Raw genomic sequence first — 67,615 nt, forward strand, 5'->3', positions numbered from 1 at the left:
AGTAACTTGAATAAGCCACCTTTTTTGCGACGCAAGTCTTATCGGTAATTTTTCCGGCTATAGCAATAATCGTTGAATAACATCTCCAGGTTTTTCTTTGTTTAGCAATGAAGGCCGTCCAGCTCATTTCTTTTCACAAACGCTACCTTATAGATACTGGCGAATCATGATATTTTTCTTGAAATCTGGCTTTGATTTTCACACATGATTTTGAAAAAAAAAATGTATTGTTCGACTATAGAAACACGTTCAGACAGGGGATATGTAACGGTGGCATAGTCACGAATAAACCGGTATGGATGAGCTTGTGTAACTGCAACCTTACAACCACACTTTTGCACGCGGATGTGTATATTGTAGCCACCGACATGGTTTTTAAGAATTCAGTGTGGCTACCAAAATGAGAGAAATTACCGATTCCCTTTTGGGATGAGTGAAATTTGAATCTAGCTTTGTACATTAAAAATTTTCTGTTTTCCTCCTACAATCAGATGAGGAATATCAACTCAATAAACAGTTGATTATATCATCATCAGCCATTTTCAATCCACTGCAGGATGAAGGCCTCTCCAGCAACTTTCCAGTTCCTTGTTTTGAGCACTGGCCATCCATTTAGTACTCAAAAACTCATGAATTTCATCTATCCATCTCCGCCTTTGTCTTCCAGGTTTTCTTCTAGCTCCTCTTGGGTACCATTCTGTTATTTTCTTAGTCCATCTGTCATCATGTCTTCGAGCTATGTGTCCTGCCCAAGACCATTTTAGTTCTTTAGTTTTGATAAGAATGTCCTTTACTTGAGTTTGCTGCCTAATCCATGTGTTTCTCTTCTTATCTAACAGTCTGATTCCCAATATAATTCGTTCCATTCTTCGCTGTGTAGTTCTTAGCTTCTCTTCCATTCTTTTGGTGAGTGCCCAAGTTTCACTTCCATAAGTCATGGTGGGGAGTATACATTGATTCATTAGTATATTATGTTAGTAGACACTGTCAGGAAACTCCTACAGAAACTCACCTTGGCCCCCACTCGTGGGCTGAGGCTGTCGCCGGGCCGTCCCCTCACGTATCCAAAGGAAACACAACGAAGGAAAAGCGCCAAACGGCAAGGATGGTACCTGAGACACGAAGAAACAAGAGATCGAGAAGATCATATATAACTGGGACAGCCCCAACTTCTTGGCTCAAGACTACTGGCAACGTAGCACACGTCGACCAACAACCCACTCGCAAAAGCCTATTCATCTCACGATTGGCTCCACACACAACCTCTGAGCAAGTTAAAAATGGCATAAGTGATCATTTGAATATATCCGTTGATGTATACCAATTACCCACAAAATGGCCTTCTTATTCATCTTTCAGATTAGACTGCAACAGTACCCAATATAAAATCCTGTGTCAGCCATCCACTTGGCCTCAAGGGCTCCTCATCAGGCCCTACTTTCAATCCTCGCCGCCCACCAGACTTCAGAGGCACAGCCAATCAAGCCACGGTCACATTCAGGGTCCAGTCAACCCCACTAGCTGACTCACTACCGAAATCATGAATGGAAGCCAATTCAAAATAATTCCTGTTAGGATATCTGAAAGAAACGCCTTAAAAAAAGAGAGAAAAAGACCGCAGAGGATACTAAGGAATATCCCCAGACATAATAGCATCTCTATATTCTATCAGAATGCCCGTAGCATCCGTAACAAGCTTGAAACTGTAGAAGAGCTTCTACTTTCGCACAAGTTTGATGTGCTCTGCATAACAGAAACCTGGCTTGGCCGAAATGAGGAGCAATTTCCATATGCAGTGTCGGCTGGATATAATGTGATTCTCTGCTCCAGACAGGACAAAAGGGGAGGTGGAGTGGGACTCTTCTACAAAACACCGCACATACTTGTTACTAAGAATTATAATAGTCAGTCCACTAAGTTCGAAGGGCTAATTGTGTCATGCGTATTTAAATCTGCTCGCATTGATTTTGCAGTTATATACACCCCTCCAGGACCCGATGCTGAAACCGTCGACGAGATAACTAATTGGCTCATTCATGGGCTCCATCACTCAGCAAGGCATGTTATCTGTGGAGACTTTAACTTCTCCCCTCAACTTGTTCATCTTCAGTCCAGATTGCTAAATAACCTTCACCCATTAGGAATCCATCTGATTAATAATCTCCCGACCAGAGGTGATCACCATCTTGATCTTGTGCTATCATCAAGCAATTGTGAACTTGATTCTACAACAGAAATAGCTTTTCAATCTGATCACATGCCAATTTTAATTAACTTATATTTTCCGACTCCAAATTACAACGTCTCGACTCGGGTCCACACCAAGATAATAACGAGCCCAAAATTACTCAACATTACTAAATGTTTAGAAGCAGCCACTGCAATTCCTTGGAATGCACTTGAGCAATGTGATAATCAACTTGCCTTAGACCTTTTAACTCGCTGGCTCATCACAATTTCTAATTATGCAGCCTCAAAGAAAATAAGGATCTCTGAACGTACGAGAGGATGGTGGACTCCTGAGCTGAGCAACAGTTTTAAGCTTAAACAGGTACTGTACAAACAGTGGAAAATGACAGGACTAGTTCCAGACCGAATTGCGTACTCCAAAGGACGAGCAAACTTCAACCGCCTCAAGTCTCAAGCCATAAAATATCACATTGAAACCACACTTCATAAGGGCTGTCCACCATACCGACAGAAATACTGTGAACTCCCTCCACAGTTTGATCCCGAAAGGTGGATGGACTTTATTGCACGAGTTCAGCTAAACCAACATGAGCCCAGTGATATTCCCATGTCTGATGATGATATGCCCAGAGACGCACTTGAAACCATTGAATTAACAAGACAAGACCTTTTATCTGCGATTAATAAGTTGCCTGCAACTGGTACAGCGGGAATCGACAAAGTACCACAATTTATCATTAAATGTTTGAGCCCATTTCTAAGTGATCCCCTGCTAATAATTTTCAATAGCATATTAAAAGGAGAATTTTTTCCTCCAATATGGAATTTATATTCTGTTAGGCCACTCCCAAAAGTTTCCCAGCCAACTGAAGCCAGGCACTTTAGACCCATCTCTCGTTCCTCGTGTCTATTGAAATTACTTGAAAAAACAGTACTGAAAACACTTACCACGCACATTCTCCCGCACAGGCCCCAGCAAATTCATTATTCGTTGCAAGACAGATCAACAGTTAGTAACCTGATTATGACTACTAATGCAATCCTTGGATCATTTGAGGAGAAAGAAGAAATGGCAATCACATATCTTGATCTACAAGCTGCGTTCGATAGTGTTCACATCCCAGCCTTGCTCAAACTACTTCGAAATTACTATCACATCACAGGCCCAGTATTGAAGTTTCTGACATCCCTTCTTCAGAATAGAATCATCCAAATGTACATAGGAAAACAAAGGTATACTAGACAAATACAAACAGGCGTTCCACAAGGAGGAGTCCTGTCCGGAATTCTTTTCACTGCTATCATCTACCCACTAATACACAATAGAACAGATATGATATAATATGCAGATGATTTAAAGATCTTCACAAAAATAAAGTTGACCGATGAAGCCAAAAATGCCACAGTAACCATCAACAAGACTTTATCAGAAGTACGGCAGTACCTCACGAATTTTGACCTGCAAGTGAATCCTGAGAAATCTGCCATCATGGTATTCTCTCTTAAACCCATACCAACCATAATTCAGCCTGCGATTGACGGAGTCCCGATCCCCTGCGTTGAAAAGCAAAGAGATCTGGGTGTAATCTTCGACAGAAAATTACGATTCCATCATCATATAGACGAACTCTGTGCTAAATTCAACAAGAAACGGTGGGTTGCCAAGCAGCACTTGCTACACATTGACAACACAAACCTGATAAAAATGTATATCAGGATGATGGTTTTTGGAAGTATACTGTATGGAGTAGAGTTGTGGGGCTCAGCTGCAGACACCACAATTAAACCATTAAAAGCCGCTGAATACTGGCTCCTGAAGTGGGCAACCTGGAAGTGTCATCTCCCACCACAGCAGCGCACAACACCGATGGCCGACGCGCTGAATTTAACCAGGTTTTCAGCATTAATGCACGAGAGAAGACTCATCTTCACCGTAAAAATGATTTCCGGGAGAGTCTCAGCACCCAACGTTTGGGACACCGTGTGCTGGCGGATTCCCCAACCAGGTCTCCGCTCCACTCCCAAGCTTCTTGCTCTTCCTTCGAGACTACATTTGAAAGATCGGTTCCTCCCTTATCAGAAGCTCCACCTGGTTCAATCCTTGGATGCTGACTTATTTAAAATCATAGATGATAAAAAGTATAGACGGATCATCCTAGATCTGCACGTGGTCTCCACAACTACCAACTGATCTCAGATCGGTTTGGCGGGGCAAGAGACTCTCAGAAAACTGGACTCGAGGAAAATCTTTTGTTATCACAACTTGTTATTTTTGTATTAGTTTTCCTTTCAAGTCAATGTTATCTGCTATGAGTACTTTTTTTTTTTTTTTTATTAATTAATCTTTTAATTTTAATTAATATTTTAATTTTTTAATTTTAATTAATTTTTTAAAAATTAATCTTTATAATTCCGGCGAGGTTATCTCTGCCGTTTGTTAACCCCTGGCATGGTGCCGTGAAGGGTATTGTATGGTCGTGGTACCTGCGTGTACCGATGTACTGTACAATAAAGATCTTATTTATTATTTTACGTTTCAGACAAACTGGGATATTGCTCTTCAGTATGTGACTATATTTCCTGAATGCTATCCATCCAAAATTTATTCTTCTCTTGACTTCTAGCCATTTATCATTATTACAGCTAATAACTTGTCCCAGATAAGTATATGACTCCACCTTTTCAATTACTGCTCCTTCAATCATTATTTCTTTCCGTGGCATACTTGTTCATCATTACTTTTGTTTTAGCCATATTCATCTTTAGTCCAAAATCCTTACTAACTGTGCATAACTGATTAAGATTTTCCTCTAATTCTTTGGGATCGTGGCTTATGACCACAATGTCATCTGCAAATCATAAATGGTTTAGGTACTCTCCGTTCACATTGACTCCTTTCTGCGACCAGTCTAATCTTCTGAAAGCTTATTCAAGGGCAGCAGTAAACAGCTTCGGAGATATTGTGTCTCCTTGTCGAACTCCTTTCTCGATTTTAAATTTGCTACTGTCTTTGTCTAGTCTAATAAAGGATGTAGCACTCTCATATATTTTCTTCAAAATCATAATATATGGAGTATCTATGCCTTGTCTTTCCAGTGCCCGAAACATTGCCTTATGCTGTATGGAGTCAAATGCCTTTTCATAATCCACAAATGCCAGGCATAATGGTGTTTTATTTGCTTTCTCCATTAGCTGTGATATTACGTGAAAGTGATCCATAGTTGAGAATCCTGTCCTAAAACCAGCTTGCTCTTTCGGTTGATTCTCATCAAGTATTCTTTCTAATCTGATAGTAATGACCCTTGTGAACAACTTGTAGATATGGGATAACAAGCTAATTGGTCTATAATTTCCAATTTCTGATTTATCTCCTTTCTTATGCAGCAAAACTATGATTGCATTATTCCACTGCTTAGGCATCACACCTTTTCTAATGCACTTTGTGAAGAGCCTTGCCAGTTTTTGTGTTATGTCTCTTCCTCCCAATTTTAACAACTCTACAGTAACTTCATCTTCCCCCGGGGCTTTCCGATTCTTCATTTTCTTCAATGCATGTTCTACCTCATCAGGAAGAATATCGGGTATGTCGTATGTGTTGCTACTTTGCAATCCATCTTCCCCACTGCTGGTATCATTCCCTCGCTCCTTGTATAATTCTCTATAGTAGTCTTCTGCTATTTGAATTATGCCTTCTCTGCTGTTTATAAGTACACCATCGCTATTCTTCAGTTTCAGTATCATTTGTCTTTCTGTATTACTGCTCATGGCTGCTGATTTAAATCCTTTGTTTTCTCTTAATGCTTGTTCTACTTTTCTTGTGTTAAATCTTCTTATGTCCTCTCTGAGTCTCTTTCTAATGGCTTTGCATAACTCAGTATACTCAATTTTCTCCCTGTCAGTGTTTTTCTTGCTCTTCATTTGTCGTCTTTGGTTCATCATGACAAGTGTTTCTTGACTAATTTTTTCTTCTTTGGATTTCTGTTTCCCTATAGGTTTCTTGGGCTTTATCACTTTCAGAAAGTTGTAATATTCCTCGTCGATATCTTGGTCCTGAGCAGTCTGCAGAAGCTCAAACTTGTTCTTAAGTTCCAGTACATACTGCTTTTTCTCCTCCTCTGTTATTTCAAAGACCTTTGTATTATTTACTCGAGTCAGTTTTTTCCTTTCCTTTCCTACATCTATATCAAGTGTACATCTTACCATTCTGTGATCACTTCCAACATTTACCTTATTCAGGACGGTAACATCATTCACAATATATCTTCTGTTAGTGAGGATGAAGTCGATTTCATTAGTTGTTAATCCATTTGGACTCTTCCATGTCCACTTTCTGTTCACCCTTTTCTTGAAAAAAGTGTTCATTATTGACAGTCCTTGAGATTCTGCAAATTCCACAAGTCTTTCACCTCTTTTATTTCTTTCACCAATTCCAAAATTTCCTATAGTTCCTCTTTCTGCGCTGTTTTGCCTTTTTCCAAGCTTAGCATTGAAGTCTCCCATAATAATAGTGTAGTGGGTTTTCTGCTCATCTAGAAGACTCTCAATTTCAGTGTACATTTCTTCAACCTCTTCATCATCATGGCTCGATGTTGGTGCATAAATCATTATAATCTTTAGCTTGTACCTCTTAGAAATCTTGAGTATTAGTCTTGACACCCTTGGTGATGTACTTTTGAATTCAAAAATGTTGTTTTTAAAATCTTTATGGACCAGAAACCCAACTCCACCTTCACTCCTTTCACTGTTTCCAGCAGATTTCCACTTGATAAACTTATAAGTGATTCATTTCTTCTTCTTGTTTCAGCCAAACCGATGATATTCCAATTCACATTTTCTAATTCCTTTTCCAGCTCTAATATGATTATATCACAATGCATTATTATTCCAAAATCCAATTATTGTATAATATTTTATTTATTCAAATTTAAAATTGCAATTTACTATAATCTTATGTAATCTCGAAATTAATGTTACACCTAACGCCCCTGTAAGTATTTTAAAGAAATGGAGAAAGCGCCCGATCCAACAAGGCAGAACCGACCTGGCTTACTCACAGCCTTCAGGAAGAGCTGAAGATGCTTAAATTTGGATGCGCTTGTCCTTCCGCCTCCCCCTAACCTAAACAAGCTTCTTAATGATTTCCGGAAAGTGCAGAGTCATGAGTGGGAGGCTGATGTTAATATCGGCGCCGACAGCCTTCCAGGACACTTACTGAATAGGGCTTACACACACAAATTGCAATCTCTCTCTCTCTCTCTCTCCCCTCCGGTGGTTGTTTAAAATACGCAGCTAAGTCGGTCTTGTTTTGGGGTGTATTAAGGGAACTGCACTTTTCCGTAGCTAATTTTGGACTAGGAGATCACTGTCGACAAGCAGAGGAGTGAAAAGTCTATTAAGAGCACTTATCAATATATTCATCGTCCCATTAAGTTTTAATAATTAACGTTATTTATGCAGTTTATACGCTTTATTTATGCAGTTTATACGCTGAGGTGGCAGAACCACTGTAATTTGTGATTGTGTCCTGGATTTATTGCGTGATGCGCAATCATGGAGGTGGACGAGGAGTCATAATGAGGCATCTCTATTAGCTTGAAACTTCATTTCATAAAACTCACTGGTTATTTAACTGATTTCGCACATCTAGCCACAGAATATATTTATTTTTGTTTTATTAGAGATGCGAAATTTTACTCAAAGATGCTCAATTAGGATGTGGATTATCACCAAATTTATTTAATATTAACATCAATAAAATTATTAAAAAATAGGAACAGTTCACAACAGAAATAAAATCCAAACTATATTATATTGTTTTTTGGTTTTTAGCAGCATTAGAAACTAAGGCCATATTGCTCCGGGGATACGCGGTGGTCATTCCCTGACCTTTCCGCATTCTCCATATTTGGTGGTCACGGGCTTGAACCCCGGTCTAATCAAGAAGCGTGTGCTACGCACTGCTGCTCCTGGCTACGGAGGGGCCCTATATTATATGCTGATGATCAAGTTATAATTGCAAAATCAGCAGATAGCAGCTAATGAACTGAATAAAATAGGCAAAAAGTACGAGACGGGATTATGTGGAAAAAAAACATACAAAGAGTCAAAATTGTTATTGATGACAAAATAATAGAACAAATATCCGATTTCACCTATTTGGGAAATTTAATTCAAATGAAGGGAAAAACAATCACATTAAACTGCAAAAATATAACAAAATGAACGGAACTATTAAACTCCACTTCGGAAAACAAATGACAACAGAAAAAAAATTACGATTGCACAACATCACTTCAAAATCAGCCCTCTTCTACAGTTGTGAGATTTGGGTAATAAAGAGGAAAGATACACAAAAACTAGAAGCAGCACAAATGAGTGCTGCTTCTAGTTTTTTTTATTTTATTTAGCATTATTTTCCATTATTAGCCATAGAAATGTTTCTAAAATATAACTGTTTCTTAGACAGTGGTCTAAGAAACATACCACATAACTAACAGACCTCACTGATGGGGTTAAAAAAAAAAGCAGGGGGAAAAATGGCATTAATTGCATTTTTTTTCTCTCATCACAATTAACGGTTAAGCGAAAATTATGAACTCAGATGGAACTCTCTTCGGTGGAACTGCTAAGTGAAAGAGTATTAGAATATGCACTAAGACATGGAAATCGCAACAATTTAAGCTAGAAGAATGCGATGGATTAAGCTGAAAATTGAAGTAAATACAATAAAAGAGAATTTATTTTCCCATAAAACAGTATAGCCTTTTACAAGAAAACCTGGAAGAAATTCATGAAAATGGCATGCACTTTTTTCCAGCTTGGCAGGAAAAAATATATGCCCTTTTATGATCTAACCGAAATTCACTGTTAGATCATGCTTAGAAAAAAATGCAATTTAATACATCGAAGCCTTATTATCAGCTTTATAAACAGAATACACTGGAAGAATTATTGGACTATCATGGGATTACCACACTACCCACACTTAAATGCCTACATTATGCAACGTGGACGAAAAAATTTGAAATGGAATACTCCTTTTGGGACGAAATTATTTTTGATTTATGAGCGCACTGTTGAGATCCCTTCGTCACGTGATCACGATGCTACAGCTAGCCACGTACCAGATTTGTCTTTGATAGAGTTTTGCTTGGGATATACCAGGCCATCGTGTTCGGGCCCATCAGCAATCAGCAAAACGTTCCGCTTTAATCAACCAATTGCAAGATTCATAGCGAATGTTTCACATGATGTGCTCTCACGGCCTAGCAGTGGTTGTAATCACAGTCCTCCCACAGGAAGTGAAAAAACGCCCGAATTCAAATCCCCTTAATGATCTCCACTGATTGTTATGATTGCTTTATGACCCCACTGTTATCAAGCATTACCTTTTTAATTATTTATTCCATTATTTTCCCTCGCATATATGTTAGTTACAGGTTTGTAGTTACCCACTTCACCCTTTGAACGACCTTGTGAATAAAAGATATATTTGCACATCCCAATTTGCAAGTACCTTCCCCTGAATCTAAAGAAGTTCTCATTATAATGGATAAAGGTTCAGCTAATTTTCCATTATCTTTTAATACAATAATAAATGGAATAGAATACGGTCATATAGAATTTACCAGCCTTATATATACTTTGTTCACTTTTAGCTGCAGAAATTTCTCTTCTAATTGTCTTTCTGTTATTAGAAATTCGGCCAAATATTAAACAAACTCCTGCTAAACCACCCTAAAAACTTGAATACAGATACAAAATATTTATTAAGTTTCAGCAAACTACAGTTATGCCATTCATATCCTTTTGTACATGGTCATGGGTAGGCCGCATCTTGAGCACTGCATACAGGTCTGAAGGCTTCACTTTAGGAGGAGATAGTTCTGCTGGAACGGGTGCAGAAAAGGGCAACCAGACTGGTGAATGGTGCAAAAGAGTGCTCTTACCTAGAAAAGGTTCAGTTCTGCAAATTGCAGCGCCTCGAGACTTAGCCTTGAGGTGTTTCGTGTCTCGAAACACCTCAATTAGGGAGATTTTGATTGAGGTGTTTGAAAGCCTTGAATGGATTGAGTAAGCTGAATATTACTGCCATTCTTCTACTTGCTAAGACTACACACATAAGGGGGCATAAGTTCAAGTTAAGGAAGGCTGGTTGTAGGATAGATGTGTGCCTTCAGTTAGCGGGTGGTTGATTGCTGGAACAGGCTTCCATCTGTTGTTGTGGAAGTGGATGGATGAATAAATTAAAGGAAGAACTAGACAAATTCTTGGAGGATACGGATGGATGAATGAACTGTTTTTTTGTTTTGTTTTTTGGCTGATGCTATATAAGCTTGCTTTCTTGCATCGTTTGCCATTACTAGAACAACAACATATTCAGCGCACAATGTGATCCATTCCTTCCCTTCTAGTGTAAATATACGCAAAGAATGCTTTTTTCTCTGACAGTATAACTACTATAATAAGGGGAAGGGAAAAGGATTTTGTTTTTGGAAAGGTATTATAATGGGCTCAGACTTTTTTTTAAACTCTTTTCAGTGAGACCAAGTAATGTCAAAATGTAAATACTAAATGGGAAGAGAGGTAATCACAGAGGCCACCTGGCGTTTTATACAACTAATTGATATCGTTCAAGGTTTAGACCAAAGTGGATGTCAGATAGAAGAAAGGAACTGACATCCATGTCTTTCGTGGTGGAGGGATAATGATTTCCACATCAGAAAAAGTCCAAAAATGAAACGAAAAGAATTTTTCAACCTAAGGAAAGAAAGTCGTTCTTACAAGAATCAGCAAGAATGAGATTTAAGCTGTGAGTCACACACAAAGGAAGAAAGACAGCCAGAGAGTTGGCAAAACAAAAATAATTGAGAAATGTAAATTACGACAACGCTGAAAATATATTACAGAAAAGAAAAAGCCACGTCATAACGGAAGCCATTGCCTTCTGCTGATCTCAGTTTTTCAAGCAAAACTTGTTTACACAACCCCAGAAGCATTTCCTTATTAGTCAGCGTGCTAAAAGTGTTCACCTCTCAAATGCCTGTTACTCTGACGGCGAAGACCTTCACGCTTTTTTTCTTTCTTTTTTTTTTTTTAAGTTCGACTCCTCACTGGGGCTGCGATTAAAAAGATACTGTTACATTGGTACTTCTGGAAGTAGGTCATGCCTAAAAACTTAATAGACGATTCTCGAAATAGCTACGGGTATGCAAAACCACTATGATTTGTTGCTGTCGCGATCTCACGAGGAACCAAAAAACTTAAATGCTTTACATCCTTTTGCACTGCCATCTGGTGTCCTGTTTTTCAACGACTCTAATAATTTCTGTTACTCAGTCGTAGATTTGTTTATTAATTTACTTGTCTTTTTATTTATCTTTATTTATAATTTACTTTAGTTATTAAGCGCGGACATTTTTCATATAAATCGGATATAAGTTCGTTTGCGCTGTAACGTACACCAAGAGGCCACTGAATTAGGTACACCTTCCTTTTTCATTGCATGGAGCATCTTTCTTAACCAATAAGAAAATTCCAGCATTTGATTTTCTTTATTTTGAGCAGAATTCACGTGTTCCCACCATACGATATCAAGCAGGTGGGCACGTAGGGATATATTGTGAATTGTGTCTCTGTCTAGGCGGCTCCGGGGATCTCCCACATATCCGCCATGTATTACTGAGAAGCTCTACTTCAGCGAGCCAGCCAGCCATGTGTGTTGCGCAACATGTGGTGTGGTTGGTGTACGACTGGTCACTTGGCAAAAGGGAATAGTGTTCTGCTGTATGCATTTTTTTTTTTGTGGCTGATGCTGCATAAGCTCATACACTGCTTTCTTGTATCACATGCCACTACTACTGTTCTGGTCGAACTGTTCCGAAGTCGTTTGTGTTAGTGTAGTGTTTGCCAGACACCCCTCGATATAAACCATACTACTTTGGGCAAACCCCAAACACTAATATTGGATCCAGAAGGACTTGGATTAATATGGAAGTCTAGTGGTTTCTTTTAGGAGAAACCTCGTGTTCTAGGCCTTACTCGGATTGACATCGAGAATAAAGCTGCAACATCGGAGATTGGGCAAACCCCAATTCAATTGTGATTCTCCACTCAGGGGGACCTCGCAGATGGTGGGACTCCTGAGCGGCCGCAATTAATAGTTCTTTAATAACTTATTTAGTGCTGTGAATTGGGTATAACGAGAGAATAGGTCAAGCGGCAAAGATTAAATAAACAAAACATGGTTTATTATACATAAACACATACTAAGTAAAATACACAAAAAGAAACAAGGATTCATTGTACCTTTCTACTCAAGAAACTTTAACTCAATCGCTTGTTTACAATATACTGTAAGTTACATATTGAACTAATAGTTAAAGTGTAGATGGCACACGTTTAATTGGTGGTTTGCGTTCTTCATGTGATCCTGGAGGGGCAGTTACTACTAGAAATCCGACAGACCAATAAGCTTCTCTATATCCAAGTATTCACGGAGGCCTGGCGCCTCCGTAGCCAGGTGGGCAGGAGCAGCAGTGCGTAGCACACGCTTCTTGATTAGACCGTGGTTCGAGCCCGTCACCACCAAATACGGAGAATGCGGAAAGGTCAGGGAATGACCACCGCATATCCCGGAGCAATATGGCCTTAGTTGTTGCTAATGCTCCTAAAAACCAAATAACACCAAATTAAAGAATTCTAGTTTCCTATTAATAAAGGAAGGCGTCGATTTTCGCCCTCGCATTATTTGAAAGTGTTGAGCAATGGTGAAGTCATTGAGAGAAGTTGGTTGATTTACTCTGTTACAAATGATGCCGTTTTTTGCTTTTGTTGTATGCTATTTGATAATTCGTCCGCTATTAGTGACTGGCCCAAAAAAGGCTATTTTGACTGGGGAAATCTTATAAGAGCCCTCACAATGCACGAAAAGTCTGTAAATCACAGAAATGCTTTTAGAGCATGGAAAGAATTGGACATTCGATTAAAGCAGAAAAAAACTATTGACGCTGAATATCAACGAATTATGGATATGGAAATTCACCATTGAAGAGGAGTTCTAAAAAGAATTATGTCAATAATTAGACTAATGGCCTCACAATGCTTAGCTTTTCGTGGAACAACTGAACATTTGTTTCAGCCTAATAACGGAAACTTCCTAAAGTTGGTAGAATTGCTTTCTGAGTTTGATCCAGTTATGGAAGAACATATCAGGAAAGTTCAACGCGAATCTGATAAATGATCTGTGACTTATCTAAGCAATAATATACAAGATGAATTGATAAATTTGATGGGAAATGTAAATTTAAGCAAAATTGTCGAAATAACAAAAATCGCTAAATATTTTTCGATAATCGCCGATTGTACCCCAGACGTAAGTCATATTGAACAGCTCTCATTAACAATAAGAGTTGTCGCTTTTAACTCCATTCTAAATAAATATGAAATTGAAGAATTCTTTATTGGTTTTTTTTGAAGGTAGTGATTCAACCGGAGAGGGTTTGACAGAACTTATTCTGACACATTTGGAAAATTTAGGTTTTGAGTTAAAGTGGCTTAGAGGACAAGGCTATGACAACGGAGCTAATATGAAAGGAGTAAGAAAGGGTGTACAAAATAGAATACTTGAAAAATATCCAGGGGCGTTTTATGTGTCCTGCGCATGTCATTCTTTAAACCTAGTTGTGAATGATGCAGCGTCTTCTTCTACAGAAACAACAACTTTTTTTTCTATTGTACAAGAACTTTACACTTTTTTTTTCTGGTTCTACAAAGTGTTGGGAAGTGCTAAAAAAATATGTTTCACAATTAACTCTAAAACCATTGAGTGCTACTAGGTGGTCAAGCAGAGTAGATGCGTTAAAACCTTTACGATTTCAACTTTGCAAAATCTATGATGCATTATTCCAAATAGCAGAAGACGTCAACAGAGATGCAGAAACTAAAGTTAAAGCAAGGGGGTTAGCAAAATATATTAAAAATTATATGCGGTGTAATTCTTTGGCATGATATTTTATTTGAAATAAATTCAGTCTCGAAGCTATTGCAATCTGTAACTATAAATTTGTCAGATTGGGTAAGGATGTTATCAGAAACCATACAAAAAGTTATAGTCAATCTGGATATGATCAGATGAAAATTGCTGCTAATGAGATTGCAGAGAATCTTGAATGCAGTACAGAATTTCCTGCCGAAACTGAAGTTAGAGCCAGAATTAAAAAGCGTCAATTTGACTATGAAGAAGCTGTCGATGAACCCTTAACAGAGGAGAATAAATTTAAAATAAACTTTTTCAATTATATTCTGAACATTACCCTTAATTCTCTGAATGAACGATTCACGCTTCTGGAAACCCATAGCAAAAATTTTCAGTTTTTATATGACATTTTAAAACTCAAGGATATAGATGACAAAACGCTAGAAAATTATTGTACCAATCTCCAGTCAATACTTTCGGTCGAAAATGAATCAGATATAAATGCAAATAATCTTCAAGAAGAATTACGTGATGTATCCCGCATGATACCATATTCTATGAAACCTTCGGATGTTTTAAATTATTTATGCCAAAATAACTTAATTACTTTGTATCCGAATACTGTTGTAGCTCTGAGAATTTTATTAACACTCCCTGTCTCTGTAGCTAGTGGGGAAAGAAGTTTTTCCAAATTAAAATTAATAAAACACTACTTAAGAAGTTCAATAAGCCAAACAAAACTTAGAAATCTGTCATTAATTTCTATTGAATCTACATTGGCTGCCACTCTAGACTACACATCCATAATTAACGAATTTGCTAAAATTAAAGTTAGGAGGGTAAAATGTAGTAGATAGCTGATATCATTATTTTAAAGTAGTTTATATTTTCAAAATAAAAATAGTATTCGTACATTTTGTGCAGTTTTTTTTTTTTTAAATCACAATCGAAGGTTATTTTAAAGAAAAAACATTTAAGGGGCGGCATTTCTCCCAGCGGGAGATTTTTCCCAGCAAATACTGTGAATTATTTTAATAATTTAAATATAGATGCAGAGAAACTATGTACAGACAAAATGTATAGGACCGAAATCTTTGGTAATGTGTACCGGCAGGTACAAATATAATAAGAAGACTAATTTAATAATTTATATAATAATATTTATTAGTAAATTGATAAGAGGAGTTTACCTCAATATAGTACGTGGAACACTTCCGTATGATACCCTCCAGAAATTAAAACGGAAAAAACGAAAAAATCGGCAACTTACCGGTCCATTAAAGTAAAATATAAATAAAGTAAAATATAAATAATTAAATAATCAATTTAACACAATTCAAAATCAATTCAAAACAATTAAAATTCAAATTAACGCAATTAAAAGAATAACGAAAATATTCAAAACGATCTTCCTTCCTTTTTGTATCGATTGTATCTTACTGGAGAGACAGGAAGTGAATGAAATAGTCAATAAGAGTTTGGAAATTAATTAGATAGTATGAATCAGAGCTGTAATACTCAATATGTTCTACGTTGATAATAATATTAGTAAATTGATAAGAGGAGTTTACCTCAATATAGTACGTGGAACACTTCCGTATGATACCCTCCAGAAATTAAAACGGAAAAAACGAAAAAATCGGCAACTTACCGGTCCATTAAAGTAAAATATAAATAAAGTAAAATATAAATAATTAAATAATCAATTTAACACAATTCAAAATCAATTCAAAACAATTAAAATTCAAATTAACGCAATTAAAAGAATAATTTTCGTTATTCTTTTAATTGCGTTAATTTGAATTTTAATTGTTTTGAATTGATTTTGAATTGTGTTAAATTGATTATTTAATTATTTATATTTTACTTTATTTATATTTTACTTTAATGGACCGGTAAGTTGCCGATTTTTTCGTTTTTTCCGTTTTAATTTCTGGAGGGTATCATACGGAAGTGTTCCACGTACTATATTGAGGTAAACTCCTCTTATCAGTTTACTAATATTATTATCAACGTAGAACATATTGAGTATTACAGCTCTGATTCATACTATATAATAATATTTAGCATTTAACAATTCGCAATTAATTAAACCAACTTAACAATTAATTCATTAACCACATACTCTGTGTTTTTTCATCTCCAAATATTGTAAATAAGTTCGTGTAAATACTGATATAATGTAACCACACCCTCTAGCCACGTGCTGTCTATGGGTGTCTCGAAAGAGAAATAAACAGATAATAATAATTTCGAAGACTTGCATCATACTGAGAAAATCTACCGCACGGCCCTGTGGTGATGTACCATAGAATAAGGATGAAATGAGGTTACAGCCAGACATTTTCGACAGGTATAAAAGGAAATTTATAGGGGTTGTATAAGAATTACCAAAATACCAGAAGTCGATACAAGATGCTCGAAAATATGGTCGCATAACATCAGAACGGCGTGGCACTCTCCAACGGCTAAACATGTCTAATAGCAGTGAACTAAGCTCGATATAAGAGTGTCTATAAGATTCTGTGGCAACAAATCCCATTCCTCCACGCAGAGACTGAAGAGTTGGCAGTCGGCATGCAATGCGATGCGATGCGTCCTACGCATGTTCGATCGGATTTAAGTCTGCTGATAGTAGTGGCCATGGCAGTCGTTGGATATCTTAATTTACAAGATATTCCTCCACCACAACTTGGGTGCTATGTGTAGTGGCGTTGTCATGCATGAAAAGAAAATCTGGGCCAGCCACATCCCTAAAAATTCGCACATAGGGTTCCAGAATCTGATCTCGGTACCCCTATCAAAAACATGGAGGTGAGGCCGTTGATCATTATTCCACCCTACACTACAATACTGCCTCCAAATTAAGTGTTCCTTTTTCTAATGTTGAAGAGATGGTTTCACATTCCTCATTGTCTCCAGATAAATTAACATCAAGAACCTGTCTGTAGGCTAAAACGGCACTCATCAGAGAATAGAACTGTACTCATTTGACAGATGTTCATGGCGTCACATGTTCATGGCACCAGTTTCGACGAACTGTGTGGTGGTGGTTTGGGGTTAATGGGATACGAACCACTGGCTTCCTTGCGTAGAGTCCACTTTAATTAAGCTTTCTTAACACAATCTGGTTGCAAATCTTTTCACCTGTGGCAGCAGCAATCTCAAGAGACAGTTGATGACAGACAGGACATCATAGGTTTCTGTTTTACTGTTAGAGACAGACAACAGTCTGTTCTGGTTGACGTAAATTCTCTGACAACTCGAGCCAGCTCTTCTTGTAATGGTTCCTCTCTGTGAAGCTGCTTCCATAGAGTGTAGAATGTGTTTAGTGTCAAACGGCACCAGGGGTTTACCCCATTTCCGCGTAGTATACATTGTGGGTGCGAAACATAACACTGTCAATGCCAGAGGTTTAAAAGTGTATGGATTTTGTATGTGTAGCGTCGTGTACCGTTGTTCCTCTGGTCATTTAGCAGTTGGGCCCAATGGGACCCAACATTGTCCACACTCTGCCCCGTGGAGGCAGACCAGGTACACCAATATTATAGTTATTTACTCTGGCAGGTCCTGCCACCTAATTTCCTGAGATTTCAGTGGCAAGGATCTAAAAATAATAAAAAAATAAAAAAAAAAAATTAATGGCGGGGGGGAGAAGAAAAGGCACTTGAGGTGTATGTGATGACCAGAATGAAGACTGCCTTGTAGAAGAGCACAAGGGTGCGCCTCCTGAGTCCAGGCGAGTGACCCTGGCGACCATTGCTGTGTACTTTATTTTTGAATGGACGTTGTTGAGATGAGGGACAAATGATAATGGATTATCTGAGGTAATTAAAAATTGTGTTAATTAAATTTTTGAGTGGGGGTATGATTACTAGGGATTGATTTTAATGCATCATGAAAATTTTTAAGCGAGAGCGGGGGGGACTGAAGTTTGGGGGAAACAGACAGAAATATGGGGTCAATAGAGAAGGCGACCCCAAGGTGTCAGTGGGGCAGATCCATGCCCCACCAGACAGGTGGGACCAGCAGGAGAGGAGACAAAGAGACCGCCAGCTCCTCCACTAGGAGGAAAGGGAAAGAAAGGACAATGCAAGGGAGCATGATTTTGAGAGCCAAGATTGCCTTGAACATCAAAGCTGTGGCAAGTCTCCTTAGTAGTTCCCGTTCGGTGAGTCCAGTCCGATCTAAGAAATGTCACTCATGGGAACAGTGTCCTATCTTCCAGTTTGTCCTAGTTATGGTCTGAGTCTGATCGCCCTTGGGGCGCATGTCCATCCAATTGTCACTTAAAATGTAGATCCGTTCAGTGATTCTGGTCGTTTTGGTGGTCACTCTTGGGACATGTCCTGTTCTTTGTGGAGACGATGACGTAGTGATTGGTTGTTTTGCACTTTGTTGTTACAGCCTGGTTCTTCCAGGACGTGTGATTTTCTTGTGGCAGGTTGGCCAGGGCTTGAGGTTATATCCAAGGTGGATCCAGTAGGTTAGGATCGGCTGGTGGCGGAAGTGTATGGCATCTGGCAAACATCTTTTGGGCAAAGTCAGAAAAGGCTCTGTGGTGATTTTATCCTCCAGTAGGTAATGCTCCTGATTTGTAGGTATAAAATGAAGTTGGGTGACAAGTAAACAACAGAGATCTTCTTACAATTCGCACTCGTACACAAGATGGTGCCAGGACTCCAAGGAGCCACAGGCACACCTTGGGTTATCAATAATTCCCAGTAGATTTAGTTTGCAGCAGATTGCTCCGTGCCCTGTGAGGAGGTAGGTCGTATATAAGCCTGGGGAGAACCAGAAAAGGCTCTGATAATGTGGTATGTAGTTTGTACACTTTTTCCCTTTGTGGAGTCTGCCCAGCATTATTGCCAGATGGGTTTGTAGTCTCCTTTTCTCTATGGGTCGATTATTGGCAGGACCTGTGGTAAAGTTCACGAATGTAGTGCTGATTCCACGGTTCAGATGGTAGAGCATATCCATACGGGCAACCTCCAGGTCTGGGGTTAGAGCCCTCACAATCACCTAAAGCGAATGAGTTGACACTGTGTTGACCATAACACGTACAGGCACGTGTTATGGTCAAAAGGATCGGTCTTTGGATTATGCCCAGTCTTCTTCGGTTCACTGCTGTTGAGGATTTACGGTACCAGGCACTTGAGGTGTATGTGATGACCAGAATGAAGACTGCCTTGTAGAAGAGCACAAGGGTGCGCCTCCTGAGTCCAGGCGAGTGACCCTGGCGACCATTGCTGTGTACTTTATTTTTGAATGGACGTTGTTGAGATGAGGGACAAATGATAAATTTCTATCCAGGATGACGCCTAGGTATTTTAAAAAACTTAAAATTTTAAAAACTAGAAACTTGGAATCATATATTATATGATTGTTGTTTATATACTGAGCATAGATAGGTTGAAATTAAAGATTAATAACACTGTTTACGGTGTATCTGGGTATTAAGTAAAAGTATGTGGCAGTTATTTATGCATGTTTACTGATTACTAAAGTCCGTTTGTTTCAATCACGTAAAGATTTTTAACAATTCATTAACAAAATATTACCTAGGTATTATACGCAAATGTGTACAAAACTATAGTTTCTGCAATGGTTTACAGTTTTATACCCCTATATTCGTAATCAGTAACAAATATTTGCCTTAAATACAACAAGTTGTGCATGTTTAACCCTAACTACACACTGCAAGGTCCTACTGCAAGTATTACCCTGCAGTGTGCGTAGGGGAGTACATGCGGTCACAGTACTCCTGTAAAAACCATCATGAGCTCTCATTGTACGTTAGTTTTTTTTAGTATGGCAACCAGAAAGTGTATAAACAGCCCCAACATATTTTGTTACATATGTGGTAGTTTTGATCCTGTAAAGCAGAGGCGAAATATTACCGATTTTGTAAAAAAATAATATTATGCATACTTTGACATAAAACTAGGCGGTCAGGATAAATCGTGGGCACCACATAAAGTATGCCATACATGTGTCGAACATCTTAGAAAATGGAGTCAAGGAAAAAAGGTGTGCTTACCATTTGCTATTCCTATGGTGTGGCGGAAGCCAGTAAGTCATGCCGAATGTTACTTTGTGTGTATGTGACGTTAAAGGTTACAATTCAGAAAATAAAAAGGACAGCAAATATCCAGATCTACCGTCAGCCATAAGACCAGTTCCGCATGGACCTGATCTGCCTGTAAAACCTCCACCAGAAACTTTGAAGTCCACATCTTCTTCACACCGAAGCAGAAGCTAAAGAGGTTAGTGAAGAGGAATGTTATCAACCAGAAAATATTTTACCACCACAGCAATTCACGCAAGCCGAACTGAACGATTTAGTGACTTAGGTCTTCCCAAGTATGCTGCTGAAATTCTGGAATCCAGACTTCAAGCGAAGAACTTAGTTGCCCCAGGTACATAATTTTTCTGGGACAGAAATCGTGAAAGGGGGTTTATACAGTATTTTTCACAAGGTCCTCTCGTATATTGCAGTGATATTCTGGTTTAATAAGTGCCTTAGGAGCTCCATCATGTTCCTAGTGAATGGAGACTATTTATAGACGCTTCTAAGACTAGTTTAAAGGTGTTCTCTTGTATAATGGAGATTAAGTACACATCTCTGCCAGTTGCTCTTTCAGTGTACTTAAAAGAAACTTATGACAATCTAAAGTTGCTTCTGGAGAAAATTAAATATCAAGATCATGAATGGCAACTATGTGTTATGTATGTTCTTGGGGAAACAGGGTGCATACACTAAAATGCCACGCTTTATTTGTGAATGGGATAGCAGAGCTAAAGTGCTGCATTGGACAAAGAAGCAATGGCCTCGGAGGCACAATCTTACACCGGGGTCAAAATATATTGTGCACGAAAGTTTGGTTAAGCCAGATAAAATACTTTTACCTCCACTGCACATCAAGTTAGGCATAATGAAGCAATTTGTTAAAGCATTGAATAAGGATGGCAACTGCTTTAAGTATATTTGCAGTAAATTTCCCAGTTTATCTGACGCACTTAAGGAGGGTATCTTCATTGGTCCCCAAAGTAGAAAATTGGTTTTAGACGGTCAGTTTGAAACTACTATGACTAACGTTGAAGCCTGGATTGCTTTTAAAAGTGTAATGGAAAACTTTCTAGGAAATCATAAATCACAGCATTATTATGAGAAAATAGTTCAAAATATGCTCGAAAAGCTTCGCAATTTAGTCTGCAATATGAGCATCAAAATTCACATTTTGCATGCCCATCTTGATTTTTCCCCCGAAAATCTTGCACAGATGAGCGAAGAACAAGGGAAGAGATTCCATCAGGACATAAAGGAAATGGAGCAGAGGTACCAGGGAAGGTGGAATACAAGCCCGTTGTTAAATCATAACAACGGACAGTAATGGCAATACAAAGGTACAGGGAAATAAAAATTAAAAAATGAATAAATAACCCCCACACCTTAGATTTGGTTTCCTCACCAAGCTTAAATATCAATCCCTTTCTTTCATTAATATGGATATAGTACCATAAAAAGTCAAAAAGAAAATAAGATTTTTGGAAGGTGAGAGAATAAGGGGGGAGGAATAAACAGCAACTTTTCGACTATCTTAGTACAATAGCGCAAACCAGCACAGAATTCAAAAGGACATTTTCTGCCGCTAATTAAATATATACCATAATTAGATCCAGTTTAAGTGTATTATTAAATATATCCAACAGAAATAACTTCCTGTTTGTGAATATATGCATATAGTAGTAATGGTAATGTGCTGCAAAATTTTAGTATCTTTAAAAGTGTGTCGCAATAACAAAAAGGTTGAGAAACTAGAGGGAGTAATACTCTTGATTTGATTATCAGTAGTGATTCTTCATGCATTAAGAATCTGCAGATAAATGAACCACTTGGTGGCAGTGACCACAGTGTGCTGAAGTGGGAGTTACTCAAAGAGGTAACTACCATTAGGGGTAAAGGGAAGGGGTATTGCTTTCGTAAAGGCGACTACAATGGACTGAGACAGTATTTAAATTCTATACAGTGGGATCAACTGATGATATTGCCAACAGCAAATTCAAAATGGGAAGCATTCAAAGAATTTATCTTGGAAGCTACTAGGCTTTACATACCAACTAAGAAATATTGTTCAAGGTTTCGGCCTAAATGGATGTCAGATGAACTGATGAGACATATGGCAGAAAAGAAAAATGCATGGGATACATACAAATTAACACGTGACACAGACGCCTATGATAGATACAAGTTGATCTGTAACCAAGTTACAAAGGAGGTTAGGCAGGTGAAGGCAGATTACGAGAGATCCTTGGCAAGGGATGCGAAGAAAAAACAGCAAAGAGTTCTTTACTTATGTAAACTCTAGAAGGAAGGGGATGAATCAGATTGGTCCACTTGAGATCGATGGGTCAACTGTTGATGACCCTGCTCAGGTAGCTAACAAACTAAATGAATATTTTGCATCAACATTCACACATGAGGAGTTATTCAGCGAGGGGAATGCCAGAGGTGTATTCAACTCTAGCAGTAAGCTAGAGAATCTTGTAATAACTGAGAGCAAAGTGGAGGAGAAATTGTTGAAGATAAACACAAGAAAGGCACCTGGGGTGGATGGGATCTATCCAGTTATATTAAAGGAGGCAGCAAAGGAAGTAAGCAAACCCTTAGCCATAATTATGAGAGCTTCCTTGGACTCAGAGGAGGTACCCATGGACTGGAGATGTGCAAATGTGACCCCAATTCACAAAGGGGGATCAAAGGCTGACACAAGTAATTATAGACCTGTGAGTTTAACTTCTGTTCCTGGAAAATTAATGGAGGCACTGGTTAAAGAAGCACTGCAGGATCATCTAGACAAGACTTCAGTTATAGCTAGGACACAGCATGGTTTTGATAAGGGTAAGTCTTGCCTGACCAATTTGATTGGATACTATGATGCAGTCACAAAAGAACTGGATGCAGGGAATAACTTTGATATTATATACTTGGATCTTAGAAAGGCTTTTGATACTGTTGCACATGGAAGACTGCTGCACAAATTGGAGCAGTGTGGCATTGGAGGCAAATTGCTGCTATGGATAAAGGGGTGGTTGAGGGGGAGAAGACAGAGAGTGGTAATCAATGGACACTGCTCATCGTGGACTAATGTTATTAGTGGAGTCCCTCAGGGTTTAGTATTGGGTCCTTTATTGTTTTCTGTATTTATAAATGATATTGATGATGGTATATCAGGCTTAATGTCCAAGTTTGCAGACGATACGAAGGTTGGCAGGGTTGTCAAGGACACTACTGACACTATGCTGCTGCAACAGGATTTGGAAAGGTTGAGCAGATGGGCTTCGAGGTGGCAAATGAAGTTTAACATTGACAAATGTAAAGTACTACATATGGGAAACAGCAACCCCAGAGCAACGTATCAACTCTGTGGTACTACACTGACAGTGGTAGAGAATGAAAGGGACCTGGGGGTGGTTGTGCAGGCAGATATGAAGTTCTCTGAGCAGTGCAGACGGGCTGCAAGAGTAGCTCATGGTGTATTGTCAATGATATATAGGAATTTTTCTAGCAGGGATAAGGAGGTGATTATTCCCTTGTATAAGGCAATGGTCAGGCCAAACCTAGAGTACTGTATACAGGCCTGGAGGCCTCATTTCAAGAAGGATGTAGAGCTGCTGGAACGAGTACAGAGAAGGGCAACTAGATTGGTGAATGGGACAAAGGGGTGCTCTTACGAAGAAAGGCTTAAGTTTTGCGAATTACAGTGTCTGAAAACTAGGCACCAGCGAGGTGATCTGATAGAGGTGTACAAAGCCTTGAATGGTTTGAGCATGCTCAATGCTGATGGGATTCTTCCTCTTGCTCAGAATAATCACCTGAGAGGGCATAAATTCAAATTGAGGAAAGACAGATGTAGGATAGATGTGCGGAAATTTGCCTTTAGCCAGCGGGTGGTTGGTAGGTGGAACAGACTTCCATCCCTTGTTGTGGAAGTTGATAGCCTAAATAAGTTTAAGGCTCAGCTGGACAGGTATTTCGAACGAACAGAGGGGTGAAGTGGAAGTGGTTATTTTTATTTATTTATGTTACTTTTTTTTTTTGGCTGATGCTGCATAAGCTTGCTTTCTTGCATCAAATGCCTCTACTAATGCTAATGCTAAACACAGGTCTAGTTCTTCCTTGAATTTATTTAAACTATCAACATCCACAACAACAGATGGAAGTTTGTTCCAGCAGTCAACCACCCACTGGCTAAAGGTAAACTTCCTGAAGTTTACGGCACCTCTGTAGCCAAATGGGAAGGAGCAGCAGTGTGTAGCACGTGCTTCTTGATTAGATCCGGGTTCGAGCCTGTCACCACCAAATACGGAGGATGCGGAAAGGTCAGGGAATGACCACCGCATTTCCCGGAGCAATATTGCCTTAGTTGCTAATGCTCCTAAAAACGAAATAACAAACAAACAAACCTGAAGTTTACCACAGCTGAAAATATTTGACATAAAATTTAATACTAATATATAATTTTTGGGGGGGGGGAAAGGGTTTTGAAAATAGAAAACCGGACAGTTCATTTTTGCTCTCGATTTGCCTTCCTGCAAATAGTACTTTGCAAATTTTGAGGCATCACCTTGTCAACAAGAGCAGCATGTTCTTGTTTCATACAATCAAGTAGAGACCCTAATGAGTTTCTAGTCAACTAGAAACTCAATAGTGTGTCTCTATTTGATTACATGAATGTTGCACTTTAGCACTTTTCATATTTTTTTAATGAGCTAAAGTTTTTTTTCAATAGAAAGAACAATCCTTTTTGTTTTAAAATAGGCAAAGTTTACTCAAATAAAGTTCAGAAACAAATATCAAAATAAACTATACAGTAGTAAAAAAAACTGAAGGATTGCAGAAATATGATTAGAATGACCTATTAGGTAGACAATTAAGGTAGGAATGAGTTTGGGATATTCAAAGGAAATTCCATAAAATGTAAACAAACACCTGCAATGGATTAGAGCTGTATGGATTACAATATGGATTGCACATATTTCTTTCTGGTATCTTGACAGACTTCTGCAAGCTGTAGAGGCCCTTGTTAATATGCCCTGAATAATCAGCAGCATATTATACCAGCCTGAAAAGCCAGCAATTGTTACCTTACAGAGGGAGGAATGCATTTTATATATTATAATAAAATAATGTAATTATCAAAGATATGAAAATAAACACTTCACTCTAGTAACTATTGTGGACACTATTTTTCCAGCCCTTTTATATAGTTTATCTGTACATTCTATTTCATCAACGTGGTAATAAATCCTCAAGGTCTGCCAACACAAAGGATGATGCTGTCCACACTGCAGTACATAAATCTAGATTAGCAGGATCCTCAACAGTCATTGTGTCCCCATTGGAATGATGAAAATAAAAATATTTTGCATTATCATTAAGCAGAGTAGAACCAGGTATTCCTGCCTGAATCCAAATTGTTATATCAGAACCTTCTGGTGATAGCTCTAAATGAGTTGCATTTACAATGTCTAATAACTGTAGAATTTCCTGTACAATGCATTGTGCTTGTTTATTTTTTCCAGAAAATGTTAATCCACGAGGTTTGAAAGTACCTTCATCAGATTCCATAACCAGACTATAGTTGCCTAGTTCTCCTTTGTGACTGTTGAAATAAGCTTGTGCACCCCAAAGTCCTTCTTCTTCTCCAGTCCACAAAACAGCCCGAAGAGTACGAGTTGGACGGAGTTGCAGCTCACGAAGAACAGAAAGTGCTCTCCAAGAAATAAAAGCTCCTGCACCATCATCCATAGCTCCCTGTCCAACATCCCAACTATCCAAATGACCACTTACAAGCACAACCTAAATGACATGGGGAGAATGAATGCTTTGGTTACTATATGTACTATACATTAATAATGAATCACTGGATATTTTAAAATTTAAGATTATTATATAACCACTTTTCAGACTAAGATTTTAATTAATTCAAAATTAAAATTTTCTGTTCCAACTTAGCAGTTTGCCATATACAAAGTTGTTACTGCTGCTGATTTACAGGTAATGAAATGGATTAATATTAAAAATAACAAGAGTGTTTTTTTTTTAGCATTAGCAGATGCATATGGTGCAAAGAAAGCAAGCTTATACAGCATCAGCCAAAAAAAAAAAAAAAAAAATCTCATTTCACCCATCCATTCACTCCAAAAGTTTGTCCACTTCTTCCTTAAATTTATTCAAGCTATCAACTTCCAGGCACATCTATTTGATAACTGTCTTTCCTAAATTGTGAAACAGTTATGTGGAAATTTGCCTTTAGCCAACAGGTAGTTGATTTACAGGTGATGAAATACGCTAATATTAAAAACAGCAAGGGCTTTTTTTTTAAGCATTAGTAGAGGCATATGATGCAAGAAAGCATAATTTTTTTTAAATAATTGACCTCCTTACTAAGACACTGTATCATATCTCTATAATTATATTTTTCTCCTAAGAAAGAAACAAAAATATTAATAAAAGTCTAAAGAGGTCATTTATTCCAATACCAATTCATATCTAACTTAACCAATCTCAATTTTGTTTTTGCATCAGTTATATCACACTAGACTGATTCAGTCTTTTAAATTAAAACAAAATGCGTTTCATTATTAAGAACAAAATCCTTCCCTTTTTTGTTCTCTATAAACATGATGTCTTTGTCATGTCTTTCCACCAGTATACATTATATTCAAATTCAAATTCTGCATTCACAAGAATAACTTTATACTTCTGAATTTTTTATATAATTGATGGTCGTCATTTCATTTTGTTCCGTTCTTGAAAATAATACTTTCTTGTTTTTTGTCAGCAGGTATTTTTTCTTTTTTTTTTTGCACATTTGAAGTAATGCTCTATATAAGTGCAAAAATTAGCACACAAAGATAATGTAAAAAATAACGAAGACTTTTTCTTCACAAACAAAAAAAAAAATATATATATACAGCAATACCCTGCATAGCACTGATAACTGGTACTGAAACTGTTCCGTGTTATGTGAAACCGTGCTGATTGAGGTGTAATTATAATGGGTTTTAATTGAATGTGTACCAGAGAAACAGTCTATAAACAGTCTATAATAAGTCTATAAACAATTTGTGCTTAATAGCAAATCAAAGGATTTGAAATAAAAAATATTGCAAAAATTTTATTAATGAAAAGGTAACATCATGAGAGATGAGAAAAAAGCTTTATTGTTTATTTAGGTATTTCAATAATAAAGTCTGGTGAAGTCGTCTCTTCTTTTTCTCAGCGTACAAGTCTTTGTGGCATCGAATCCCATCTTGTAAAATTTTCCGTATCTTGATGCTACATTCAACATCCGGATCTCCATTCATAATCACCGTGCAGGCCAAGTCAATCCCCCGAAAAATTTTCTTCAATCTTCTATTGAAAATTCTTTTGGTGTCACTTTAGTGTTATCGACTTCAGAATTGTTTTCCTCTTCTTCATATGCAGTTTGCTCATCAAGTTCAAGGAGAGTTGTATCATCTAAGTCATTTGCATGTGAGTCAGTGCAGTCACGTACGTTGGCAGTGTCCAAAGTTTCGAATCTCAAGTCTTTTCTGATCTTCACAATGCCTTCAATAATTGTCTTAATTTGCAATTCAAAACCAGTGAAATCATTTGCCAAAATGGGCAAACAGAACGCATGTTGCTGGCAGTGATTTCTAGCCAAGATGCAAATATATTTGATGCTTATACACATACATATATACAGTAAACCCTCGCTAATTGGATTAACTGGGGAAAGAGGTCATCCAGATTAGTGAAGCAAAAGATTGCTTTAAAAGAACAAAAACTTAGAACACATAAAAATGGAAAATTTAATAAATAAAATATAGGTAGTGCTGATGAAAATAAATAAAAAGATATCACTGTAGAGCCTTTATTTAAAACCGATAAAAAGACAATACATTTATCCATCGATAGATGGATAAATGTATTGCCTTTTTATCGCTTAATAATAAATAAATTATTAAGCGATACCTAATAAATGTATATTTATTAGGTGGAGCTGGCATTACACACCAATGGCACTTGATTGTTGCTCTGAATACCACTTAAATAGAGCTTCTTTCAGCAACTTTTGGCTTTTTTAATGTCTGTCTATTTGATACACTGCTTTTATCGCTTCCTACATTGAATTTTAAAGCAAATGTCTTTATAGATTCGTTTTGTTTTTTAATATTTGGCACAGTTTGTTGGCCAATACCAAATTTTTCAGCAATTTTTTTTTCAGGAACACCATTTTCAAGTTGTTCTATTATTTTGAGCTTGCTAATGATAGTTAAAGTAATGTGTTTTCTTTTTATTCCACTTTTCAATTCTTTAGAACCCATAATTATATAAAATATGTTAACTTATGTACATATATACTATATAGTATCGGTGTAAATACACCATAGTTAACTCAAATTTGAACTACGTAAGTAGTGTAGAAGGCATCGTTTTAATTGTATCTCATATTGTGGTTGCCTTCACAACGAGATAGCGGTATTGCACTACTTGTGAAGGCAACCACAATATGAGATACAATTAAAATGATGCCTTCTACACTATTTACGTAGTTCAAATTTATGGGTTAACTATGGTGTATATACACCGATACTATATAGTTAATTACCAAAACCCATAAGAATTATGCCTTGTGCATTTCATTTTCAAAGTACATATATATGTATAAAGAAGTACGCAAATGAAGCGATATAAGCAATGATGTTATTGAGGTCCGACTCAGAGTCAAGAACAATACTGAATAACATGCAAGATGTATATTTGTATGTTTCAATCCAGATTAAATGTAACCGGATTAGCGAGGATTTACTGTGTGTATATATATATTTAATAAATAATACAGGGATTACCTTGGTAATCCCTGTATTATTTATAGGAAGGCTTCTTTTCCAACTGTCCTAGTCCATCACGTAAAACAATTAAAATACAAAAATAAAATCGATAAAATTCATTTTAATGTGTTCCATACTGACAGTACAACAGCGATTTAATAACCCGGAATCACCGTCGAGATCCCAACCCGATTCCAAAAAATATCAACTGTGATGCAACTATCAACATAGGAAAACATTATGTTAAAATTTCAAACAGATTAAAAAACAAATATGAAATACGTGAAGACAGATTTCTTCCTCCTTAAGTTAGACAAATACTTTGATGTCTCGTGTTCACAGGATGTTGTTGTTGTTGTTTGGTTTTTAGGAGCATTAGCAATTAAGGCCATATTGCTCTGGGGATATGCAGTGGTCCTTCCCTGACCTTTCCGCATCCTCCATATTTGGTGGTCACAGGCTCGAACCCCGGTCTAATCAAGAAGCGTGTGCAACGTACTGGTGCTCCTGCCCACCTGGCTATGGAGGTGCCAAATGAAACTAAAAAATGCGCCAATGCATATGTATTTAAAAGGAAATTTAATTTTCATCATGCATAAGTTTATAGGACCAATCGTCTGATATCAAAAAAGGTCTGCAGATGTTAATGGAGTTTCTACAGAGTTTCATTTCAAGGGTTTCGGCAATAAGTAACTTTCTATAATTATGCTGGATATTAATTATTTTGGTTTCATTAAAGAGGAAAGAATGTTCCTCATTCACAGCATGAAATGCCAACTCTGAAGCATTAGTTCTCATCGCATGTACTGAAGCCTGATTTTTGTTTTATGCAAAAATCCAAAACCCTCCCAAGTAGATCCGATATAAGCAGAGTCACAGTCTATACAATAAATGCTGTAAACAAGATCATGTGTTTGTTGAATTAATGTGTTTGAAGAATTAATCAAACGTTTCCTTAATAACGTATGTAATTTATTAGTAGGTCTAGCTATCACTTTCATATCAGTGTGTGTGTGTGTGTGTGTGTGTGTGTGTGTGTTATGGGGGTTTAACGGCGCATAAGCTGCTGTGGCTATAAGGCGTCTATTCACATAAAAATGCTAAACACAAAATTTAGGCGTAATTTTTAGAATTTAGAATTTCGTATAGACCAATTATTTTCAGGTAAGAGAAAAACTCGTTGATTTTTGCATTATCTCCAATAATATGTTATAATGTCATTGGTTCTTGTAGATTTCTCAGGGAAAACAGGACAGATGTTCTGTCCTGTTGATAGTGAGGGCAGTCAATCAGAATATGTTTGACTGTTTAATTTTCCGAACAGTATGGACTCTGAGGAGGATCTTTGCCTGTGAGTAGATGGAGGTGAATCAGATATGTAAGTCCGATTCATGCCTGTGAAAGTATCACTTCTTCTCTTCGCACTGTTTTGGTGCTTGAGTGCCAACGCTTTGGATTGTGTTTCAACTGGTAGAGTTTATTATTGGTTTGGGTGTGCTATAGCTCTTTCCACTGCGCAAAACATGCTGTTTTTTTTTTTCTTTTTTTTTTTGGTAGTTGTTGGCGCATCGGCTTCTGTGGCCATAATGCACCTCCCAAGGTTTTTGCAGTACTTTGATCCAAGCCCGAGGCGGGATTCAAACCCGCGACCTTTGGGTTGCCAGGCACTTTACCCACCCGGCTAGCCCGGCCGGTACATGCTGTTTGTATGATATGACTGTAGTCAGAGACTGGAACTGGAACAGAGGTTAAATCAAAAGTTGATGGATTTTTAGCAGTTTGATCAGCAAGTTTGTTCCCCTTTATCGCCAAATGTGCTGGGATCCAGCAAAAGGTCAACAATTAAAGACATTCTTCATTTTGTAATAGGAGTCTTTTAATTTGATTTAACACAGGGTGAACCTTGAAGGAAGAGTTTTGCATTGCCGTAATTGAGCTGAGAGAGTCCGTCTATAGAATGTATTTTAGAGATGAGTAGAGATTCAGGTTGTCTAAAGATAATTTTATTGCATGAAGTTCTGCAGAGAAGCTGTTATACTAGGGTGGAAGTGCATCCGAAATGATTGTAGAGGGAAATACTGCCGCTGCTCCAACGGCTGAATGTGATTTGGAGCCATCAGTATATATTGGCAAAAAATCTGCGTATTTCTGAATATGGCTTGCATGGAGTTGTTTCACATAGAGTATCGGTAGACTATTCTTTCCCCACTTGTGAAGATAAGTATCGGAAGATAACTGAGGAGGGGAAGTCCGTGGCGGTTGGGAGTAATTCATTAATTGTTGACTGTTGAAAATAGGAACATTCCAACTCTGCATTAATTCAACAAGACGCAAGCCTGTTGGTCTTATTTTACTGGATTTATTTCTATAGAGGTTTTGCAGTGGTGGATTAAAGAAGTATGGCTCAATAGGATGCTGACAGCAACTTTGTATTTGGGCTGCGTACTTAAGAAGTAGAGTTTTCCTGTGGAGGCAAAGAGGAGGCTCATGAGCTTCAATATATAAACTATGGGTAGGAGATGTCCTGAAAGCATCAAGGACAATCCTCAATGAACTATGCTGTACAGGTTCCAGCCAGCGTAGTGTACTCTTTCGGGCAGAATCATAAATTGGAGCACCATAATCCAAATGGGCTCTGATCAATGCTCTATATAGGAGCAGCAAAGATGTACGGTCTGCTCCCCACGACAGGACAGAAAAAGCTTTTAGTATATTCAGCTTTTTGAGGCAGGTAGTATGCACAAATTTAATATGCTCAAAGAAGTTTAACTTCCTGTCAAGGATTAATCCAAAGAATCTGGCCTTGTCAGTCACTGGAATGGTAGAGTTTGACATCCGAAGTTCAGGATCTGTATGCAATTTACGTTGATTGCAAAAGTGAATTGCAATGGTTTTCTGCTGTGACAGATAATAGCCATTGCACGTTGCCCACCTTTGGACTTTATTCAGAGATATCCGCAATTGCCGTTCAATGGATCTCATGTTCTGAGAATGGCAAGAAATACAGAGATCATCAGCGTAAAGGTAGGTCTGAACAGTATTTGGAAGTTCTTTTGTATGGAATCAATTCTAAGGGCAAAGAGGGTTGCTACAGACCCTTGTGGTACTCCTTCTTCCTGTAAAAATGTCACAGAAAGCGAGTTGTGGTATTGAACTTGAAACGAACGATTCTGAAGAAAGTTCCTGATGAATATAGGCAGGGTGCCTCGTAGACCAAGAGCATGGAGGTCATTGAGAATGCCATGACACCAGGTAGTGTCAAACGCCTTCTCTACGTCTATAGAAACCATAACAAGATGTTCATTTTTAACAAAGGCATTACAAATTGCAGACTCAACTTTGATCATGAGATCTAAGGAGGACCTGTTCTGGCAAAATCCATGCTGATTATTACTCAGGATATGTTGCGTTTCTATGATCCAAACAAGTCAATTATGGATTATTTTTTCAAGTAACTTGCCAAGGCAAATGGAGAGGGAAATTAGTCTGTAACTGTATGGACTAGTAGGATCTTAGCATTAGTAGAGGCATATGATGCAAGAAAGCAAGCTTATGCAGCATCAGCCAAAAAAAAAAAAAAAAAAAAAACCCTTCCACTTCACCCCTCCGTTCATTCGAAATACCTGTCCAGCTGAGCCTTAAATTTATTTAGGCTATCAACTTTCACAACAAGGGATAGAAGTCTGTTTCACCAACCAACTACCCACTGGCTATAGACAAATTTCCGCACATCTATCCCACATCTGTCTTTCCTCAATTTGAATTTATGCCCTCTCAGGTGATTATTCTGAGCAAGAAGCAGTATCCCATCAGCATTGAGCATGCTCAAACCATTCAAGGCTTTGTACGCCTCTATCAGATCACCTCGCTGGTGCCTAGTCTCCAGACACTGCAATTTGCAAAACTTAAGCCTTTCTTCGTACGAGCAACCCTTCGTTCCATTCACTGACCTTGTTGCCCTTCTCTGTACTCGTTCCAGCAGCTCTACATCCTTCTTGAAATGAGGCCTGTATACAGTACTCAGGGTGTGGCCTGACCATTGCCTTATACAAGAGAATAATCACCTCCCTATCCCTGCTAGAAAAATTCCTGTATATCATTGATAAGACACATGAGCTACTCTTGCAGCCCATCTGCACTGCTCAGAGAACTTCATATCTGCCTGCGCAATTACCCCCAGGTCCTTTTCATTCTCTACCACTGTCAGTGTAATACCACTGAGTTGATACATTGCTCTGGGGTTGCTGTTTCCCATATGTAGTACTTTACATTTGTGAATGTTAAACTTCATTTGCCACCTCTCAGCCCCCATCTGCTCAACCTTTCCAGATCCTGTTGCAGCAGCGTAGCATCCTTAACAACCCTGCCAACCTTTGCATTGTCTGCAAACTTGGACATTAAGCTTGATATACCATCATCAATATTATTTATAAATACAGAAAACAACAATGGACCCAACACTGAACCCTGAGGGACTCCACTAATAACATTACTCCACGATGAGCAGTGTCCATTAATTACCACTCTGTCTTCTGCCACTCAACCATCCCTTTATCCATAGCAACAATTTGGCACCAATGCCACACTGCTCCAATTTTTGCAGCAGTCTTCCATGTGCAACAGTATCAAAAGCCTTTCTAAGATCCAAATATATAATATCAAAGTTATTCCCTGCATCCAATTCTTTTGTGACTACATCTTAGTATCCAATCAAATTGGTCAGGCAAGACCTTCCCTTAACAAAACCATGCTGTGTCTGAGCTATAACTGAATTCTTCTCAAGATGATCCTGCAGTGCTTCTTTAACCAGTGCTTCCATTAATTTTCCTGGAACAGAAGTTAAACTCACAGGTCTATAATTACTTGTGTCAGCCTTTGATTCTCCTTTGTGAATTGGGGTTACATTTGCACATCTCCAGTCTGTGGGTACCTCCCTTGAGTCCATGGAAGCTTTCATAATTATGGCTAATGGATTGCTTACTTCCTTTGCTGCTTCCTTTAATATAACTGGATAGATCCCATCCACCCCAGGTGCCTTTCTTGAATTTATCTTCAACAATTTCTCCTTCACTTTACTCTCAATTATTACAAGGTCATCTAGCTCACTGCCAGTGTTTTCTTCATCTATGGCATTCCACGGGGAGAAACTTTTACTGGAATTCCAGCAAATTTCGAAAGCTTTTTCAGTTTCTCTGAATGTTTACTGTTCATTGTTTCCACTAGTATGTCCCCTGATTGCAATCTCTTGACTGTCTTAGGAGATCCTGCTAGACTTTCCAGGTGTTTCTGGATAAGAAACGGAGAAGTTTACTAAGAGACTGATCTGCAAGAGAGTGCATGAGGAATGCAGGAAAATATGTCGCTGAGGAAGTGGGTTGCGACATGTCATGTTCCAAGTCTAACTCAGGCTGAGAGCTTGTCGGCTCCAGAGGAGGAAACACATTTAATTCCATATATGCTCCTTTTTGCCCTTGGCAGATTAGCTGTTCTGCCAAGGTTTCCAGCCCCGCCACGGGGAGGCAGGAGCAGTGCCTGGTGTGTCCAAGCGTAAAGTAGTAAATGTTAGTAATAGAAGTAAGAAAAAATAAAGAAAGATGGTTTTTCTTTCTTGCTCTGCATAAGTACTTTTGTAACAGTAGCTGTTATGAAATAAATACATTTCTTAAGGATAAGAACTTAAAAGAACAATAAATTGCTTTTGATAATCGCACTTTGCGCACAGAGAAAATGCTCTATCACAATCGCTTGGCACCCGGGGCCTCATATCAGTGCCCTTACATAAATAATTCAATTTGTTGCACCAATTTTCAACATATGGGATTGTAATACTTTTTATCAATATTTGTTTTTTGATTGTTATTGGTTCTCTTTTCCTGGGCAATCAATTTAACTTTATTGATAGAGGTAACTGGATAACCTCTATTGAGGAATCTCTGTTAGTTCTTCGAGTTTATGTCACCCTCGTATTACAAACACGAGGGTGACACGAACGTTCCTACTATCCTACTTCTATTGCTATTTTTCGTCTTTATTAATTTAAAATACTCCTTTTTCCCTTCCCCATCCTCAATTTTATACCTCACCCTTATACCATTTGCTTGTTCTAAATCTATTTTTTAAAATGCATTGATTTCCTATCTATACAAAATTAAGTCCTACACTAAATTTTACATATTTATATTAAACATATTGATATTAACCATTTTTACTCCAATTCGATACTTATTTTTATATAAATTACACTGTGTTGGGAGGAATACCTTGTGCATACTGTATAAAAAAGTGATAATTTCATTTTCATTGCTTTTTTGGCCTTTCATTTTTCTTCTACTACTATGGAAAAGTATAGAAACGCAGTTCCTGGTACATGGTCAGGTGTAGTCCCCTGTTGAAATATCTGATCATGTATCAATATTTATTTCAGCTGACATCAGATCAAGCATTTTTGCATTACCTATATTAGATCATTTACTTTTTAGTAAATGTTCCCCCCCCCCGTATCTAATGACAGCTACACCATTTTATTTTTATTTCCATTTAGCATTAGCATTAGTAGAGGCATTTGATGCAAGAAAGCAAGCTTATGCAGCATCAGCCAAAAAAAAAAAAAAAACCACTTCCACTTCACACCTCTGTTCGTTCAAATTACCTGTCCAGCTGAGCCTTAAACTTATTTAGGCTATCAACTTCCACGACAAGGGATGGAAGTCTGTTCCACCAACCAACCACCCGCTGCTAAAGGCAAATTTGCGCACGTCTATCCTACATCTGTCTTTCCTCAATTTGAATTTATGCCCTATCAGGTGATTATTCTGAGCGAGAGGAAGAATTCCATCAGCATTGAGCATGCTCAAACCATTCAAGGCTTTATACACCTCTATCAGATCACCTTGCTGGTGCCTAGTCTCCAGACACTGTAATTTGCAAAACTTAAGCCTTTCTTCGTAAGAGCACCCCTTTGTTCCATTCACTAATCTTGTTGCCCTTCTCTGTATTCGTTCCAGCAGCTCTACATCCTTCTTGAAATGAGGCCTCCAGACCTGTATACAGTACTCTAGGTGTAGCCTGACCATTGCCTTATACAAGGGAATAATCACCTCCTTATCCCTGCTAGAAAAATTCCTATATATCATTGACAATACACCATGAGCTACTCTTGCAGCCCATCTGCACTGCTCAGAGAACTTCATATCTGCCTGCACAACCACCCCCAGGTCCCTTTCATTCTCTACCACTGTCAGTGTAGTACCACAGAGTTGATACGTTGCTCTTGAGTTGCTGTTTCCCATGTATAGTACTTTACATGTGTCAATGTTAAACTTCATTTGCCACCTCTCAGCCCATCTGCTCAACCTTTCCAGATCCTGTTGCAGCAGCATAGTGTCAGTAATGTCCTTGACAACCCTGCCACCTTTGTATCGTCTGCAAACTTCGATATTAAGCTTGATATACCATCATCAATATCATTTATGAATACAGAAAACAATAATGGACCCAACACTGAGCCCTGAGGGACTCCACTAATAACATTAGTCCACGACGAGCAGTGTCCATTGATTACCACTCTCTGTCTTCTCCCCCTCAGCCACCCCTTTATCAACAGCAGCAATTTGCCTCCAATGTCACACTGCTCTAATTTGTGTAGCAGACTTCCATGTGCAACAGTATCAAAAGCCTTTCTAAGATCCATGTATATAATATCAAAGTTATTCCCTGCATCCAGTTCCTTTGTGACTGCATCATAGTATCCAATCAAATTGGTCAGGCAAGACTTCCCCTTAACAAAACCATGCTGTGTCCGAGCTATAACTGAAGTCTTGTCTAAATGATCCTACAGTACTTCTTTAACCAGTGCTTCCATTAATTTTCCTGGAACAGAAGTTAAACTCACAGGTCTATAATTATTTGTGTCAGGCTTTGATCCTCTGTGAATTGGGGTTACATTTGCACATCTCCAGTGCAAGGGTACCTCCCGAGTCCAAGGAAGCTCTCATAATTATGGCTAAGGGTTTGCTTACTTCCTCTGCTGCCTCCTTTAATATAACTGGATAGATCCCATCCACCCCCGGGTGCCTTTCTTGTGTTTATCTTCAACAATTTCTCCTCTACTTTACTCTCAGTTATTAGAATATTCTCTAGCTTACTGCTAGAGTTGAATACACCTCTGGCTTTCCCCTCGCAAAATAACTCCTCATGAGTGAATGTCGATGCAAAATATTCATTTAGTTTGTTAGCTACCTGAGCAGGATCATCAACAGTTGACCCATCGATATCAAGTGGACCAATCTGATTCATCCCCTTCCTTCTAGAGTTTACATAAGTAAAGAACTCTTTGCTGTTTTTCTTTGCATCCCTTGCCAAAGATTTCTCGTAATCTGCCTTCGCCTGCCTAACCTCCTTTGTAACTTGGTTACAGATCAACTTGTATCTATCATAGGCTTCTGTGTCATGTGTTAATTTGTATGTATCCCATGCAGGTTTCTTCTCTGCCATATGCCTCATCAGTTCATCTGACATCCATTTAGGGTTAAACCTTGAACAATATTTCTTAGTTGGTATGTAAAGCCTAGTAGCTTCCAAGATAAGTTCTTTGAATGCTTCCCATTTTGCATTTGCTGTTGGTAACATCATCAGTTGGTCCCACTGTATAGAATTTAAATACTGTCGCAGTCCATCGTAGTCGCCTTTACGAAAGCAATAACCCTTCCCTTTACCCCTTATGGTAGTTACTTCTTTGAGTAAATCCCACTTCAGCACACTGAGATCACTGCCACCTTGTGGTTCATTTATCTACAGATTCTTAATGCATGAAGAATCACTGCTGATAATCAAATCAAGAGTATTCCTCCCTCTAGTTGCCTCCTGAACATGCTGATGTAGAAAACAATCATCTAATAAATTCACAAAAGTCTTGCTAGTGTGTGTGTGAGTGAGCAGTCCCCAAATTCCAGTCAATATCTGGGAAATTAAAATCTTCCATTATAAGACTCTCTGATTTACTGGACAATCTATTTCCCTGTACAGTTTCTTATTGTACTCATCAGAGTCATTAGGCCTATAGCACACTCCTACTCTCAATTTTGATCTCCCAATGCTTATGTCACACCAAACTGACTCGACACTGACTGTCCAGCGATGTCCACTGGCTTCACTTCCTTGGATTTTATGTATTTCTTAACTAATAGCATAAACCGTCCTCTCTTCCTATCCAGTCTATCCTTTCTGTAGACGTTGTACTCCCCAAATTCCAGTTCTGCATTCCTTATATCTGTGTGACACCACATCTCTGATATCCCAACAATATCTGCCTTTGATGTTTTGAGCAATACCTCAAATTCATCAAATTTATTTAATAAACTCCTAGCATTGGTGTACACGCAAGTATACATGCACCTATTTCTATTCTTAGCTACCCTAACACAACCAATGTGTTTACTTGTACCGCAATGACTCCCAGCAGTCTCTGAAATATCCTGCATCTTGTTTTTCAGGCTTGTGCTCATTCCAATAGAAGCAGTGCAAGAATCTCTTTCACCTCTGCCGGTGGCTACTGTTAATCTATTCGTCTTTGTCTTCCCCCAAGCTAGCAGTTTTCCGACCCACCTAACACTGCCTCGATAGCATCAGCAAATATTCTTGCACCCTTTCTATTTAAGTGTATCCCATTAATGTAGAAGCAATCTCTCCTGTTAACAAGTACAGTCCAGGCTGAAAAAAATTCTACCCCTTGAGCCTTGCACAATCTTTCCAGGGCCGAATTGATCGACAAGGCTCTCATCATATAATCCCTCCTATCGTGTCTGGGCGGAATTGCAGACACTTTCAAATTCAACCCTATTTCACGGCTTTTTTTCAACAGTGACCTGTACTTGTTAAGCAATTCTGCCGGTCTCCTGCTCTTGATATCATTAGTGCCAACGTGTACAACTATATCACCTTTTGTGCCCTTAAAAGATGATATCTGCTCTACAACGTCATCAACCTTTGCCCCTGGCAGACATACCCTGGTCCTGTTCCACCTATCCTTTTTACAAAGCATGTTCCCCATTTCCCTGACAATAGAGTCACCAACAACTAGTTCCTTTGGGACCAGCGCATTCTGCCTTGGGGGTTGCCGCTGTGTTGCACGAAGACCAAGTGCAAGCTCTGGCGTTGTTGTGGGCAGCTGAGAGCTTGATGGGCCCTCAATTTAGTTCCTTCGAGGGCATCCACCCTGTCCTTCAAGCTCTCATATAGGCCCATAAGAACGCTGAGTTGTTGCCTGATTTCGATACACTCCTTGCATCGCGCACACACAAAGACATCCCCCATGGCAATATCATGTCCCGTACCTGAATGCTCCACAAACATCATGCAAGCTATGCATTTTAAAAGGCTGTGATTCAGAAGGCAACTGCCCACCCCCAGTTCTCCTCTGAGCCACAGCACTTAAAAGATGATAGAATCTTGAAATAACTGGGAGTAAAGTGGAGGAGAAATTGTTGAAGGTAAACACAAGAAAGGCACCCGGGGGTGGATGGGATCTATCCAGTTATATTAAAGGAGGCAGCAAAGGAAGTAAGCAAACCCTTAGCCATACTTATGAGAGCTTCCTTGGACTCAGGGGAGGTACCCATAGACTGGAAATGTGCAAATGTGACCCCAATTCACAAAGGAGGATCAAAGGCTGACACAAGTAATTATAGAACCTGTGAGCTTAACTTCTGTTCCAGGAAAATTAATGGAGGCACTAGTTAAAGAAGCACTGCAGGATCATTTAGACAAGACCAGTTATAGCTCAGACACAGCATGGTTTTGTTAAGGGGAAGTCTTGCCTGACCAATTTGACTGGATACTATGATGCAGTCACAAAAGAACTGGATGCAGGGAATAGCTTTGATATTATATACTTGGATCTTAGAAAGGCTTTTGATACTGTTGCACATGGAAGACTGCTACACAAATTGGAGCAGTGTGACATTGGAGGCAAATTGCTGCTCTGGATAAAGGGGTGGTTGAGGGGGAGAAGACAGAGTGGTAATCAATGGACACTGCTGATCGTGGACTAATGTTATTAGTGGAGTCGCTTAGGGCTGAGTGTTGGGTCCATTATTGTTTTCTGTATTTATAAATGATATTGATGATGGTATATCAAGCTTAATGTCCAAGTTTGCAGACGATACAAAGGTTGGCAGGGTTGTCAAGGACACTACTGACACTATGCTGCTGCAACAGGATCTGGAAAGGTTGAGCAGTGGGCTGAGAGGTGGCAAATGAAGTTTAACATTGACAAATGTAAAGTACTACACATGGGAAACAGCAACCAGAGCAATGTATCAACTCTGTGGTACACACTGACAGTGGTAGAGAATGAAAGGGACTTGGGGGTGGTTGTGCAGGCAGATATGAAGTTCTCTGAGCAGTGCAGACGGGCTGCAAGAGTAGCTCATGGAGTATTGTCAATGATATACAGGAATTTTTCCAGCAGGGATAAGGAGGTGATTATTCCCTTGTATAAGGCAATGGTCAGGCCACACCTAGAGTACTGTATACAGGTCTGGAGGCCTCATTTCAAGAAGGATGTAGAGCTGCTGGAACGAGTACAGAGAAGGGCAACAATATTAGTGAATGGAACAAAGGGGTGCTCTTACGAAGAAAGGCTTAAGTTTTGCAAATTACAGTGTCTGGAGACTAGGCACCAGCGAGGTGATCTGATAAAGGTGTATAAAGCCTTGAATGGTTTGAGCATGCTCAATGCTGATGGGATTCTTCCTCTCGCTCAGAATAATCACCTGAGAGGGCATAAATTCAAATTGAGGAAAGACGGATGTAGGATAGACGTGCGGAAATTTGCCTTTAGCCAGCGGGTGGTTGGTTGGTGGAACAGACTTCCATCCCTCGTTGTGGAGGTTGATAGCCTAAATAAGTTTAAGGCTCAGCTGGACAAGTATTTTGAACGAACAGAGGGGTGAAGTGGAAGTGGGTTTTTTTTTTTTTTTTTTTTTGGCTGATGCTGCATAAGCTTGCTTTCTTGCATCAAATGCCTCTACTAATGCTAATACTTCCATTAGCTTGAGCCTTTTGTTTTGCTGCTCTGGTCTGAGTCATGATTTCTTTTAATTTAAATAAAATTTCAATTTCAGTTTATAACCCCAACTTATCTCCCAACACAGTTATAACGGGATATATATTTTTTTAGTGTCAAGTATTAATTATCTCCGAGTTCCCTTTATTTAACTTCCGTATCAGTTATGTATTAATTAATTATGTTACGTTTGTAATCTAAGTCGGTATATGTATTTAGTTAAAAGTACAATTTAAATGCCAACGAAGTTCAACAAGTTTAATAGATTTTACCGATCACCGAAAATATTATAACCTATACTATACTATACTAACGCTATCTAGGTTCGATATATAACGATCGTATGACAAGGACAAAGGTGGGAAGTTACGAACGGTAATCTATGGACACTTAAGTATTAATTAAATTTCAAATCTCGCTGTCTCAATTCAGAATAAACTAACGATCCTTACTAGGTCTATAAGCTACTTACAAAAAATAATTTGATGTAAAAAATATTCAATAAGCGGCTAAATATGGCTAAAAAAACTTCTCGTTCAGCGGAGTTGGGACTTGTAACACGTGGATACCCTTACCGATACTTTTATGCAATTGCAAGGCCGAGTAAAGAATAAATACACCAAATTAATCAGAAAATCACAAGATAATGCTATACAGGCGGGCCTCGATTAACACGATTAATTCGTCCCGCGAGCGCATTGCGCAAAATGGAAACGTGTTAATCGAATATCATAACCAATAGGAAAAATTATAATTGGTACTTGACCTGGAATGTCCATAAAGAATTTTAAATAACTTTTAAATAATACCTTTTAAATAACTTTTTAACTGCGTGCCATGTAAAAGATAATAAAAATTATAGAATTAAATGTTTATTGTTCAAAATATATAATGGAGAAACTAACTATTTGCTACAGAAATATTTGAACACAGTCGTTTGAACAGTTTTGGCTTTCGTTTTTTCATCATACAATTTCCGATAGCCGACAACAAGCTTCTCTAGGCCCTGGCGAAATAACATGCTTCTTTCGATGTTAGGATCAACATCCATTACCTTTTGTTTAAGGTTCTCTGCGATACGAAAGATTTCGCCTAGTTCTTTTACCGTTATCTCCTTTGAGGTAACATTTTAATCTGGCTCACACTCTTTTTCTTCAGCTTCTTCGTGCGCACGCTGTTGCTCTATTTGAAGGAGATCATTGTCACTTAGCTGTTCTAAATGCGAATTCAGTGATTCTCGAACGTTAGCCGCATCCAAGCCTTTGAAACCAAGTTCATTACCAATATTAGTTATGTCTTCAATAACGTTTTGAACTGCATCTTTGAAGCAAGTAAAATTGTTTGCGCGGGGTAAAAGATGCTTCCAAACTGCTCTCATATTGCTGGCTGTCACTTCTTCCCATGCTGCATGAATGTTTTCAATGGCCAATCGTATGTTATATTTTTTCCAAAATTCTGGTACAGAAATTGCATTATCTCCTGTTATAGCTTCAAGTGCCTGTGCAAAGGTTCTGCGGAGATAGTAAGCCTTGAAAGTTGCAATCGTAACCTGTTCCATGGGTTGCAATAACGAAGTCGTATTCGCCGGTAAAAAAACAACTTTCACATTTTCATTTAAGTCACCAAGTGCAGAAGGATGTCCAGGTGCATTATCTAAAAGCAACAGAGCTTTAAAAGTAAGATTATTTTTCTTGCAATAGGCTTCAACTGTTGGACAGAAATAAGATGTAAACCAGTCTTCAAATAGGGCTTTGGTCATCCATGCTTTTTTATTTGAACGAAAAATGACTGGAAGAGTGCGATGGCTGTATCCTTTTAAAGCCCTAGGATTTTGTGCACGGTACACAAGCATGGGTTTCAATTTAAAATCACCTTCAGCGTTACCTCCTAATAAAAGTGTTAGTCGATCTTTTGAGACTTTATACCCAGGTTGGGATGCTTCATTTGCAGCCAAATAAGTTTTAGTTGGCATCCATTTCCAAAATACGCCCGTTTCGTCTACATTAAATATTTGCCGATCGTCGTATTCAGCATCCTGAATGATTTTTTGCAATTCTGCAGGAAATTTGGCTGCAGCATCTTCATCAGCACTAGCAGCTTCCCCTGTTACTGTAACATTATGCAGTCGTGCTCGATTTTTGAAACGTCCAAACCACCCTGAACTAGCAACAAACATTTCAGTCTCCCCTTGATATTTTGTTTCTTTGAGCTTAGTAAAAAGGTTAATAGCTTTGCTCTGAATATTGTCCTTAGATAATGGAATTCTTTTTTGATTGCAATCTTCTATCCAAATTGATAAAAGACTTTCCATTTCAATCATTATTAGAGTTCTGCTTCTAGTATTTTGTAAGACAAAAGAAGATGATGAAACTTTACCTTTCTCTTTATATTCGTTCTTACGGCTCAAGATAGTTCGTACGGTAGACTCACTGTATCCTAGATCTCTTACGATTTTCGCATGGTTTGCACCACGTTCATGTTTTTTAATAACTTCAAGTTTATCAGCTAAAGTAATAACTTTTCGTTTTTTTTTTATTACAATCACGTTGTTTTTCACTCTTTCTTTTATCCATAATTAACAGGGGTAGAAAATTAGAATTTTTAAATACGTCTGCACGTGACTTTATTAGGTGGAGACAAACAAGTAACACGTCTACTTAGTTGATGGAACACACTGAGGCGGGAAGCGGACAAACGCTTGTTTATTGGCAGTCAGACATTTAGTGCGCGATTCGAATCTTTTTCAACTATCAGAAATAAAAGATCGCGTTAACTGGAAATTTGAATCGCGTAAAGTAAAAAGTGGTATCATTTTTTCCAATCGCGGTAACTGAAAACCGTGTTAATCGAACTCGCGTTAAGCGAGGCCTGCCTGTACTACTAAATTTAAATCAAAAGTTTTAGAAAAACAATAATTTCAAATCAATAAATAAGAAAAATCCACTTAGCAGCTTTGAACACGTCTGGCCCCTGCCTAATCCATATGTTTCTCTATTTTGATGTATTAATTTTACTTTACAGTTACCCCACTTTATATTGACTTGGCAATTCAGCCCATAATTTTCTTAATTTATCATAACCTCTAGGATATTAACAGTCTTTCACCTTTCATAAATCTACTACACTTCTTTTTCTACTTTCCTCACCCTTCTAGTTACTGGCACTTTGTGTAGCTTTCACATCCATTTATGCATACTTAATTCAATATATTAATATAACTTATATATATATAAGATATATTAAGATAATAATAGTGAATTAAAACAAGAAAGGTGAAGAGATAAAAATGAATAAAACGAATATGACAAATATACCAAAACACGCAAAGCAGCAGCAAAGAATGTAAATGTACTCATATACAGTGGATTCTGGTTATTTGGGCCACCGGTTAATCGGAGCATCTGTTTATTTGGGACAAATCTTAGAGAACAGAACCTAATCAAGAAAATAGCCAGAGTTCACTTCGCTTAATTGGGACAACATGCCGTTTAATCGGGGTAGGAGACCACAGCACTCGAGATTACCCTACGATTGTCTCCGACCATACCACATGGTTCGGTCAGATTTCTGGAGGTCAAAACATTAATACAATAAAAACAATTAGCAGTCCTCTGTTTATTGAGCTTTTCTGTTAGTGCAATCTATTATAAACAGATAGTAAACTCCATCTTATTGAATTTGTGATAATATCGACAGCTGGAATTCTGTGGGTTATTATGGTGAAGCGTGTTCACACTTCAATGAAATTTTCTATCATATAAAAAAATTAATTTTCAGAATCTTCTCTTCATTCCTATTTTTTTAAGCTTCATAACTTGTTACTCTGTTCTCACTTGTGCGCATTGTGTTAATTGCGCTTTGTGTGTGCTGTGTTCTTTGTTATTGATTGCTTACCTTTTTTACTGTTTTAAATTTTAATCCTCACTCAGTCCAGGGCCATGCCGGGCCATTTTAGTACCTAAGGCAAGAATGGAAAATTGCACCCTACTGTTAATGATGGCAATGTTGACAATTATTTAATCCTTCTTTTGGCACCCCTTTTAGCTTTTAATCTGAGGCAAGAACCTCGTTCGCCTCAGCACAGCTCTGCCACCCACAAATGTTAGTGAACAGAAATATCAACTTGTTAGTATGTACATATTACAGTATGTATTAATTAAGCTATGCACGTAAGCATAAATTTATTTTGACTTTGCTAACCTGTGGAAAATATTCTTTCGATTTTCACGTATCATTTAATTTTTTAATTGGTAAGGTAATAAAGTGTAAATTTGTGCTTGATATATCTTTACTTTTATAGCCTGTGGATAATATTTCTCCTATTTTTGCTAATTAGAATCGCTGTTTAATTGAATTACAATTCAATTCACAAACGTGATCACACAATGACCGGCACTTACTACATATCGTATCATAAAGTGAACTTCACTCCATATCATATAGTGAATGGTACTTTACTATGGTGAGTCCATCATAATGTGATTTAATCATACAGAAAATCAATCGTAAAGCTGTATTTTTAACTATTTACGTGAAACTTCGCATAATTTGGGCAGCTGCTTAATCAGGCCAAAATGGACTATCCCGACGTATCCCAAATAATCAGAATCGACTGTATATTTTTAAATATAATGATAGAAGTGTAAGTTACACAGAATGCCCAAAGCTAAAAGGAAAAGGATAGAAATGAGTAATTAAAAAGTGACCTGTAATAAAAAATAAAGGTAACGGTAGCTAGCATGAGATAAGGGTGGGTAAATTTGACTATAAATCAAAATGGGGAACAAAGCAAATATATCTGATATCAGCAAAATAAAAGTTAATACATGATCAGTTATTTCATCAGGGGACTACACCTGAGCATGCATCAAAGGACTGCATTTCTATAATTGTCCATAACTATGGAAGAGAAAAATCAAAACAGAAAAGCAGTAAAACACTCACAAAGTATGGAAAAGGTAGTCCCAATGCAGTGATTATAATGAAAATCAAGCTAAATTAAAAATAAAAATTTGAAAGCAAAAGCTGAGAAAGTTGCATAAAACGAAGATCTAAAGACAAAAATTAATACTTGAAAAATAGAGTTTGTTTGTTATTTGGTTTTTAGGAGCATTAGCAACTAAGGCCATATTGCTCCGGGATATGCGGTGGTCATTCCCTGACCTTTCCGCATCCTCCGTATTTGGTGGTGACGGGCTCGAACCCCGGTCTAATCAAGAAGCGTGTGCTACGCACTGCTGCTCCTTCCCACCTGGCTACGGAGGCGCCGAAAAATAGAGAAGAAAGGCCCAGAAATGACAGTGCGAATGCACATAGTCGAGACAAAAGAAACATTTCTATGCATTTATAATACTACCTTGAAAAAAGAATAAATAGAGAGCTCTAAAGTCAATTACGGTAAGTGAATAGAGATATTTAGAAAAATATTTGTGTTATGCAAATGATGCATTTCTTTCATTCATTTTGTTTTTTCATTTACAGTGTGTTTGATGAACAATATAAACAATATTCATAAAGTGAACTTTGCTACACTGTTTTTATGAAAGGGAATTCTTTTTTTTTCCACTATTCTGAGTACAAGGCTGATCTTTTCAGCTTTGTACTCAGAACAGTGCAAAAAGGAAGGTCACTTTTACAGGTCACTTTTTATTTTTTTTTATATTACAGGTCACTTTTTAATTACTTATTTCTATCCTTTTACTTTCAGCTTTGGACATTCTGTGTAACTTACACTTCCATCATTATATTTATATTTCTTAAAAATATTATATATATATTTGTTTTTTATTCTGATGTAGGTGTCTGACATCCAGTGCATAAAATAAGTCAATCTCAGGTAGGCCTTTACATTCCCAATATCCTCTTTTAAAAACAAATAACTAGAAGAATTAACTTAAAATATTTCAGAAAAACTGGGCAAATATATACAAAACTATACTATATACAAACATATACAAAACTATACTATATACAAACATATACAAAAATAATTTTAAAAAATCCAAAATAACAGTCCTCCTATGATGGCTTTACAGCTCTTGTTAATAGATTCTTCTCTCTTTTTTTATATTTGATATTAATTTTTATTTATCTATTTATTATTAATTTTGTTTATTTATTTATATTTTGGCTACTTCAGCAAAGTCATTGGCTTTCTTGCACTATATGAATAATGTTAATACTAATTCGGTAGCCCTGTATTTGAAAATCATAAAGAAATGAGATTTCCAGAAATCTTCTGGGAAAACTGTAAAAGTTAACAGATATTTATATCTTTGGTAATGAAAAAAAAAAAAATTTAATTTAAAATCAATACAATTGGACATCTTTAAAATTAAAATGGTTATTAAACTTGCCTGTTCTGGATATTTTGCTCCTTTTATTTCAGCCACAGTATTCCTTGATGTTACCGGGGGTAAGTTTTGTGCATCCATTTTGAGCTCTATAATTATTTTTTCTCCTAAGTAAGAAACAAAAATATTAATAAAAGTTTTTCTCATAAAAAGCATGAATTGTATGTGGTCAGACCAACTAATGATTAACCAAATTAAATTGACACTTTTATACCATACACAAAAATTACTTTTAGGGGGAGGGCTTTATTTATTGAGAATAGTATACTCAATTTTGAACAATTAAATTTGTACTTTTGAACAATTAAATTTGAAAATGATGCACTGTCAATTGAAAAATTTGCTACCTTGGCACTTTATTATTATTAGCTATATGACGTAAGGAAGCCTGAGCCTTATAAAAATTTTCAATTACCGAGAGAGAGAGAGAGAGAGAGAGAGAGAGAGAGAGAGAGAGAGAGAGAGAGAGAGAGAGAGAGAGAGAGAGAGCTCCTGGGGTTAAATTTTATAGATCTTTCAATGGGAACTTAGGCACATGGCAGTTGAACAAAAAATCAGTGAGGAAAGTACTTATTTCTATTGTATCATCCATGGCATCGGCAGTAAAAATGCCTATGGCAAAGTCATAGAGGCATTTCTAATGCTAAGATAACATTTATCAGCTCCATAAATCTAATAATTTTTGTTATCCAGAAGTTTCTTTCGAGTTCATTAACTGTAGCATGCCTAGTATATTCAATAACATGCCTAGATTTAACAGTTCTTTATAACATGCCTAAATTTATCAGCTTTCGATTGTTTGCAATTTGAAGTTCTTTTTTCTTGAGAAGTTCATTAATTTGTCTTCACTCAAAATTTCTTTTGGATCATGGGTTGCCACTTTCTACCAGTTTAATTAAATATTTACTCAAAGATAGCCAATGTGAACATATGCTTCAATTTTTTTTATTTTTTTTATTTCAGTGGCATGTAGGGTTGATACATACTCTGGCTTTCCAAACAGACATCTTCCTTTGGATTTCAATTGTCTGCTTTTCAAGTTAATATAAAATAAATTCACAGGAAGTCCAATTTTTGCACTATTCTGAGTATAAAGCTGAAAAGATAGCCTTTACTCAGAATAGCAAAAATGAGAACCCTTTCATAAAAACAGAGTAGCAAACTTCAACTTTATGAATACTGTTTATCAAACACACTGCAAAATGAAAAAACAAAATGAATGAAAGAAATAAATGCATTTGCATAACACAAAACTGTTTTTTAAACATTTTATTTATATATATATATATATATATATATACACAAAATATTAAATGATTTTGTAATTATGTTATATACCCAAAATTCATATTTCATTCTGAATAAGCTGATGTTCCCTTATCTGAATTATAAAAATTTACATTCTTTGGTTTCCTGCATTTTGGATTTTAAAACGTGGGAATGGGATGATCAGGTGAATCAAAGTAAAAACAGTAAATGGATAAGTTATACAGAATTTAAATACTGTCTCAGACCTCCGTAGTTGCCTTTACAAAAGCAAAAACCCTTCCCTAAACCCTTGATGAGTTACTTCTTTGAGTAAATCCCACTTCAGCACACTGTGATGACTGCCACCCAGTGGTTCCTTTATCTGCAGATTCTTAATGCATGAAGAATCACTACTGATAATCAGATCAAGGATATTACTCCCTCTAGTTGCTTCCCGAACATGCTGCTGTAGAAAACAATCATCCAATATATCCACAAAAGTCTTGCTAGTGTGTGAGTGACCAACCCACAAATTCCAGTCAATATCTGGGAAATTAAAATCCCCCATTATAAGACTCTCCGATTTACTGGCCCACTCTATTTCCCTGTACAGTTATTTTATTATACTCATCAGAGTCATTAGGCCTATAACACACTCCTCTCAATTTTGATTTCCCAGTGCTTATGTCACACCAAACTGACTCGACATTGCACTGTCCAGCCATGTCGAATGGCTGTACTTCCTTGGATTTTAGGTGTTTCTTAACTAATAGCATAGATCCTCCTCTCTTCCTACCCTGTTTATCCTTTCTGTACACATTGTACTCCCCAAATTCTAATTCTGCACATTAAACCTTATGTTTTCAAGTTCTACATTAAACTTTACGTTATCAAGTTTGGGATATACATTACACTATTCTGTATAGATCTAATATGCTATAACAATGGCTGCAAGTTATGAATGGTAAAATCTACAGACACTTAAGTATTAGCTTTCAAAATTGCTATCTGAATTCAAAATAAACCAAGGAGCTTGACTAGGACTATAAAGCTAATTATAGAAAATAATTTAATATGACAAGTAAGTCACTAAAACAGCTAAATATAAATAAAAATTAGCTTTTGCCAGCCAGAGCTGCAAAATCTTGTCCAACACGTGGATAACTAATTTGGGCAGGATGCCCAAATTGGTTATCCTGATCACAAACTTTATTCTATATATGAAGAATAAATGGTTAAGGAGGCTTATGATACCATCTTTCAGTAGAATAAAATTTCTTTGATCACTTTCTTGGTTTATTTTTGATGAAGGACAGTCCATATTACTGTTTTCTATAAATATTCAGAATACACAGAATATCTGAGAACTTTGTGTTCATTCTTTCTGTTGGTTTGCATAAAAATTTCTTAAGTGCCTCAGTTTCCATCTCATTCACTAATTTCCATGTCATTTCTGATAGAGGAAGAATTGTATGGAGTGAAGATGAAGAGCAGGGTTACTGAGAGTGCTAGGTTCGCAGATCATATGGCATTACTGGTAGATTCTGAGGAAGGACTACAAAAACTGTTCAACAGGCTAAAGGAAAGCTGCAATAGGTTTGTGATTAGAATAAATATTGAGAAGACAAAGGTTCTCAATATTTATTCCACTTCAATATTTGGTGTGGAGCATAATATGGAGAGCATCACTTTGTGGACAAAGATGTAGGAGAGGTTATGCTCTTAGTTAAGAAGATATTAAATAAAAGGCAGTGCATTCAGTTAACATGGGTGGCCAGTGCAATGTTGGGTCAGTTTGGTGTAAGAACTTGGAAAACAAAAATGACAAGAGGGGCGTTAGAGGCCTATTTTGCCACTGATCATTATAACAAACTAAACAGAGCAAGGCAGTAAATAAGAATGTTTTATCATGGAGTACTTATTCCAAATACTGACTGAACCTCGTGGGTTGGTCACTCACAATATCAAGACTTTAGTAGATTTATTGAATGACTGTTTTCTACGGTAGCAGAAAATAGTCATTCAATAGCATGTTATAGAGGCAACCCGAGAAAGAAATATTCTTGATGTAATTAACAGCAGCAATTCATTATGCATTAAGAATCTGCAGATAAAAGGCCCACTGGGTGGTAGTTATCACAGTATACTGATCTGGGATTTACTTAAAGACATAACTACTATCAAAGTTAAAGGGAAGGGCTTTTGCTTTCATAAAGGTGATTCCAGCAGTAGTCTCAGGCAGTTTAGAAATACTAAACACTAGGACCAACTGATGATGTTATCAACATAATCAGTTGGTTCCACAACAGTAAATTCAGAGATGTTATTGTAGAAGGCTACTAGGCATTTTATACCAATTAAGAGATACCATTCAAAGCATGGACCTAAATGGAGGCTTGATGAACTGATGAGAATGAGACTCACGGAGAAGAAAAATGCATGGGATGCATGTAAATTATCAGGTAATTTACATGCACGTAAATTATTATTTCGAACCCCGGTCTAATCAGAAAGCTACATTCATACCGAGGAATGTTTTTAGGGAAGGGGATCCCAAATCCCAAGTTTATCAAATTCTACCAGGGAACTAAATGAACTAAATGATTTTGTGATAATGAAGCAGGGGGTAAATAGAGGAATATTTGTGCGCATAATTGAGTCATCATATAAACTGAATTGAGGTAGTCCAATTTACAGAAATAATTCTTTGCAGCAATTAATCAAATTATACTAATGATAATTCATAATGCTTAATTGTGAATGAATTAATAAACTGGTAATGCTGATATTATAATATAAGCATTACCAGTTTACCATATTTTTCAAGAATGCTTTAGAAGATCCTTATTCACTTAGAACATCTGGTGAGAGAAGGTTGAAACCAGGCACATTTTGGATCTTAAATGAATCATTAGCATTAGCATTAGTAGAGGCATTTGATGCAAGAAAGCAAGCTTATGCAGCATCAGCAAAAAAAAAAAAAAAAACCCACTACTTCACCCCTCTGTTCGTTCAAAATACCTGTCCAGCTGAGCCTTAAACTTATTTAGGCTATCAACTTCCATGACAAGGGATGGAAGTCTGTTCCACCAACCAACCACCCGCTGGCTAAAGGCAAATTTGCGCACGTCTATCCTACATCTGTCTTTCCTCAATTTGAATTTATGCCCTCTCAGGTGATTTTTCTGAGCTAGAGGAAGAATCCCATCAGCATTCAGCATGCTTAAACCATTCAAGGCTTTATACACGTCTATCAGATCACCTCGCTGGTGCCTAGTCTCCAGACACTGTAATTTGCAAAACTTAAGCCTTTCTTCGTAAGAGCACCCCTTTGTTCCATTCACTAATCTTGTTGCTCTTCTCTGTACTCGTTCCAGCAGCTCTACATCCTTCTTAAAATGAGGCCTCCAGACCTGTATACAGTACTCTAGGTGTGGCCTGACCATTGCCTTATACAAGGGAATAATCACCTCCTTATCCCTGCTAGAAAAATTCCTATATATCATTGACAATACACCATGAGCTACCCTTGCAGCCCATCTGCACTGCTCAGAGAACTTCATATCTGCCTGCACAACCACCCCCAGGTCCCTTTCATTCTCTGCCACTGTCAGTGTAGTATCACAGAGTTGATACGTTGCTCTGGGGTTGCTGTTTCCCATGTGTAGTACTTTACATTTGCAATGTTAAACTTCATTTGCCACCTCTCAGCCCATCTGCTCAACCTTTCCAGATCCTGTTGCAGCAGCATAGTGTCAGTAGTGTCCTTGACAACCCTGCCAACCTTTGTATCGTCTGCAAACTTCGACATTAAGCTTGATATACCATCATCAATATTATTTATGAATACAGAAAACAATAATGGACCCAACACTGAGCTCTGAGGGACTCCACTAATAACATTAGTCCACGACGAGCAGTGTCCGTTGATTACCACTCTCTGTCTTCTCCCCCTCAGCCACCCCTTTATCCACAGCAGCAATTTGCCTCCAATGTCACACTGCTCCAATTTGTGCAGCAGTCTTCCATGTGCAACAGTATCAAAAGCCTTTCTAAGATCCAAGTATATAATATCAAAGTTATTCCCTGCATCCAGTTCTTTTGTGACTGCATCATAGTATCCAATCAAATTGGTCAGGCAAGACTTCCCCTTAACAAAACCATGCTGTGTCCGAGCTATAACTGAAGTCTTGTCTAAATGATCCTGCAGTGCTTCTTTAACTAGTGCCTCCATTAATTTTCCTGGAACAGAAGTTAAACTCACAGGTCTATAATTACTTGCGTCAGCCTTTGATCCTCCTTTGTGAATTGGGGTCACATTTGCACATCTCCAGTCTGTGGGTACTTCCCCTGAGTCCAAGGAAGCTCTCATAATTATGGCTAAGGGTTTGCTTACTTCCTTTGCTGCCTCCTTTAATATAACTGGATAGATCCCATCCACCCCGGGTGCCTTTCTTGTGTTTATCTTCAAGAATTTCTCCTCCACTTTACTCTCAGTTATTGCACGATTCTCTAGCTTGCTGCTAGAGTTGAATACACCTCTGGCTTTCCCCTCGCTAAATAACTCCTCATGTGTGAATGTCGATGCAAAATATTCATTTAGTTTGTTAGCTACCTGAGCAGGATCATCAACAGTTGACCCATCGATATCAAGTGGACCAATCTGATTCATGCCCTTCCTTCTAGAGTTTACATAAGTAAAGAACTCGTTGCTGTTTTTCTTTGCATCCCTTGACAAAGATTTCTCGTAATCTGCCTTCGCCTGCCTAACCTCCTTTGTAACTTGGTTACAGATCAACTTGTATCTATCATAGGCTTCTGTGTCATGTGTTAATTTGTATGTATACCATGCATGTTTCTTCTCTGCCATATGCCTCATCAGTTCATCTGACATCCATTTAGGCCTAAACCTTGAACAATATTTCTTAGTTAGTATGTAAAGCCTAGTAGCTTCCAAGATAAGTTCTTTGAATGCTTCCCATTTTGCATTTGCTGTTGGTAACATCATCAGTTGGTCCCACTGTATAGAATTTAAATACTGTCTCAGTCCATCGTAGTCACCTTTACGAAAGCAATAACCCTTCCCTTCACCCCTAATGGTAGTTACCTCTTTGAGTAAATCCCACTTCAGCACACTGTGATCACTGCCACCTAGTGGTTCCTTTATCTGCAGATTCTTAATGCATGAAGAATCACTGCTGATAATCAAATCAAGAGTATTACTCCCTCTAGTTGCCTCCCGAACATGCTGATGTAGAAAACAATCATCTAATAAATCCACAAAAGCCTTGCTAGTGTGTGAGTGACCAGCCCCCAAATTCCAGTCAATATCTGGGAAATTAAAATCTCCCACTATAAGACTCTCTGATTTACTGGCCCACTCTATTTCCCTGTACAGTTTCTTATTGTACTCATCAGAGTCATTAGGCCTATAGCACACTCCTACGCTCAATTTTGATCTCCCAATGCTTATGTCACACCAAACTGACTCGACACTGCACTGTCCAGCGATGTCCACTGGCTTCACTTCCTTGGATTTTATGTATTTCTTAACTAATAGCATAACCCCTCCTCCCTTCCTATCCAGTCTATCCTTTCTGTAGACGTTGTACTCCCCAAATTCCAGTTCTGCATTCCTTGTAAAATATGATAAACTGGTAATGCATATTACAATATAAGAATTACTAGTTTATCAATTCACAATTAAGCATTATTATTATTATTATTATTATCATCAATTTATTTCTCTGTTGAGGACACACCCCTGGGTCAGCTATTGGCTAGAAGGGTGTGAATTACATTCTAAGGTTTGAAGCGGACCCCATGAACAAAAGGTTACAAAATCCATGGGACATTCACCCTGAAAGGTTGAATACAGAATTTTGAAACACATGAGTAATTATGATTTTATAATAGAATATTTAAATTTGTGGCATCTTTGAACATCACAGAATATTTAAATAAATATTAAATAAATACATATTAATTTAATAATAAATGCATAGAATATTAAAATTTTGACATCTTAGGTTGACATCTAGAATACTGAGAATATATAGTTAAAAGGGATCAAAATTAAATTCAGTTTTTGAGCCGAGTGGCTGTGCACTACAGTTGCACAAGAAAATAAGTGTTGGCAAAGACTTGCAATCTGTATGCTTTTTCACTACAGAGCTTTTCCGGTTCAATTCTTAGTTGATTGAAGAGTTCTATTGCATTTGCTGGAAAAAAGCGACTTAGGCTGTCCAGGCTTTTTAAGTTGCTTTGAAGAGGATGTCTTTGTTTCAGCAATCCTGGTGGCTTCTCAACGAGAGTGAAACAAGCCATCAATATTGAGAATGTCTAATCTTCCTGTTAGCATTTCGGCTAATGTGAAAATGTTTCTTGTGTTAATTGTCTGTTTCCAGGGTGGAATGCTGAGATTGGAAAGTAGGATGGCTCTAGAGATAGTAAATGGGTGATTTGAGATCCTATTCAGCCATCTCAAGAGCCAGTATTCAATACTTAGGAGAGCTTTCAGGTTACTTGGTGGGGCAAGGACCAAATCTGTGAAGCATACCGTAGGATGGGAAGTATACATTTCAAGATATACCTTTTAACAAGATCTGGGTTTCTAATGCCAATTAACTCCTGTTTGGTAGCCCAGAACACTGCATATGTTTTAGCTTTGATGTAATCAAAGTGCTCAGAGAATGTTAGTCCCTCATCCCATTTTAGGCCAAGGCCTACGTGCAATTTAAACTTTGCATCCACTTACAAGCATAGAGATATTGTTCTTGCTCTTTTTCTTTGTAATTGTCATCTGTGCAGATTTGCTTGGGTTTAAAAGTAGTCCAATACAGTCGAGGTAATACTCCAGTTCTTTTATTGTGTTATTGGCTTGTTGATTTGTTTGCTTAACTTGTTGTAGATCTTTGGGTCATCAGCATACATAATAAAGTTGTCTTTATGGGATGCAAAAAATGGTTCCAGAGCTGCAGCAAATAACAGTGAGGAGAGAATGCCTCCTTGTGGCATTCCCTGTGAAATGGAGTAATGGGCAATAAAATCGTCATTACAGATTATGAGGCATCTTTACTTCAGAATGTTACATAAAATCTTCAGAAGATTGCCTTGTATTTTGAAGTAGAAAGATAAAATTTGTTCCAGGGCCGTTATCGAGACATTGTCAAAAGCTATGAATATGTCTGGGAAGATAACACAAGCTGTTCCTTATTGTTGAGAGCTTTCTGCATCCGGAAAAGGGTCTGAAAGAAGGAAGGATTATGAAGGACCATTAGTATAATGATGATTTGTTACAAAAAAATTTGTTCTGTAAAATGGACTAACTCAATTCAGTTTATATAACTCAGTCATGGTGGCAAATATTAATAAATTGTTGGTGACTCTATTGTCAGGGAAACGGAGAACATGGTATGTTGTTGTTATTTGGTTTTTAGGAGCATTAGCAACTAAGGCCATATTGCTCCGGGAATATGCGGTGGTCATTCCCTGACCTTTCCGCATCCTCCGTATTTGGTGGTGACGGGCTCGAACCCCAGTCTAATCAAGAAGCATGTGCTACGCACTGCTGCTCCTTCCCACCTGGCTGCGGAGGCACCTAACATGGTATGTAAAAAGGATAGGTGGAACAGGACCAGGGTATGTCTGCCAGGGGCAAAGGTTGATGACGTTGTAGAGCGGATATCATCTTTTAAGGACACAAAAGGTGATATTGTTGTAAACGTTGGCACTAATGATATTAAGAGTAGGAGACAGACGGAATTACTTAACAAGTACAGGTCACTGCTGAAAAAAAGCCGTGAATTAGGGTTGAATTTGAAAGTGTCTGCAATTCTGCCCAGACACGATGGGAGGGAGTATATGATGAGAGCCTTGTCGACCAATTTGGCCCTGGAAAGACTGTGCAAAGCTCAGGGGGTTAGAATTTTTTTCAGCCTGGTCTGTACTTGTTAACAGGAGAGACTGCTTCTACAGGGATGGGATACACTTAAATAGAAAGGGTTCAAGAATATTTTCTGATGCTATCGAGGCAGTGTTAGGTGGATAAATATTCCTCTATTTATCCCCCCCCCATGAGTGATAGTAAAACAAAGCAAACTCAATTATAACACTGACATGCAAGTAACAATGTAAGCAGCAGCTAGTTTAAAGCCTACAAATTTAAAGAAATCACAGTTTGGTTATCTCAAAAAAAAAAAAATAAATAAAATAACAATTTTACATGCAATGCTAAGTTACTCTGGTCTATCTTAAAGCATTTAGAAAAGTTAATATTAGCATATATGGCTTTACCCCATTCCCACATAAGGAAAGACAGACAGAATACATTCAAGTAGCAGAATAACTTCAGAATATAACTACTCATGGTGTTATATTCTCAATCTCCCTAATAGAAAAATGAATTTAACCCCTGGCATTGCTGCTGTGAAGGGTCTATTGTATATACCATGTTTGTATACAATAAAGATTATATATATATATAAAAAAAAAAAAAAAAAAAATTTGCATTAATACGGAATTTTAAAAACAAATGATATATAATTATTGCTACATTTACCTCTTTGAGACATTCTGTGCAACATTTCTGCATCTTCCACTGTAATGCAAGCAGTAGGAATCTTAGTCACATTGTTGCTATAATCTTGCCAACCAGTATGAGGGCTATAAATAGAAAAAGGTGTAATTGATCGAACCAGAGATGCAACACCTCCCAGTTCAGCAGTGTGTAGTGCAGCATAATCCCGATATTCCACTGACACTCCATAACTCACATAACCTTGATTGAACACAACAATTTTTCCCTTCACCTAAAAATAAAATTAAAAAGAAAAGTAATTTTGCAAAATTTTATACAGAGATATGTGGATGTTATAATACAGTATTATATAGTTTCACTAATTCAGTTAAGCATTGTATTATATTATTATTATTATTATTAGCCACATGGTACAAGGAAGCCTGAGGCTTATGCTGCATCAGCCAAAAAAAAAAAAAAAAAATTCCCCGAGTTACCCCATGTGTGTGCGTGTATGAGAGAGAGAGAGAGAGAGAGAAATAGAAAGTCATCACCAAGAAAGAGAAGAATAATGATTATTGTAGACTAATCATTGTAGACTAATGTTATTAGTGGAGTCCCTCAGGGTTCAGTGCTGGGTCCATTATTGTTTTCTGTATTTATAAATGATATTGATGATGGTATATCAAACTTAATGTCCAAGTTTGCAGACCATACAAAGGTTGGCAGGGTTGTTAAGAACACTACTGATGCTATGCTGCTGCAACAGGATCTGGAAAGGTTGAGCAGATGGGCTGAGAGGTGGCAACTGAAGTTTAACATTAACAAATGTAAAGTACTACATATCGGAAACAGCAACCCCAGAACAACATATCAACTCTGTGGTGCTACAGTGACAGTGGTAGAGAATGAAAAGGACTTGGGGGTAATTGTGCAGGCAGATATAAAGTTCTCTGAGTAGTGCAGATGGGCTGCAAGAGTAGATCATGGTGTATTGTCAATGATATATAGGAATTTTTCTAGCAGGGATAAGGAGGTGATTATTCCCTTGTATAAGGCAATGGTCAGGCCACACCTTGAGTACTGTATACAGGTCTGGAGGCCTCATTTCAAGAAGAACGTAGAGCTGCTGGAACGAGTACAGAGTAGGGGAACAAGATTAGTGAATGGAACAAAGGGTTGCTCTTACAAAGAAAGGCTTAAGTTCTGCAAATTACAGTGTCTGGAGACTAGGCACCAGCGAGGTGATCTGATAGAGGTGTATAAAGCTTTGAATGGTTTGAGCATGCTCAATGTGGATGGGATTCTTCCTCTTGCTCAGAATAATCACCTGAGGGGGCATAGATTCAGTTTGAGGAAAGACAGATGTAGGATAGATGTGTGGAAATTTGCCTTTAGCCAGCAGGTAGTTGGTTGGTGGAACAGACTTCCATCCCTTGTTGTGGAAGTTGATAACCTAAATTTAAGGTTCAGCTGGACAGGTATTTCAAACGAACGGATTGGTGAAATGGAAGTGGTTTTTTTTTTTTTTTTTTTTTTGGCTGATGATGCATTAGCTTGCTTTCTTGCATCATATGCCTCTACTAATCCTAGTGCTAATAATATAAGCCTAATTGAAAAAGATCAGCAAGCCACAAGGCCAACTAGAAGTGTGAGAACTGGGGCTGTCACCAACTCTGCTCACACCTTTCACCCAATAGGTTACCTATTTAAAATTACAAAATAACAAACAACGTTGTTTACATATTTAGCTACAGATTTTAGCAACAATTTTCCTTAAAAACTATAACCTTATACTGCCTTATGAGAATCTCATCAAATCAGAGATAACATATCGATATACCTTCGGTGCAACATTTTATATATTCCATTAGTAATAGCCTTTACATGCAAAAGGCATGTGCAGGGGGGGGGGGGGCAAAGCTCTCCCAAGCACACTTTTTTTTTTGTCTCACATGCTGATGCTTGTAAAATCTATCAACATGGAATATGTAAATCCCCCTCCCACACAAAAAAAAAAAAAAAAAAAAAAAGTTCTGGGTACAAAGCGGAAGCTACAAAAAAAGTTTAAGTTGAAAACCAGACAGTCAAAATCTATATTTTTTAGGGGTGGAGAGGGAGAGAAGATTATGCAAGCTCTCCCTCTCCACTAAAAACCACATTGCCAGCTTTTACAATTATATAATATACAAACGGCCTTGAGAGGGGCTTTATTTCACTCAGTTCTCCCCCACTTGGATGCACCTACGAAATGGCACTGAAAATGATTATGTCATTAAGTTACCTGGTTAGCTTTGGACTTTAACTCGTCGAAACTCCCCACGACTAATGCTTCTGCGGTTATCCCATTAGCAGGTGTTCCAATACTACCACCAAGTCCAAGGAGCGAGATTTTTTGTTTTCGTGGATACAGCATCCAAGCAGATTCATTTCCTCTTTCCCAATGCGGAACTAGGGCTGGTTCAGTGTGCACGTTATCTAAGTTTTCGGCTTTCAGCAAATTAACCATGTAATCAATAGCATTTTCAAGATTTTTACTTCCGGCAATACGCGATCCGAAGGTATCCACAAACTTTGCCAGCTGATTATACGTTTGACCTTTCTGCTTCCCGTTCACCACGTACTCCACAATATTTCTTACCACGCTCTTATGCTTATAAATTTCATTACGCAAATGTTCAGGAAGCGTACAATTCAATGCATTACCCTCTACTAAGTCGATGACACTAATACATACGAAGCTGAAACAGAGGAGAAGACAAGCACGACAAACATTTTCCATAGACAGTTTCGAGCCCATCCTTCAATTTGCCTTTGTGTACTCTACAATATCAGGCGCAGAAAAATACATAAACGATTCACACAGACAAGTTGCTTACGGCATGTCACTGACGATAACACTAATCCGGTTTTGGAAGAACCCATCACGCAGGGCTACGACCAGCGGTATAAAGTTCACGTACAGCTGATAGCCATTCCGCAGATAAAAATTTCAAAATTAGTGACAAAAGGATAATTTGCATTACGCAACACCAGATGGCGTAAAACGAGTATTCGAGATGTTCCTTAACAGCAGCATTAAAAAAAAGTGCGTACGGGCTCGTATTTAATGCACAACAGGTGGTTACTATTTTTATCGGTTTATTTGTACGTGAATATTGTTGGGGTAAGGTTTTTTAGGGACATTAGAGACTAAGGTCATATTGCTCCGTGTATATTGACTGTAAATTGTGTGTGTTCTGTGGTGGATTTTCTGTTTGGCTGGACGGAAAACCCGAGTTTCCAGTAGAAAAAAAAAAAAAAAAAAAACATTCTACAATCACCTGAGATCGACTAACTCAGCCACGTTGTGAAAAAGGCTCATACAAATTCCTCATTTTATCGACGGAATCAAACTCGAACCTTTTCCACCCGGCAAGTGAATAAATTACCGTAGTACCTCCACACCGTAGTGCAGAGCCGATCCACTACTACTAATCTGTTGGAGACTCTCTTCAGAATGCAGCACGCATTAAATGAAAAAGCCCAAATTGACATCATATTCCTTGACATAAAGGCAGCTTTCGATAATGTGTCGTTACCTGCACTTGAAAACATATTGAAAGTTTATTTCCGCATTGAGGGCAAACTATTGCAGATCATCAAGACCATTTTGAAGCCAAGGCACCTAATTGTACAACACCAAGAATTCCGTGCAGAATACACCCTCACTTGGGGCATCATCCCTCAGGGAGGTGTTTTAACAGATTTGCTGTTTGCTGCCGCCCTGGAGCCTTTTCTGGCGCGGAATCAGAATTTTATTTCCTACGCCGATGATGTAAAATATTTTGTTGTCTCTAACGAAGGATGTCTGGTGTCCGACGTCAATTTCCATGCCAACACTAAGCTGTATGAACTGGAGACATACCTACACAAAATCGGTTTGTGGCTAAACTCAGACGAGTCAGCACAACTGACAATAACTAATAAGAAGATCAAAAATCAAATCAAATTATCTCTTAATGGAGCACAGATTAAGAAAGTCAACTCATACACCGACCTAGGAGTGACGTGGGACGAGGGCCTTGCCTTCCAAAGGCACTTTCAGAACACGAGAACAAAAACTCCTCTCGCTGCCATATGGGCTGTAAGATAGGAAATAACTGGGATTCAAAACCAGCAGCTAGTGACCCAATATATCCAAAAATGTATCGTTCCTGTATCCTTATATGCTTCGACAATTTTGTCCTCTGCTCCAAATACTTATATTAGGAAATTTCTCGGCCTGGAATACTGGTTGCTCCGGTTGTTGAATAGGATTGCCGGGAAGTCCTTCACCATTCCGAAATCCATACTATACGCAAACTTGAACACAGCTCCGTGGATTCAGATGATCACAATACGTAACATCTACACTCTGGCACAACTTCTGATTGGGAGTTTATATGCCCCTCAAATTGAAAATCTTGTAGTAAGGCCCCGCCCTGGAGCCCGCTTCCACAACCCTCATAGTCTCCGAAGCGCTCTCAATAATACGGACGGATTAAGGCGGATGTTTCCTGCCAATACTCTGGAGCTCTTTAAAGACCTCAAAATAGACCCGGACAGGTACTGCCATGAGTAAACTTACAGGAAGCTCATTGCAGCGAATCTGTATACGAAACTACAAATGTGATGAAGAATGTAATTGAAGAAAGACTTCAAGTGCCCTCGAACTCATAAAAATCTTAAATGAACGATATATTATATTTCCAAAATATAGGACTGAGGGTATTCCTTTTGTTCAGAGAATGACAATGAGGACCAATTCATAGTGTAAATGACGATGTCATTTTTCTATGTATGTATATTGTTTTTTATATAATATCGGTGTTTAGATACACCATAGATAACTCTTAATAAACTACAAAGTAGTTGTTGTAGGCATCATTTGCTCTTTCTCATATTGTGCTCTGCCTTCACGACGAGTTGCCATGATATTGCACTACTTCGAATAAGTAACGCTTCACTAATAGAGAAGACTATTGTTACTTATTCTCAGTTGAGTACCACCACAGAGACAGCACTGTTTCACGGCTATTGGCCGATCATCAGTGGGTGGGCAGGTACCCTGGTATTGCAGACATGACGACCTAGTATTGACATCTACACCTCTTGGCATCTCTCATATTGTGTGATTAACTTCACAACTGGGTCGTCATGTCTGCAATACCAGGGTACCTGCCCACCCACTGATGATCGGCCAATAGCCGTGAAACAGTGCTGTCTGGGTGGTGGTACTCAACTGAGAATAAGTAATAATAGTCTTCTCTATTAGTGAAGCGTTACTTATTCGAAGTAGTGCAATATCATGGCAACTCGTCGTGAAGGCAGAGCACAATATGAGAAAGAAAAAATGATGCCTACAACAACTACTTTGTAGTTTATTAAGAGTTATCAATGGTGTATCTAAACACCGATATTATATAGATACCAAACTCTTAAAGTATTATGCCTTGTGCATTTATTTATTTTAAATAAATGCACAAGTTTTATTTATTTATTTTAAATAAATGCACAAGTTTTATTTATTTATTTTAAATAAATGCAAATGTTTTGTAATTTTGTAATTTTTCTATGAAGCTATGATTTCTGTATCTATGTAATTTTTCCTCTATATATATATATATCTTATGTACACTCTAATAACTTAACATGCATCCTGGGATGCAAATTCCGAGTATCCACTAGAAATCGATCTACCACCTTACAGAGCCGCACGTTGTGCAAATTTTTCATGCCTATAAAAACACGGGTTGCAACGACATCTCTTCGTTCCCGTTTTTTGGCTTGTTCAGTCGGATAGCTACATTTCCAGTACTCTGGATGGCAGGTCATCGTTTAGATGATTCTTTGAGCAGGTTGTTAAGGGACTTGAAGCCGGGCAGTCACAGGCGGAGATGGCATGTTGCCTTAATGTGTCACGCAGTGCCGTCTCGGCATGATGGAAGCAATTTCACGAGACGGGAACCATTACCAGAAGAGCTGGCCAAAGTCGCCTGACGGCTACATAAATGGAACGCTATCTGGTTCTAACAGCAAAACGGAATGCTATCTGCTTCTAACAGCAAAACGGAACCCTACTGTCCTGTCATCAACTGTCTCTTGATGTTTTTGAGGCCACAGATGAAAACATTTTCCAACGAGACTGTGTCAAGAATGTTCAAGTGGACTCTATGCAAGGAAGCCAGTACTTTGTATCCCTAAACACACTAACACTACCACAAACCACTGCAGAGCTCCTCACCACTGGTGCCGTAAACATGTGACTTTATGTGCTCTGACAATTGGGATACAGTTCTGTTCTTTTTTGCATTCGTAGCCCAGTGGTCAGGTGCGGGAGTGCAGTAGCACACGCTCTTTGAGTAGACCGGGGTTCAAGCCCCTGACTGCTAAATACAGTCGATCTGCCAACCCGCAATGGACCAGCGTGGCAGATTATGATCCAATTCCTTCAATATGAATTGTTGAGAAAGCTTCCATCCTATAAACAGAAAATTTATTTATTTATTTATTTATTATCCTGCAGTGGATTGATAATAACGACAGTTTACCTTTTTTTTTTTTTTTTTGCTTTTTCTGTTCTTTGATCCATCCCGTTTTAGCCTACGAACAGATTCCAGACATTATTTCATCTGGAAACAACGAAAAATGCAGTATCATCGCTGCAACAACAGAGGAAGACGCTTAAGGTGGAGGCGGTGTTCTTGTGCGGGACGACATAATGATCAACAACCGTACTCCTCTTCGAGTTTTTCATAGGGATGCAGTAACTCCGCACAAAAAATTATATTAGGGTCTCCCGTAAAATGATTACATCTACCCGTATATTTATTTTGTCTGTAAATTGCGTGTGTTCTCTTGTCGATTTGCCTGTTTGCTGGACGAAAAAAACCCTGTTTCTGGGGGGGGGGGGGATAACCTTGCTATCTACGCCTGAGACCGACTAACTTAGCCACGGAGTGAAAAAAGTCCATTAAAGTTCCTGGCGTCATCGACGGGATTTGAACCCGGGCCTCTTCCACCCAGTGTGGGAAGCACGGTGATGATGCCACTGTGCTTCCCGCACAGACAGTAACTCCGCACAGGTATCGAAAATAGAACATCGTTCACTATGTGTGGCTTTTTTTTATGTGAGGTTAGCCGAGATGTTCTTTCCATGCACAACACCACTGCACATAGAGCTGAAGTAATAGAGGAACAGCTTCAAAATGAAGGTATACGACGACTGCTGTGGCTAGCACGATCATAGATTTAAATCCGATCGAACATGTGTGGGACGCTCTTGGGCAGCGCATTAACGGGAAACGTCAAATCCTCGGTCGCTTGGTGAGCTGTCTGCACTGGTGGAAGAATGGAATTTGTTGCCACAGAATCTTACGGACTCCCTCATATCGAGCATAGTTCACCGCTGTCAGCCCTGTTTAGGGATCCCCGTATGATCGCCGTATGATCCCCGTTGGAGGGGATCATACGGCGTACTGATATCATGTGACAATATTTTAGAGTATTGATATCATGTGACTGTGTACATCTTATATCGATTTCTGTAATGTGACCGTTTTGGTAGTTCTTATACAACCCCTATAAATGTCCCTTATACCTTCCCAAAATTTCTTATGTCTCTTCATTTCATTGTCATTCTACGGTACACCACCAAACTAAATTTTGTCCCACTTCATCGCAAGCAGCAAGAGTTACACTACGTTTTCTACATATTCTTTTAATTTTGTCGAGCAATTCTTTTAATTTTGTTGTAATACGATCAGTAGTAGTAAGGGCAAATGATGCAAGAAAGCAAACTTATATAGCATCAGCCGAAAAAAAAAAAAACACACACACAATTCATCCATGCATACCCTCCAACAATCTGTCTGGTTCTCCCTTGAATTTATTCAAATCATCCACTTGCACGAGAACAAATGGAAGCCTGTTCCAACAATCAACTACCCCCCTAGCTGAAGGCAAACTTCCGCATATCTATCCTGCAACCAACCTTCCTCAATTTGAACTTATGCTCCCTCATGTGTGTAGTCTCAGCAAGTGCAGGAATACCGTTCAGTTAACATTCAGCTAACTCAATCCATTCAAGGCTTTAAGCCTAAATCAGATATCCCTGCAGGTACTTGGTCTCAAGATGCTGCAATTTGCAGAACTGAAGCATTTCTAGGTAAAAGCACCCTTTGTTCTCTTCGCCAATCTGGTTGCTCCTCTGCACCCATTTACGAAGGACGTAGATCTGCAGATCTACAAACATACCTCAGATCTGCAGATCTACGTAGATCTGCAGATCTGAGGCCTACAAACCTGTATAAAGCACTTTTCATGGCAGCGCGGATTTGCGGTTTATACAGAGTGAGCAGCTGTTTGGAAGAAAAGTAACGCCGAGAGCGAAAAAGAAAACCAAGTTTTTCAGATGCAGAGGAAGCAATATTTGTAATATGCTTGTGCCAAGAGAGATTAGAAGTCAGGGTAATCCCCAAAAGAGATATATCATTTTGCCTAGAAATCGGAGTGTCACTAAAGATAAGCATAGGAGCAGAAGAATCCTTTTTGCGAGATATAAGACAAGACAGAGTTTTAGAAGGGTTTAAATCAACTAAGTTGTCTTTGGCCAACTGGAGAATTACCTGAAGATCGGCATTTAAGGAATTGGTAGCAGAATTTCGAGAAATTGATGCTGATTGACAAGGTTTCTCAAAATGGAAAGAGGAATGCAATGTGCTATTATCGGCAAAACTATGGATAGATTTCCAGTCAATGGAAGAAGGTCATTAATATACAAGAGGAAAAGAGTGGGGTAAAGAACTGAACCTTGGGGGACACCGGCATTAGTTGGGAAGTTAGAAGACTCAGAGCCATCTACCATCACCCTCAGTGAGCGATTAGTGAGAAAACTGATTAACCAATTACTAAAAACAGTTGGCAAACCATAAGATGGAAACCTGTTTAGAAGACTTTTATGCCAAACAAGATCGAAAGCCTTTGAGATGTCAAGAGCAACTACTGGTGTTTCCCTGAACCTTCATTGAATTAGTCCATAAATGGGTAATAAAGCCAGAATATCACCGGTGGATCGACATTGACGGAATCCATAATGATGATCGTTGATCAGACGGAAGATTTCTAGGTAGTTTAAGAGTTGGCGGTTAATTGATTTCTCCATTACCTTAGAAAGAGTAGAAGTAATTGCAATGGGGACGATAATTGGATAGGAGGGATTTGTCACCCTTTTTAGGAACTGGCTGGATATGAGCAAATTTCCAAGCAGAAGGAAAAACACCTTTGGAATAAGAAAGTGAAAAAAGCGGCAAAGAATACAAGTAAGTTCAGGAGCACAGGTTTTGAGAACAAATGGAGAAATACCATCGGGACCTGGAGCTTTCTTAACATCAAGATTCTTCAAAATCCTTCTGAGATTCTTTTGACAGAAGACCACAGGAGGCATTGAATGGAGCGTGTTGGAATGATGGGAGGTGTTTTACCAAGATCATTAATACATGAGTTGGAAGAAAAATGGGATGCTAGCAGGTCAGCTTTATCCTTGGTTGAAGTGACAACAGAACCATCTGGTTTGGACAGAGGTGGGAGCAGAGATGGGCAAAAGATGCGGCCAATAGCTTTGGTAAGAGACCAGAATGCTCGGGTACCATTATCGCAAGAAGCAAGTTTTCTACTCTTAGCCTGTTCAAACTCTAGTTTGGACTGATTAATAACTGCTTTACAATTGTTGCGAGCTTTGGTGTAGGCAGAAAATGAAACTGGAGAATTAGAAACAAGCCAATTACGATATGTAACATTCTTCTCTTCAACAGCCTTAGCACATTTATTGGAAAACCAAGGTTTAGATAAAGGACGAGATTTTAAAGTGGAGTGTGGGATAAAGGATTCCATTCCTGCTTGAATAATTTCACTGACACGATCTGAGCAAACGTTGATATCAGAAGTTTTGAAACAATAATCCGACCAAGGAAAAGAAGACGTCTCGCAGGTCATCCCATTTTGCTTTCTAGTAATGCCAAACAACACGAGGTTGGGAATACCCATTAGATAAAGATTCCATTGGAGAAGAGACAATCACCAAGTTGTGATCTGAAGTGCCTAAAGGACCTCTCGCTTCAACCGTGTACTTAAAAGGGATGTTTGTGAAAAAAAGATCAAGCGTATTGGCTGTATGATTAGGATTGTCCGGTATTCTTGTAGGTAAATGAACAATCTGTGCAAGGTCATTAGTAATTGCAAAAGCCTCTCGACCTGCTGGGTCGGTGTGACTAGAAAACGGAAGCCAGCTGGAGTTGTGAACATTAAAATCACCAAGGAAAATTACCTCACTGTTAGGAAAGTTGGACTGGAGAAAGTCA

At 38.1% G+C, this 67,615-nt stretch overlaps 2 protein-coding genes across 2 annotated transcripts; one reads left to right on the forward strand and one right to left on the reverse strand.

Annotated features, from left to right (window-relative positions):
- Nucleotides 1–14,322: 14,322 nt before the first annotated feature.
- On the forward strand, nucleotides 14,323–15,024 carry LOC150082428 (uncharacterized). Its single transcript, XM_090377744.1, has one exon. It carries the CDS (start codon nucleotides 14,323–14,325, stop codon nucleotides 15,022–15,024), a length of 702 nt encoding a protein of 233 aa, XP_090233870.1.
- Nucleotides 15,025–25,460: 10,436 nt separating this feature from the next.
- LOC150082429 (carboxypeptidase Q-like) lies at nucleotides 25,461–60,207 on the reverse strand. The gene is made up of 4 exons (XM_090378602.1): nucleotides 59,521–60,207; nucleotides 57,279–57,528; nucleotides 47,474–47,577; nucleotides 25,461–26,030 (listed from the first exon to the last, which is right to left on the reverse strand). The coding sequence occupies exons 1-4, from the start codon at nucleotides 60,034–60,036 to the stop codon at nucleotides 25,461–25,463; spliced, it is 1,440 nt and encodes a 479-aa protein (XP_090234728.1). The 5' UTR covers nucleotides 60,037–60,207.
- Nucleotides 60,208–67,615: the final 7,408 nt, after the last annotated feature.

Source organism: Mastigoproctus giganteus, chromosome 7 (assembly GCF_048544385.1).
Source record: "Mastigoproctus giganteus isolate SK-2022 chromosome 7, ASM4854438v1, whole genome shotgun sequence".
Taxonomy (NCBI): Eukaryota; Metazoa; Arthropoda; class Arachnida; order Uropygi; family Thelyphonidae; genus Mastigoproctus; species Mastigoproctus giganteus.

Bases quoted from the DNA above. Each gene is read 5' to 3' on its own strand.
- LOC150082428 (XM_090377744.1), top strand. From the start codon at position 14,323: ATGAAAATTGCTGCTAATGAGATTGCAGAGAATCTTGAATGCAGTACA.
- LOC150082429 (XM_090378602.1), bottom strand. From the start codon at position 60,036: ATGGGCTCGAAACTGTCTATGGAAAATGTTTGTCGTGCTTGTCTTCTC. The intron at 57,529-59,520 runs GTAACTTAATGA...TTTTATTTTTAG, and splicing joins TAAAGTCCAAAGCTAACCAG to GTGAAGGGAAAAATTGTTGT. The intron at 47,578-57,278 runs GTAAATGTAGCA...TTTCTTACTTAG, and splicing joins GCACAGAATGTCTCAAAGAG to GAGAAAAAATAATTATAGAG.